Source organism: Candoia aspera, chromosome 2, assembly GCF_035149785.1.
Source record: "Candoia aspera isolate rCanAsp1 chromosome 2, rCanAsp1.hap2, whole genome shotgun sequence".
Lineage (NCBI taxonomy): Eukaryota > Metazoa > Chordata > Lepidosauria > Squamata > Boidae > Candoia > Candoia aspera.
The window spans coordinates 160,150,777-160,212,973 of record NC_086154.1 but is presented as its reverse complement, the minus strand read 5'-3'; the positions used below and the strand labels follow the sequence as shown (position 1 = coordinate 160,212,973).

General features: G+C 44.1%; 1 protein-coding gene across 1 annotated transcript; it reads left to right on the top strand.

The window, feature by feature from the left end:
- The first annotated feature begins 2,013 nt into the window (after positions 1–2,013).
- LOC134491093 (tumor necrosis factor receptor superfamily member 1A-like) lies at positions 2,014–40,789 on the top strand. The gene is made up of 10 exons (XM_063294616.1): positions 2,014–2,181; positions 7,160–7,361; positions 23,314–23,442; positions 24,099–24,256; positions 25,920–25,993; positions 27,341–27,411; positions 27,567–27,683; positions 28,130–28,161; positions 34,803–34,941; positions 40,416–40,789. Exons 1-10 carry the CDS (start codon positions 2,143–2,145, stop codon positions 40,679–40,681), a joined length of 1,227 nt encoding a protein of 408 aa, XP_063150686.1. The 5' UTR covers positions 2,014–2,142; the 3' UTR covers positions 40,682–40,789.
- Positions 40,790–62,197: the final 21,408 nt, after the last annotated feature.

Here is a 62,197-nt window from a genome sequence, read left to right as displayed (position 1 = left end):
CTGACGGCGAGTTGCGTATTAGACTCCTACAACGGGATCTCGCCGTCTTTGCATTTTAGAAAGAGGCTGTCTACCTTGCATGCTGAGACGAGACGGCATGCCATGAAAAACAACCTGCATAAGTTGACTTCTTAGACTATTGTTGCTAAAGTCAGTTCAGCGTCTAAAGGTAGTATTGATAAGCTAAAAATCACTTATCTTACCCAGCTCAGTCGATTCTAAATTGAATAAAATATGTCTTAAGAAAATAGGGTCTTTTTCTAGTTGCACCTTTCACTTCCACTCTTAACAGAAGGGTGGAGAGTTGCATTCAATTCTAAATTGAACGATTGCCTTCTCTTTACTTTTCATTATTCTATGGGCAAGTTGACGTCAAAGGAGACGGAACCAGCACTTGGTTTTCGCTTTTCCAGCACACCGCGACGGAATTTGTACTATACTGAGATATCTATGCTTGTCTGTGTTTTCACTAATACAGAATCATCTAAATAAGGGCCGTAAGGATTCCTCTGATAGATTAATAAGTCAGACTTCCTAGTTACTTTTTCCCGTACTTATATATATCTCGGGTTGGAGCTGATTGCTGCCCTTAAAACTGATTGCAATGCTTAGAATTTTGCAGCATCTGTAATTTCGGAGTAGCATAAATTCACAGACAGTGGGGAGGTTGAATGAAGGGTGGGAATTCAGGGTGTATTTAAATTATTTCTGTAGAGAATAAATTACTTTCTATAGAGAATTTTTTTTAAAAAAACCTACCAATTAAATAGAAAATAGAGTCCATCATTGTTAGTCCTATACTGACAGAATCACAAAAACAAAAAAAGGGATTAAGAAACATTTAAAATCCTAATTTAAATGTAGGCATTGTTTTTGAGAATTTTGCAATATAGTCCACTGTAAATACTGCAAATGTGAAATACAACTAAAGCTACATACATGTTGCAACAATTCAGTGTAATCAGGAGATTTTTATGTTGTGCTTTCTTTTAAGGTTTCTAGACAAGGTAATGACAAGCCTCTTCCTGTCACTGCTGAAATCTCTGCATGGTTGTAGCCACATAATTGGCCAAGAGTCAAGCTCAACTCAAAGGCAACTTGGCTGTTTGCTTTTCTGGGGAGCAGAGAAATTAAGATTTTCTCTTCTAGTCATTATGCTATCAAAATTGCTTCATAAGAACATGTTCCCCTTTCCCCTTGATTACTGATAAAGTTGAAGGTTGAGGGTTTGATTACAAAAAACAGCAAATTATTATCTCCAAGGATGTGTGCTTGTGATACTTTCAGACTCCCCTGTTAGTGTAGACAGCTTTTTTTTTTAGGCAAATAATAGTGATTGTTTAAAAGTGTTTAAAATGCTAGTGGAAACTATATCTTCTGCCAGCTCCACCCCACATGTTGTCCCTGATAGTTGACTTGAATTTCCTGCAAATGTTTTTACAGAAAACCAGCCAAACCCAACATTCAGTTACATGTGGAAATGAATTGTACTGAGCCATTTGGTTTGTTACTTGTTGATTAGGCAATTGTGCCACAGCTGACATGCTGCATGTTCGTTCTTCTGTATAATTGGCTTTCCACAAACCAAACTTAACCATGGTTTGTGGAATAAACCAAAATTGGCTGGATTCACAAAACGAACATAAAATCGGGTAGTACAAACCAGGTGAGTTCAGTTAACATGATAAATTACAGTCTAACATGACTGTCTACTGAAATATACATTGTTGTGGACATTCTGGAATGAATTGGGGAAAGAGGAATGCTGGAATGAAATTATGCTTTGCCAAAGTGAACTTTTTCTCTGAGGCAGCTGGCCTTATTAGGCAGTCCTTTGAAAAGAAAAATCTGGCCTTTTTTCCGTGGACTCTGCAGGGTTCAGTTTACTGAGAATGAATGGGTTAACTGCCTTGTTCACATGACATGAGTGGATCCCTGGCATTATAGGGTGGATGGACTAATAGTTCATGTGGGTGGGAATTTATGTCTCCACCCTTTTCCTCTACTTTTGGCTTCCTGTTTTATAAGGAACTTGGATTGCCAGGCACGGAAGTTTAACTCTCTTCCCTTTTTGGAAGAGGTGCCAGAGGTCACGCAGCCAGGGGCCCACTCTGCAAATGTAAGGGGCAAGCTGACCAAACTATGATCCCACTGGGGTTCTTTCAAGTTTTAGTTGTTACGGTAAGTGGAAAGTTAAGGCAAACAGCTTTGGAGGCTGAAGGAGAAAGTGAAAATGTGGGGGATATGGTCATAAAGGCAGAAGGAGAAAATTAGTTACTACTGGATTTGATTTGTAATTATTTTGGATGTGCTCATCTGAATTGGATGGTTTTTGTGGGCCAAGCATAAATAATGGAATTGTAGCAGATACAGGAGAGGATACTGATGTTAGATCACTTGGATAATAGTTGTCTCAATTTTGTGCTTGTTTACCTTTCTCTGACTGTTGATTGATTCTCCTTCCCTTGAAGATTTGGCAGCAGTATTCATAAAACTTTGCCTCTGGAAAAATAATTTTAGGGTTTGGGTCTTTTATTAGTTGGTGAGGACTTTCTGATGTGTATACAGGGTTGTTGTTGTTGTTTTTTGGCTTGGATAATGTGTTTTCATTCTCTAGTTCTATATTGTTAATACTATTTCAAGGAGCTGATTGTGTTAGAGATAAATGAGAATGTTTTTAGCCTGTTCATTACTATTAACAACTCCCTTAACACCCAGGAGGTATTCAAAATAGAGCAGAGTGGCTGCCACCGCCCACTTTCAAACAAATAAAAAAGGGGAGAATGATGAAGAAACAATTTCCACAGGAATCATATTTTGTTGTTTTCCCAGGGGGAAAAAATCCACTTCTTTTGAAAGTGCCCAAGATACAGATTTCCAGTCACAAACCAACCAAACTTATTAATCAGTTGCATAGGAATAAAGGGTATTGTTAGATTAAGACCCCAAAGCATTAACACATTAATAGCAGCAGCCCATATTCTGGAAAACTGCCCAGAACATTGATTTCCCACAGTACAGATTTCTTAAACTCTCTGCAGTTGTGGGCCACTAAATAAAGCATTTGAAAAAGGAGGGACCACCAATTAAATGCTCCTTGTCTGCATTTTTGTCTTTAAGAACATTGGAGTTCATACATTTGGCCAATAAAAATAACTAGCATTGTATCTATGTATGCCCTACTATCCCCTCCATTTCTAATGGCCTTTTAAAATTAAATTTTAAAATAAATTTTAAAATTTTTTTAGAAATAAATTTTAAATTTAATATTAAGTCTTTATTTGACACTTAATTATTTTAGGTGTCCCATTACTCTTAGCACATGTGTCAGCCTTGTGTGGTAGTCTAGTAAAATAAATTTTTACTACTAGTAAAATAAATGTTTCAACTATTTAGTAGGAGAATGTTTATACATGAGGTATTCCTTATAGATTTTGCTCTATTTGTCAACTGTTCTGCTGTTATTGCCTCACAACCTTGTATCATCTTTTAATTTTTATATATAGTTTCATCTTTTCAGAAACAAGTATAAACCATTCAGGCTGCAATAAAAATAGTTTTCTGTCTGATTTTCATTTGACCTTTCAAATATTGACTGAAGATTGATAAGCTTCACAAAAGACCATTCCACCATATCATATGCTTTAGTAGAATTTAATGAGCTGTAGGAATTTTAAGATTTTGACTAGAAATGTATGCGCATACATAATACTTAAAGCTTTCCTTATTGAATCAGTAGTTTGAAATCATGTTTGACTACATTTGTTTGACTACTTTTGTCCAATTTGATGTAATTTGGTGGCATGCTTCCATATTGTTTAGCAAAATCTGTAAATATGTTTGTGTCTTGTTAAATCCTATAGACCTATTTCTATTAAACAACATAGGTATCAGGGGACAAGTGAATTTATGTCTCAATACAAGTATGAAAGGGTAGAACTTTTGTTATGAAATCATGATGCACATTTCATTATTTTGGCATCATCATGGTTAGAAATGGACAGCTATGTTTAACAAAGCCCTTGTTCTTTACCTGGTTTTAGTATACTGTAACTGATATTTTAGATCTTCTCCATGATGCTGAATTTCTTCACCATCCAAAATACCACTGGACAAAATATCTGGGGAATAAGAACATCTTTATTTTTTAAATAGCATTCTGCTCTGGATCCATGCTCTTCTAATGTTTTGCTATACTGCATGTACCTCCTATTTGGGGGTGTGGGTAGCAATACATTGGTTTTCAAGAGAGACACTAGATTAGAGATTCTAGCTTGAATATAATCATATGAACATGCTTGGGATAAAACTATGCCTTTCTTTTGCTTGTGCCATGCTCACCAAAATGTGCAATATACTGAATGAATGTTATCCAAGAGACAAACATGACTGGGCTATTTGGAGATGGAATTAATGAAAATGATGAAAATGATGACTGCTTGAAACAATCAAGACTTTTTCTAAGCAAAAACTCAAATATGGGGTTAAAACAGTATATTTATGCGTACTGTAAATAAAAAGCATGATTGATTTGATTATTATATACTTACTCACAATATTTCTAGCCTGTCCCCAATAACAAGGGTTCTAGATGTAATACAACGAAATCATACCAGAAAGTATAACATATACATTCTTTTAAAAAAAATCATAGATGTTTCATAACTTAAACTATCCCAAGGATTGAATGCATGTAGAAACAGCAGTGCTTGGCTCATTTACAAAATGCCAATAGTGTAGAGGCCATCTATATTGCAAAGAATAGAGGCTGCTAATGAGAAGGCCTGTCATCTCATCCATGTCCCATGTACCTCTTGAGGAGGGAGACACCCCCAGTAGCCCTTCTCTTGATGACCATTTGGACAGATGAAGAAAAAGTGAGACAATTAATGAAGGCTGCAAGAATGATAAGTGGGACAAACTGTGCTTTTGTCAAAACCAAGAAATAGACATGAAAGAAAAGGAAGCATGAAAAAATGTTAGGTGGAATGATACTATGTATAAGAAAAAATCCATTTAAGATAATGATTGTTAGAAAAATGAGGATGAGAGGAATCTAGTAAATCCTGTTGCAAATAATTTTCTCTGCTGATTTCAAATTATAGTTCCTACTAATTAGAAATGGCAGACTTAGGTGAACCTGGGACCTTGTTTAAAGGCTGGGTGTGGTGGTGTGCATGATTAATGTACTTCAGTGGTTTAGAGTATAATCTTAACACTCCTTTACCATTATGTATGAACTGAACCCATCATGTTTTACTCAACAAACTATGGTTTGAATAATTCAATAGGTAAGAAATTATCTATTTCTTAGCATGAATTATAAACCCAGCTATAATTTCTAAGTAAAGGGAAGGGAATAGTTTGCTAGCTAAATGCTGAGAAATATTTGGAGTCAATTTGGGCAAGTGTTATTGTTGCCAAGTTATCCCTCTCTATGCCTAGTTATTGAGATTTGTTCAGAAAGACAGTTACAAAATAGAGGTGGGAAAACAATTGAAAGTACCTCCTACATTGTTTTGTCTGTTTCAGTAGCTCTATAAGCCACCTGAACTTTTTAAAGAACTCCATGGGAAGAGACCACTGTTCCTTACCTCCCTGAATGGTAATCAAAGGCATATCCATTATCCTCTTGTTCAAAAGGCTGCAGGGTTTTACTCTCTCTCTCTCTCTCTCTTTTTTTGCAGACATGTTCAGAACATGATTGTTGGTTAATGGTCAGTAAGCACTTGGATAAGAAGAATTCTGGAAGTTTTCAGGAAGGTCTTCATTTTTAGGCCCATTGATGGTACAACTGAGTTTTTGACAAACAGCTGTACTCTACTTAGTCCATTTTTAGTAGAAACCAATATGACATGACCCAGATCCACAGCATGAGGCCGGTGGTGAAGTAGTTGGCTTAAAGAAAAGAGAACACGACTTCTAGAGGCCCATCTGCCACATTAATAGTGTTAATAAGAATAGACAGAACAAGTTGTTTATGTTGGTGTAGGAGAACAGAGGGGTTTTTTTAATGTAGCCTTGAACAAGAGTTACTGTTTTCAAGCTGCTGGTAAGTTAGTAAAATATAAGAAGCTTGCTGAGAGTGATGTGTTTTCTGTTTCTCTGGAAAGGATCCTGTCAGATGTTTTCCTCAGATCGTTAATTTTTATATTAATAATTGTTAATTGTTCAAATAAGACTATTTACAATCTAAGAAGTTAAAAAGCAGTTAAAATGTTGTTTGGCCAGAAAAATCTGAAAAGAGTTTGGCAGTTATCTTAATATTCTAACTTATCACCTAGACAGTTGCATAGTTACATATGCTATTTTCAGACTGAACAATATGCTTACCAGAAGCAATGTTTTCCTTGCTTAGAAGGAAATAAGTTGAGTGGTTAATGTATAATGCTAAATTATGATGTGGTTCGTTTTCTTTGTGTTTAGTATGTTGTGTGGACTTGCTCAACAAAACATGGTTTAAATCATGGCTTAGTATGAGCTATGTAACAACTCATGGTACTGTAATCCAGTCTTATCCGATATGAACTAAAAGCCCATATAAATAAAAAAAGATAAGGAAGAGAAAACTTTTTACAGAACTTATGATCACAGTGTACTTGCCCTGGTTCACACCAGATTTAACTGATCTGCCTATTCTACTTTTGCATCCTGGGGCTCCATACAAGCTGTAATACAGTTTCCCATTTTCTTGTGTATTGCTGATGGATTAACTTTTTGTTAGATGGGTTAGTTGTAGAATATTAGGACAAATGTTGTATTTATTACATTGGAGGAGTGTTCTAGGTTTAAGCAGTCCATCTTTTTTTTCCTACAAATTGAATTTAATTTGTACTGGTCACTCAGAATAGTTTATGTGCTAATTGTTACAGTGTAATAGCCAGATTTGCCTATTGGAATTTGCAGAATCTTGTGCAATTCAACAAAAGCAAGTACAACGTACATGATAACTGCTTATTTTTATTGTCCTTTTTGTAATGTTCCACCCCTTATCTGAAAGACACCGTTATCAACAATCAATACTGTTCCTCTCACTTCAAGAGGATGTATTCTAGAATCCACTGCCTAAAAGGAATATGTCTTTGTGCAGGATCTAAATGGTTAAGAGATCATCAGTCTTTGAGGAAAATTATCTTACTTGTACTGCTGTTCTTCACAGGTAAATTTAATCCTGATTCAGTTGAAGACTGGGGAGTCCTTGGCAGTACCGCTCATCTCTGAGCCCCTGCAAATCCATGGGGCTTTAGCAGAGAAACATGCCTTAATTCACTCGGATAGAAGAGAAAGGAGAGAAGTAACATGCCAAGAAGGGTACCATCCTCACCCAAATGGAACTCACTGCTGTATTAAATGCCACATAGGTATTTCTCTAATTTATATTTTATTCATTCTGTTTGTATTTCATTATTTTCAGGATTCTTATTCCTGAAATATATTATCTTGTACTACTTCTTCTAAACTTCAACCCACATGCATAATACTCTGGAAAATACATCAGTAGAGAAAGAGTTTGTGGAAGTCTGGTAGCCCCTGTTAATATGTGAACATTTGTAGCTACTGACAGCTTTCTAGAGACGAAAGAATAGTGGTACCCTTCCTGTGTATATGTTACATAAGGGACAGGATTCTGTAAAGTAGCTCACTGTACATCTGTGACTGAGTTCACATATTGCATGAAAGCATAGTGTACTTTATTTGGTTACAACTGAATGTGAAAAGGGAGAACTCAGCCTGTGTGGTTTGTGAACAGTGTTTTATGGGTTAATATAAGGTGTGAACCTTGAATTTTGTGTTTTATTTTAAAACTGAATGGTAACAATTTGTATTAATATAAAACCAAGTCTTTGAAACTATGGAATGGCAGTGGAATTTAGAAATTTGAATAGTTTAGCATTTTCATTACATATTTATTTATGCAATTTATTAGCTGCCCATCTCACTTTTCCAAGCAACTCTAGGCAGTGTACAACAGGGTTAAAAAATTAATAAATATATTAAAAATATAAGAAATATATAAGTATATTTTTATTTTATTCCTTGGCTTTCTGCTCATGTTTGTGTTTTGCCTTTTTGCTTTTTTCTTTCTTTTGCTTGCTTTTAGTTCTTTTTTCAATTACTTTAGGGGTTTTTTTCTTTTTAAGCTTTTGGTTATTTATAACAGTTACACAGTGGATATATACAGTATATGTGTGTGTGCATGTGTGTTACTAGTTATTAGTGTTTAATGTTAAGAAAACTACAGTGCTTTAGAATTCAATAAATATTTTCTAAAGTGAAACAAAAAGGAGGAAATGTAATAGGCCTGAATAAAGATGGTCTGAACTTGGGGTCTGGATGGTTATGTACAGGGAAGTGAAAGTGTAGGCTTAATTATGAAAGTAAGGGCTAAAATGTATGTCAGGAAACATGAATTGCTTTTATATAGATTGTATGTATAAAAGCAGGAATCCTTAGATATGTTACACTTCAATGAATGGCAGTAATAAAAGAACCAAGATGAATTTAAAGGAAAATTGTGCAACATTTTGAATGAATGCTAGAAAAAAGTTTTTTGTTAGCTGGACATGAATAGGTAGGTGAGACAAAAGAGAAGAGTGAAAAGGATTAGGCTATTGAAAACTCAAGAATGAATGAGTATTGTGACTGTTGTTGACTATTTGCTTAGAAAAAGGTCTGTCATTTTGGAATATACAGTTTAAGCAGGAGGGTATTGATACATATGTAAGAGAAATGAATATAAATCTAAAAGGAATTAAGTCTAAAAGTGCAAAGGATCTAAGGGTGATGAGAGGTTCTGATCAGGGACTGATCATTATTTAGTTGTGTTAGGAGTGGATTTTGTGCAGGGAAATGAAAGTAGAGCAACTGCAGGAAGAAAATTCTGTAGGAAAAAGTATTAGAAGACAGATTAATCTCCTAACAGAATGAATGGAAACTGGATGTAAAAGAGGACATGGAAACTGCTTAGAAAAGAGTGAAATGGAGTGCCACAGAAGTGTGTGGAGTTACTAATGGAAAGAATGAAAAAGGATAATTGATGGTGTGAAGTTAAAGTCGCTGTGCATGAGAAAAAAGTGCACAGAAGAGGAGGATTACTACAAAAAATAAGTATGAAAGATACTGTATAATGTTTGTACAGAGGAAAAATAATTGCAAAGAATGCAATCAAAGAGATCAAGAAATCATTGAGATTAAACGAGGTTGAGAAAATACAGAACAGTTTTGATGAAAATAAAAAATGGTTTTGAAAGTGGGCGAAAATGTGGAGAACCACAGAGACGACTTTGGAGAAACTATGTGGTGACAGTTACAAAAACATGTTTTAATCCTGGGAAATGTAGAAAACATTAGGAAGTAACTCAAACTGATTCTTCCTTAACTCCCTGGGGCATAAGATGGAGAGGGAAAACACAGTGAGGGTTTCAAGTTTCTGTGACTTTGTCAATACATAGAATTCTACCACTCTTGTGCAGTCTGTTTCTTAACTTGGTCTACCTCAGATGGTTTACAGTAAAGAGCCTTAAGAGGAGTCTCCCAAAGAAAATAAAAATAAGAGTGATTACTAGGGCAAGGATTTCTATGACATGTCATGTTTTTTCTGGAACCTTTATTTGAATTTATAAGTAAATTAAAACGTGTTTTAGAGTAATCTGGTGAGAATTAGATGCTTTTTATTTTGCCTGAAAAGTCATATTTTGACTTTTTAAAGGTGTTATGTCATATTTCTGCTTAATTTTGTAACAAACATCATATTTTGGTCATTGGCAACCTCCTGATAAGCCAGCAAGTTCAAGCCAGCAAAGAATGTGAGAATTTGCCTGTTTTTTTTCTTTTTCTTATTTGCTCCCCAACTCAGGGAGGTGTGTGTGTGTGTGAGAGAGAGAGAGAGAGAGAGGAGTGGAACAAAGGCTTCTCCCCTACAAGGCCTGAAAAAAAAGGTGAGAATTTGCCTGTTTTGTTTTCTTTTTCTTATTTGGTCCCCAACTCAGGGCTGTGTGTGTGTGTGTAAGAGAGGGAGAGCAACCTTTTTTAAAATGACTTCAGCAGGCAGAGGCTTCTCCCCTGATCAGGCCTGAAAAGAAGAGTGAGAATTTGCCTTTTTTTTTCTCATTTGCTCCCCAACTCAGGTGTGTGTGTGTTCGAGGTGGTGGAGTCACGTGAGAGCTGCAGTCTGCTTTCAACATGCCTAAAAGTAGATGTTCAGCAAGTGTGAAATTACAGCGTCTTGTTCAAGAATTTGGGGAGCGGATTTTCAGTAGTGACGGTGATATTTCGTTTTGTAAATTGTGTGAAGTGGTAAGGTATTGGCCCAAAAGTGTTTTAATATTCAACATTGTGACACCGCAAAACACAAGAGTTGTTTAGCAAGATTTACTTTCCCTGAGAACAGGCAACGTCTCCTTTTCGAGAGAGCTGCTTCTTCAACTGCAGGTTCATCAAATACCCAGTCAGAATTTTGTAAGGATCTCTGTACAATGATGGTTACTTCAAATATTCCCTTAAGGAAATTAGGTAGTGGTAGCCTCAGGCATTTTTTGGAGAAGTACACCAGTCACCCAATTCCAAATGAATCAACTGTAAGGAAAAATTACATCTCTGCCTGCTATGAAGATGTGTTAGAAAAGATAAGATCTGCTGTTGACAACAATAAGATACGGGTTTCAATAGATGAAACAAGTGATGTAAACAAGATACGTAGCCAATGTTATTATTGGCACTCTGAAATGTGACAAGCCTGGTGAAGTATTTCTTCTAACATGTGAAACTCTACAAAAAGTAAACAATTCCATTATTGCTATGCTCTTTGAGGATTCTATGAAACTACTCTGGCCAGATGGTGTAAAGGGGGAAATATCCTTCTCTTTGTAACAGATGCCGCTCCATACATGACTAAAGCAGCCAAAGGACTTAAACTTCATTATCCAAAAATGACCCATATCACATGCCTTGCACACGGTTTACACAGAGTGGCCGAAGAGATTCGAAGCAACTATCCTGATGTCGTATAAGATAATTTTGAATGGGAAAAAAATGTTCATTAAAGCTCTACTTCGAGTACAAAAGTTCAAAGAAATTGCTCCTACTTTGGCTTTCCCTCCCCAACCTGTCGTGACACGTTGGGGGACTTGGCTGGATGCGGCTATGTATTATTTCACAAATCATGCTTCCTTGCAGTGGATAGTTAAAGAATTTGACTGTTGTGAATCTTCCTCCATCAAGATTGTGCAAGATTCCTTTTCTGAAACCTTGGCTGGAAACTTAGCATGTATAGGATCTAACTTCAGTGGATTATCAAGAGCAATCACCTGCCTTGAAACTGTAGGAATGGAACTTAGTGATGCACTGAACATTGTAAAACAAAGTGAAAGTGATTTAAAGGAAGCAAAGGGGAAAGTGGCTGAAAAAATTAGTGATAAACTGCAAAGAGTGCTGCAATCTAATCTGGGTTATACAACACTTTGCAAAATAAATAACGTTCTAAATGGACTCAAAGCAAAATTTGAAGACTTCGAGCCAGAATTTTCTCCAGATGAGTTTGCTTTTTTCAAATTTGTTCCTATAATCTCTTATGATGTCAAACAGAGTTTCTCCAGATACAAGAACATACTGGTGGACAACAGAAGGAGTTTTGAATTTGATAATCTCAGGATACATGTGGTCATCCAATGCAATTCTGCTGTTAATGAAAACTAATCCAGGGATGACCATTTTACTCTCAAAATGTTCATTTGATTCCTTCAATACTAGTACTTCTGCACTGGAAGTGAAGAATAAACCTTTTATGCTTATGTGTGTGTGTGTGTGTAAGCACAGATTTTTAAAAATTGCTAATTTCAGAAAAATTGCAAAGTCTTATTTTTGCTTTAAAAGTTGTATGTTTGGTTTAATTGGTCATATTTAAATGGTTCTAAGGTCATAAATGCTTGCATATTTCTAACTTTTTTAGGTCTGTTTTTAAGAAAAACGGAAATCACAAATATAATGATATTTGAGCTGTTGGAGGTGAGAAAGGAATTTCTCTGTTAGACAGAAATCAGCATTTGAAGGAAGACTGGGACTGAGCTGTTTGATGTTAGAAAGGAATGTTTATGTTAGAGAGAAATCAGCATTGTAAGAAGGGGCGGGTACTGAGGGTTTTTTTGTGGTAGTGTTTACGAGGGCTTTCTTCAGACTGATCTTTGTACCTGAACTGATCACTGTATTAATAAAGAGCTATTTCATATTCCTTCATGGCTTATGACTGAGAGACTCTGGATTGATTACTGAAGACCAGGCTCATCACAGTGCTAGAGTTAATGCCCTTTCGAATTTGGAGACAGTTATATAATGTAAATATCTTGCTGGCTTATGAAAATGGGCTTGACTGCTCAAGAAAACGTTCTTAGGTAGAGCAGACAGGTCCTGTTGGACTTCCAGATCTTTGATACGTGGTTTAAATGCACTAAGTGCATGCTCATAGCCCATTATGAGGAACACCTCCCTGGAGAAGCCAAGTTGTTGCAGTTTTTGTGAAATAGTCCTAGACTGCTATAATACAAGTCCATGCTCCTCTTTCGACTTTAGACAGCCCTGCCTCCCTCCTTAATACTACATTTGGAATGCAGGGGGCTACCTTAGGAATTTGGATTGAACCCTTTCCAGAGGAGTAAAGGAAGGGTAAGGTCCTAGCTGGGCACCAAAGAGTAGTTGTACCTGAGCCTTCAGTGCTGCTGGGATATGCTGTGCTCCACTGGTAAAATGAAAGGATTGAATTGCGGCCACTGTTTTTTGAGCATTTTGCATGGCATAGTTTTGATGTGCACTGCATTTAGTAGAACTATGGAAAACCATGCCCAAGTATTTAAAGGATTTTACTTTAATCCAAAATTGACAAGTGCTTGTCTATACTAAAAAATGTAAGTGCATAAGACTCCCTTGGAACAGTGAACGAGTATGCTGCTTCAGAGTCAGATTTACTCCTAGAGAGTGAAAAAAGCAACTAAGTACTATGATGAGATGATGTTAAATCCAACTGGATTCCAACCAGAAATCTTCACTGGCTGCAAATTTGGATATTAATTCGGATGATCCAAATTTAGATTTCATTATATAATCTTTAAAAGTTGACTCCTTGTATGGATACAGTTGCTCAAACAGTCATAATCATATTAATAACAATTTCTGAAGAACTGGACAGTCAAAAAGTTGTTAGAAGGTATTAATAAGATAAATCAGAAAGGCAGCAGCAGCACTTTGAAGTTTGCTCAGGCACAGAAAACCAGATAGGCTGTCTCAGTGGATTCTGCTGACTTGTGTCAAAGCAGGAACCATAAGTGACCAATCACCTACTCTATTAAGATAGTTTTACTGTGTAACTGTGTAGTAACAACCTACACAGATTTTGCTAACAATTTATATTTGAAGTGCTGGAGGAAAACAAACCATACTTCACTCCTTATCTCAGATTTTACATAGTTCTCTGCATAATATTGACTTGTCCTATTACGAATCCCTTCCCAGCAAATCACCCACAAGAAGACTTTTGTCTGTCTTTTGCCAATTTACTATTCCACTGTACCTATTCCATTGTATTAAACATCTGGCCAAATTTCCAGCTAATTGGATAACACTTAAAGGCTTGGATAATCCAGAAGTTGTCACCAGTGTCAACACTGATGTCTCATAGCCTCAGAAACCCTAGACTTAGCAAATAAGGAAGAACTTACCCTGACTCAGATACAGACAACAACAAATGATAATTCTAACTAATTGTACCAGGCAAGACTTCAGGCAGTGGAACAAAGACTAGTGGACCTGCAGACGCTCCTCTTTATTAGAAAATGAGTCATTGCACCTCCCTTCCTCTCTAGGCTCCTGTACAAGAAGGATGTCACATTGATTCAACTTACTGATAAGCCAATTACTTTGGGGTATAACATACTGTAGAGAGAACTTCTGTGATCATTGATGACACCTGCCTGAAGAACTCCAACCAGGCAATCTTTTTAATCTCAGAAAGCAGACTGATTCCCATCTCAGCACTGCTCTCTAGCATGCATTTTACGGTCTTGAAGATGCTCCATTTGTTAGGTGTATCATTCATCATTATTTATTTATTTCATTTATAAAATAAATAAATAAATATGATTTGCTGTTTTTACAAGGGTCTTGGCTGCCTGAAGATCCTTTTCTCAATAGTTTTGCAGCGTTCTCATTAAGAGTGCTCCTGATCCTGGGAAAGGCATGCTCTGTGGAGGTCTGCTCTGCTTATCTCTACAGTATGGCAATCTAGGCTACAATTGCCGTCTTTCCATCATGCAAGCACAACACAATCCTGTAACAGCCAAGATTGGTGCAATTTATTTGTTGTCGATAAATGTTTATATACCACCACTTTGTCAGTCTCCATGGATTAAATCCACGTGGACCAATTTGAAATGTATATAAAATTCCTTCAGTGCTCTTATGAAGCACTGATCACTACAAATGGCGATCACATGATTGCAGTGCACTTGGCAACTGGTCGTAAATGTGAGCCGGTTGCCAAGCACCCGAAATGCCGTCATGTGATCATGGGGGGGTGCGATGTTTCACGACGGCCGGAAGTGCTTTACAGGCTGTAAAGCACCCATTCCAAGGCTGTTGTAACTTTGAATGGTCGTTAAGCGACCGATCATTAAGCAAGGACTACCTGTATCTACCGTGAGGACTACCTGTATCTACTGTTCACAGGTTTTCTTCATAAGAAAAATCTTATGAAGCACTGAAGACTTTTTTGATGAACTTTTTTGAAGACTTTTAATGCAAGACGGGAGAGGGATTATAGTTCTACAATAATCCTGTGATAATGAAGTAATCTTTCCTGACAATTTAAGGACTAAACAACTAATTGTGCTGGCTTGTTTTGGCCCAAACATTTGACATGCTCAATTTGTATTATCATTATCATTTTATCCTTTTCAGGGGGGGTCAGCTCAAAGCACAGACCTATTAATGGTGCTACAGCAGATTTTCCCACTGGGCATACCTATTTGTCTGGATTTAGGATCTCCATGATTGACTATATAGCTATATGGTCTTTTCACTGCAGTGTTAATAGTCTCAGTATTCAAAGTGGTTTACCTGAATTAAGGAAGTTTAATTGGGCAAGCTACGTTCATGAAAAACAAAGAAGAAATGATGTTGCTTTTATAGCTAGGAAGGGTATAGCAAGAACAGTACTTGGCTACAATGCAATCAATGCCTGAATGTCATGATCGCCGGTGCGATGTTGGCGACATCACAACGGCTTGCATGACAAAGCACGGAGGCTTGCTAATGACTGGAGAGGGATGGGCGATAAAACAGGACAAAGACAGTAATGGGTCTAGGAGATCTACAAGCCCTCATCGCCCGGTAATCAGCAATTAACACCATTAGCAAGGAGAAGATCAGGGCAAAGATCGGAAGGGCGCGTCCGGACGCTTTCAAGGAATTCTGAAGCCTAATCGCCCGGTAACGAGCCATTACGCCGCAGAAAGAAAGACGGAGCAATGCCCGAGGCGATTGGGGCTGGACGACCTCTCACCTAGCAAGCATGGATGGCCGGTCACCCTGTGGAACTCGTGGGGCACATCCGGGGAATGTGGGGGTGGAGCGCTATTTGGCGCGAGGCTATTTAGTTCAGCTTTTGGCGCGCTTCTCTCACTCTCAGCTTTCTACTGGCGTGCACTCTATTCTGAATAAAAGCCAGAACTTAACTTTGTTTATAGTCTGAGTCTTCTATTTAGCTTAGGCACTCCTCACACTGAATAATATTGATTAGTTTTTGTGGACAAGCCTTTAATATGACACCCAGGTCTATGCTCCAACCACCCATACAAAAGAAGAAGAGGTGGATGACTTCTAGGATCAAGCTCAATTTGAAATCGACAGAACATGCAGGCAAGATGTGCTGCTTGTGACTGGTGACTGGAATGCCAAAGTTGGAAACATGAAAGAGGAAAATGTAGTTGGATTGTATGGCTTAGGAAACTGAAATGGAGCAGGAGACCAACTTATCTATTTCTGTCACTCCAATTGTCCTGTCTCAGGCCAAGCACATACAAATACACAAAGAGGTATTTGCAAACTTTTACTAGGTGAGTGTTTAAGCAGTAGCAAGCAGCAAGGGAAGGTTATATGCAAACGCACACAGACACACAAAAGCAACCAAATCCCCACAAGTCCAAATCCAAGGAGCAGGCACAAGAGTAGTCAGGCATATCCAGGGTCCAAAGCATCAGTGAGGACATCAGCCGGTCCGGTTCAGAGTCACAATCACATGGGTTCAAGTCCAAAGGCAAGGCGTGCAGAGTCTGGGTTTGTGAACGGTTGTTTCCAGCAAGAGGTTCGAGCTCATAGCTCTTCTTAAATAAGAGCAGTCCTGGTGTGGCTCATTTAGGAGGGCAAGGCTCCTTCCTAGCAAGTAGCCTCACTGGATTCCTTTGCTCTGCTTTTTTTTCTGCTTGCCAGGCTCTTGCATTGGAAGGGAGTAGTAATTCCGTGCCTTCATTTTGAGAGAGCGGTGGCAGCTGTTTCTGCTGATTGCTGGCCAGCCCTGGCTCCTCTGCCTGCTCAGGCAGCTGTTCATCTGGTGAATCTGGAGCTGATTGCTCATTATCTAAGGTGACTTCTGGAGTTGGTTGTTATTCTTCATCTGAAGATTCTGACTCCGAATCTGAGCCCACCATGACACCAATGATTTCTTTATAGTTAACACTGTCTTTAAACAACCAAAACAATACATGGACATCATCAGATGGAGTATATAGAATCCAATTGACTAAGTCCAGGTGCTGACTGTGGAACGGATCATGAACTGCTCATGTGCAGGCTCCAAGTTAAGCTAAAGAAGAAAAAGAAAGCCAGTTTCCATGATATGATATTGAACATTTTCAAGGAGAATATCAGGAATCATTTAGAAGTCCTGGACCTCATTGATAGAGAACCAGAGGAATTATGGAATGAATTGAAAGAAGTCATTAAGGATGAATGTGAAAAGAGACTGCCAAAAAACAATGAAAGAAAAGAGAGCAAAGTGGATGTCAGAACAAACTGTGGAAATTACCAAGAAGAGAAGACAAAGCCAAAAAAGACAAAAATCTCAGAAAGGAACTTAACAAAGAGTTTCAGAGAGCTGTTAGAAGGGACAAGAAGCAGCATCTGTAAAGACGCTGACAATAGAAACTGACACGGAAAAACAAGGAAAGTCTTTCAAAGATCTCTGAACTCAGAAGGAGGTTCCATCCTTGAATTGGTACGCTAAAGGACGTCAGTGGACAGATAGTAACTGATTCAAAGCAGATCAAAGGAAGATGGAGAGTACACTGAAACGCTATATGGTACAGATGTCAACATCTAAGATACCTTAGAAGATATTCCTTACTTACTGTCATGGGGGCTCGGAGTCCATGGGGGGTTTGGGCTCGGTGTCTGTCCTAACAACCAGGAAACACACTGAGACAAGGAACTGGTCTCTAATATTTATTATTAGTACTTAACAGGAATCCTAACAAACTGAAGAAGCGTGGGAAAAACCCAGACATATAACCCCCAAGGGTTAAGGCGGTCCCGATCTGTGTCTCTTTGAATGGCTGAACAATTCCTCAGTGCTACGCATGCGCTTGACAGTCTGGATGGGAGCCCCCTGCTCGCCATCCTTACTCATGACAGTGTCAGACAACGAGGGTGGGTGGCCAGCCTCTGACGTAGAGTTGGAGGGCAAGCAGACAGGTCTAGATAAACAGCCACTTGAGCAGTCAGAGGAGGCGGGTCTGGTCAGCGAGCAGCAGGCACAGGTGCTGCTGATGAGTGAGGACGAAGACTCTGAGCTGCCGCCCCCTCCCAGTGCTTGAGAAAGGAGAGCAGAAAAGAGGGAGGAACAGCGGAGATCGGTGAGGCTACCACGCCAGAAATCAGCCCCACCCTCCTAAATAAGCTCCACCCAGGTCTGCCTCTATAAAAAGGGAGCTGCAAGCCCAGATCAGTCGTTGGAGGCAACCATCTGCTTATCGGACTCTGTGTGCCTTGACTCCTGATCGGAAACCTCGTGACCTGACTCTTGACTCTGGGACTCGCTTGACTAATCTTGTTTTGAATGTGAAACTCCCTTAAGACAAGTTTGTGGGACTTTTGGGGCTTGTTTCTGTAGAGTGTGCGTGTTTGTGCTCTCACTTCTTTGCCACCTGTTTGTTACCTCACAAGTTTACCTCACCAGTTTCTCAGTAAAGTTTTACAACTACCTCCCTGGTGTATTGCGTGTGATTGGGCTGGGACAGGACACTTACAAGAACCTCTAGTACTAGAAGATGAAGTTAGATCAACACTCCAGTCATTACCAAGTTGGAAAGCTATAGGAACTGATGGAATACCCACTGAAATATGGCAAGTTACAGAACAAAAATCAGTCAAGGTTCTAACCAAGCTATGCCAGCAAATCTGGAGACACAGTAGTGGCCAACTGATTAGAAGAGGTCAATTCACATTCCAATACCAAAAAAAATGTGATTTAACAGTGTGCAAACTATCATACAATATCCTTAACTTCACATGCTAGCAAAGTAATGCTTAAGATCATCCAACACAGCTTAGAGCCCTACATGGAAAAAGAAATGCCAGATGTTCAAGCTGGCTTTAGAAAAGGCCGAGGAACACAAGACATTATTTCCGATGCATGCTGGATAATTGAAAAAGCCAAACAATACCAAAAAGAAGTCAATATGTGCTTCATTGATTATAGAACAGCCTCTGATTGTGTCGATCGTGTCAAGCTGTGGAATGTGCTCAGAAAAATGGGAATCCCAGGACATCTCATTGTCCTTGTGTGTAACTTATATACAGGTGAGGAAGCCACCGTATGGACAGAACATGATGAAACAGACTGACTCCCAGTTGGCAAAGGAGTGAGACAAGGCTGTACACTCTCCCCTTATTTATTCAGTCTATATGCAGAATATATATTAAGGGAAGCTGGATTGGAAGATAAGCGTGGTTTTGAAATTGGAGGAAGAAACGTCAATAACCTGCACTATGCTGGAAAGGTTCTGCAAGTCCTAGTACTAAAAGCCAAAGAGCACATTGAAAAATGGGACCAAAATTAAATATAGACCAAGCTAATGACAACAGGTAGAACGAGTCTTAGAACTGACAATGAAGATATTGAAGTGGTGGATAGCTTCTCCCTTTTAGGTTCAATCATCAACAGTAAAGGAACAAGCAGTCAAGAAATACGCTGCAGACTAGCACTCAATAGAGCAGCCATGAAGGCCTTGGAAAAGATATTCAGATGCTGTGATGTGTCTATACCTACAAAGATCAGAATTGTGCAAGCCACCGTATTCCCTGTGACACTCTATGGAAGCGAAAGTTGGACTTTAAAGAAGCAGGATGGGAAGAGTATTGATGCTTTTGAACTTTGGTGTTGGAGAAGACTCCAGAGAATATCATGGATAGACAAGAAAACAAACTGATGGATCATTGAACAAATCAACCCAGAGTTCTTATTCAAGGCACAAATGACCAGGCTCAAATTATCGTACTTTGGATACATTATGTGAAGACCCAGCTCTCTAGAAAAGGCTCTAATGATGGGAAAGGTAGAAGGAATGAGAAAAAGAGGATGACTAGGAGCAAGGTAGATGGACTCAGTTACAGAGACGATCTGCACCATTGGGAGACATGAAAGAACAGGATAGGGATAGATTGTCTTGAAGAAAATCTATGTGGTCGCTAGGAGTCAAACGACTTGATGGCACATAATCAATGTTCAATTTATCTTGTATTGCATTTTTTAATTTACCTTATTTTATCTTTTATCTTTATCCCATGGTTTTATGTTAGATAAAGCTGGTCAATGAGCACAGTAAGTGCTCTGACATTGAATATGACTACCGAGAGAAAGTAGCAAGACTGACTGCAGAAGCTACAGAGTATTCGTTTGCTAAGCATGCCTGGGAAGTTGTTTGGCAGAATTCTGAAAGAAAGATTATGAGAGGTCAGAGTGAACAAAATTTAAGAAGAGCTCTATGGTTTTATGCAGGGGTGTGAAGACCAGATTTTTTTTTTTGGTCTGCTTCTACTTCGTTATAGGGAACTGAGAGTTGCATGTGTCTGAAAAAATGTAAAAGAAAGTTGAATGCAATAGGAATGGGGTACTTAAGAAGCACGTGCGGTAAATCAAAAACAGTAAGATCAAGGATGTGGGGGTAAATGAATGTGGATTGAATACAAGAGTGGGTGACTGTTATGAAAGAAGTGTGGTGGGATGGTTTGGTCATGTACGAAGGATGAATGGGGATTGAACTGCAGAATAACTACATAAAGAAGGAGGGACTGGTTTGGAAGGGAAGACTGAGAAAGTTATGGTTGGGTGGACTTTGCGATCCTCAAGAAAGGAGAGATGAGAAGTTTAAAGAACAAAAGGCAATATAGGAAAAAGTATGAATATGGTGAAAGCAGGAATGATTTGCAAGGATAAAAATATATGGAGGGTTATAGTTAATGACGTAGGTATCAGCTAGTTTTAGCTATATATTTTTTTCCTTATCTCGTGTTTATAAATTTATTTTGGTTACAACGTCTTATGCTTTATGCCTTTTTGGCACTTTGCAAAATGTTGTTTATGGAGAAAGGAAATAGATGAGAGTGTATGTGTGAGTGTATAGATACACATACACAATTGCTCCTACTCAGCAACTGTAATTATATTGAGGAAGTAATAGCCGACTTTTATGTCAGATTTTCTAATTAAGAGGGCCACAAACTGAGGCTAGACCAAATGAAATTTGGTGTGTAGGCTAGTAGTGGCATTTTTTTTGTTTTCTTATCCTCTTAGAGATTGTGTAACTTAATAGATGAACTCAGTACTATTTTGCAACCTAATTGTCCTGTTAGCATATTTGCTAGGGTTAAATGTGTGCACACATTTGCAAACTAATTACCTGAGTTCAGGAAATAAGCTTGGAAATAACGAATTGTGATTTACCTTATCTCTGTTGGGATAGGGATCAGCAGCACAGTATCTTCCATGGCAAATATGCCTGCCATCCTCCTCTTTTATGCTCCCCAGAGAATTGGAGGGCAAGTGAAGCCTTAGGGCTTACTCCTCATAATGAGGAAGATAAATCACACAATTTTTGCTGCTGCTGCCACCTACAAAACCAGTTTATTCCCAGCTGTTTTTCCTGGAGGAGATGAAGAGCCTCCTGGGAGGAAACCTTGTGATGGAAGAAGGAATGTGTGTGTATTTGCACATGTGTTTGTGCTTGGACAAAGATCATGAACATAGGGCACAACATGATGTGTTTGGTTTTGGTTTGCAGGTAATGTGATGCAAACCCTGCCTCATGACTTGTAAATTATGGTTTGTTGCTTAGTATGTTGCACAAATCCAGCCAAGTGTGGTTTGTTGAATAAGCAATAGTTAAACGTATTGCAATGTGTTAACCTGGTCTGGGTATGGGTTTATCTGGGACTGTTTGTAAGAATGGATGCATGGATGAGAGCTTGTGTGGAGCTTGTGTGTGACGTTTTGAGAACACAAGCTTATAGGGGTGCTCTAGCAGGCCCCTCATAACCACTGAAGCATTTGCACCCCCCCCCCCCATCTGGCTACTTCTGGGTTAGGGGAAATGTTAATCCCTGGCTCTGTTCTGCTGGAGGATAGCTCTATTGTGTAGAAGCCTTATATAGACAGGGATTTTCTACTGGTTTGTTCTGGTCTCTTGTCAGGAAATTGGGAAGTGCACTGACCTCAGAGCTCAATAACTATTTTGTTCAGTTCTCTTCTGATCCTAACCTCGTTCAGCAGATATTGAAACATAATGGCAAACAATTCCAAGGAGGAAGAAATGACAGTCAACAAAGGAAACCAGTGTGACTGCATAAGAAATGTAGTAAAGATCTAAAAAGAAAACAGGACATGTAGGAATCCGTTAAATATGAATAAATATTTAAATGCAGCTTAACCCTGAGATGTATCTTGGGTTGAGAATATGTAGAGATACACTTTTGCCTCTGTGCAGCACTGAAAATATCCAGAGAAAATTTATTTTTGCAGTTGTTTATTATTTATTTATGTACTTACTACTACTACTACTATTACTATCATTATATTTATTAAGTTTACAGTATGTCCCACCCTTCTATTTTTGAACAACCCAAGGTGGTTTACATAATGTTCCTTTATCCTGTTTTTCCCACAACAGTAACCCTGTGAGGCGGGATGGGCGGAGAGATAGTGCTCAGTTCAGATTTAGTCCAATTAATTTTAAAGCCAGACAGGGCTCCCAAACATTCAATTTATTTTGTTTAATCTTTGTATGAAAGACTCAGGTTTATCAGTAAGTATCAACATATCATCTACAATTAAGGCTACCTCCATGCTTCTTTCCGGCATGTATCAAACAATTACTTTTTCTCACCTCAAAATAGTTGTACGCTATTATTGATTTTTAGCTTTTATGCTTAGAAGGGGTTCCAAGAGCCACAAAAGATGTGTTTGGGGCCACCCAGGAGCTTTGGATTGGTAGCACTAGCTGCTAGCTTCTAAATTCTACCTCGCAACAGTAGCACATGCACTCACCACCACCTGTTTGATCTACTGGGACTGCCTTGAAAACCACTTGGAAACTGTTCTTGGTATAGGATGCGGTACCCCACTTACTGGTGGGTGTGAGGCGCGAGAAGCACCTAACGCCTGTGCTGTGCGCTGGAATAGATTGCCAGTATGTGCCAGACTGCTGGTTTTGAACTATCAAGTCCTACACAGGACCACCCTGTCCAACCAGAACCAACATACCCGGTACTTTCATCCAGGGAAAAACTCTTGATTGTCTCTAATTTCTTTGAAGTGAGGGGGGCTGAGGCCAGGAAGTGCTGTTTTTCTGTTACGGCCTTGGTTCTGTGGCATGGCCTGCCCTCAGAAATTAGATTGGCTCTTCCGTAATAGCGTTCCAGAAGATAGTCAAAAAGGAGTTCTTCTTTGCAATTTTGTTATTGTTATTGGTTTAGATGTATTTTTGGTCTATTATAAAGCCTTGGTCAATTTTTAATTGTTCATTTATCAAGATTATTGACAGTATTTAGTACATATGTTTATTTTAAATTCAGCCACAGATATTTTGTTCTTGATGCTATTATTGCGAAAATTTTAATTGTTTTGGGTTGTTGTAAACTATCAGAAGTCCTTGATAGATTCGGTGCTGTGTAAATATAATACATATTATATAATTATATCCTCCGTTTTTAGATTATTTGAAAGTTTCAGTTTCAGTGATTTTCTGATTCACTTGGTTATTTCCTTTCACTTTCCAGGAACTTATGTTGCAGAACATTGTGCAGGGCCTGATAAGGCAACTAAATGCGCCAAATGTCCCTTTGGTACCTATATGCCTCAACATAATTATTTACAAAGGTGTTTCGGGTGCCAAAAATGTCGTTCAAGTAAGTCTAATTTTGTGTGTGGTTAGATTAAAAGTGAAAATTAGTGAACAAAGTAAGCATTAGAACTTTGTATATTTATTTGTGTGTATATAGTTGTTGGTCCCAGATGTGTCTATATGTTTATCGTTATTAATATAAAGTTATTCATTAGGTTTATTGTGCTTTATTATAATATCTGCATTGGTTATGTTCTTGTTCTTGATACATTGCATAGAGTCTCTGCAATTAAAGCAAATTATAAATTGCATCCAAAGAAAGAAAGACAGAGAGACAGACAGACAGACTGAATGAAGAAGTTGTGGATAGGGCTAAAACTGGAGTCAGAGAATGACACAGAGGGATAAAGTGGTGTGGAAGCATGTTTAACAATACCAGTCTGCTAAGAATGCTGTGAGTGTGGGCTCATTGGTACAAATTTTTGGAGCAGGGACCATCATATGCAGTTTTATATCCTGCTTTTGGTAAATTCAAATCAATGTTTATATAACTTATATTTTAAATGATGTAAAATAAAAGTACTAGAACTGTTGTCCAAATTAAGCACTGCATATTGAAATAGAAGCCCACCAGTTTGGTTTGACGTTCAGGTTGTTCTGCTGTCACATGCAGCATTATGATCTCAGTAGAAATACTCAGCTTTTCCTCATTCTTCCCAGGCTTTCAGCAGATAACACAGTCCAGTTGTACCCATCAGCAAAACACTGTTTGTGGTTGTGGCAGTAATCAGTATAAGACTACCAGCACTTCTGAATTCTTATGCATGAATTGCAGTGACTGTTACAATGGAAAAATCAGACAACACTGTAAGTGTAATCTGGAAAAATCAATATGATAACAATTTAAACCTGACTCCATTTTCATTCATTTATCCTCTATGGTAATACAGTATGTTTGTGTTGTGCAATCTATTTGCTTGATGACAAAGCTGGTCTTCTCCCATCCACTTCCTCTTCTTATTTTTATCTGGTATTTAGATCTGTGATCCACTTTTATCACTTAAAAAGCACAATGTGGCACTAGATAATGGATTAAAAACAACATTCCCTAGAGAATGTGATATAGAAAAAGAGATAACTTCAAACTAGTGTATAATTAAAAGGGAATGAGCAGTAGGGCTATGCAGGGCTCCAGAAGCAAAAACATGCTTCAGAGCCTGTGTTCTCATGCAGCATCTGTCTTTAACTCCTTAAACCAAAGGGATCTTTTGGGGGGATTATGCTGCATTGTAAAGTTCTGGGAGAAGATGCAGCTGTTGGAGAGCTCAAATCTTGAGGACCCCTTAATTTTCTTGGTAACAGTACTACCAGGGTCACCTTTGGGGATGTTTTTTGACTTCGCAGTGCTGGAATTCTTCGGTAGTCTCCCATCCAAGTACTAACCAGCCCTGATATTAATTAATTTTTGAGCCCAAACTATGAAAGCCAAATGCTATTGCTTGCTGCTCTCCCATTTTTTTCTTTGGAAACTTTATTTTTCATGATATTCATTGAATATAATCCATCCATTTCATTTTCCCAACTGCTAGAATATTGAACTTTCCTATTTCTTAATTTAATGTGAAAATTTTCTTTCATATACTAGCTGCCAAAGGCATAACATGATTTTATGTAGGAGATCTGTGATCAAGATCTTCCTTTGTTTATTAAGAATATAATAGCCTCATGGACCCAGAATCAAATCAGTACCTGGAACAGGAGGGTGTAATTTCTTTCACAATGCTGTTATTTTGATTAAAATCATGGTGATATTTACCTTATACAGTAAAGGAAATCATGCTGCTCCTGGCCCTGACATTTTTACCAAGAAAACAGTATGAATTGAAGGGGTGAAATTCCCTTCTCCTACCAATGTATTTTCATTTTATATTCCACATCACTTTCTCCTTTGAGACTGTTCCCTGGGGAATTCATGGACATACCCATGTAGGTATTTTTGTCAACAAGACATAAGTCGTTTCCTTCTGAGGTATTTTTGCAACTACCCAATATACCTACATCAGGGTTTCTTGGCCAGGGTTCTGTGGAAGCCTAGGATTCCATGGGAGGTCTGTAGGGGTTCCCTGGGAGATCACAATTTATTTAAAAAATTATTTCAAATTCAGGCAACTTCACATTAAAAAGGTAAGTTTCATTCTTTATTTTTAGTTAAGAACACTGTTAATGCATATGTACAGGCCTACACATGAAGGGCATATAATCATTTTGTGACCTCTGGCCTGTATTTGAGCCTGAATGTGCAGGGGTTCCCCAGGGTGTGAAAACTATTCGAAGGGTTCCTGCAGGGTCAAAAAGTTGAGAAATGCTGAACTACACCCTTGTATTTCTTGGTGCATCTCATACAAGTACTAATCAGAACTGACTGCTTAACTTTTTGGGATCATCCCAGGTTGACTATTTATCTGGGCTTAAAAAAACCCAGCTTATTATCACCTAATAATCATTATCTGCTTCTCCTGCTATTTTCTAGGCACCACATACAATGATACAATATGCGAATGTCACGTTGGATTTTTTCTTCAGGCACATCAGAACAAGTGCTTTCCCTGCAGCAGGTGGGAAAATGTTATTATCTGTCTTGTAATACACATGTGAGTAATTCCTGGGCTACATGTAATTGTAGGCCTTGTCTCTGTGCTCCCAGCTGATTCCATGATGTTTTGCAGTGGAAATTGCTCAGGTATCCATGTGCTCCCTGGCTGTTCTCTGCCCTAATCCTTTGTAGAGTGGAATTGGTGTTTCATCATGTACTTCACAGTTGTCCCAGAGTAGTGGTGCTGAAAACAGTTGAGGAGCTTCATGAGTTACATGCTTCTCCGTTCTTCATGCTAAGCTGCTATGAAGTTGGGAAGATGCACATTATGGAATCGTTGAGCTCCAGTCTTGCATTTCCCTCCTCTGTGCTGCCTTGCTGATTAGCACTGAGATTTCAAGTTTACTTAGGACAGCTGTAATTTAAACTTGCCAGCCCCAAGATGTATATTTTTGTGTGAGGAAGAAGATAGGGGAGCCTGAAGCCTGGGCTCTATGGTCGCCCATACACAGGTCCATCCTTCCTGCAAAAAGGGGGGTTACATTCCTGTAGCACTACCACTTGCAGCTAAGGAGTCTTTATTGTGGGTCAAGCTACACATACTGAACGAAATGTGGGCTCCTAATGCTATGTTTTACTGGGACGCGGTGGCGCTGCGGGTTAAACCGCTGAGCTGTCGATCGGAAGGTCGGCGGTTCGAAACCGCGCGGCGGGGTGAGCTCCCGTTGCTCGTCCCAGCTCCTGCTCACCTAGCAGTTCGAAAACATGCAAATGTGAGTAGATCAATAGGTACCGCTTCGGCGGGAAGGTAACGGCGTTCCGAGTCGTCATGCTGGCCACATGACCCGGAAGTGTCTATGACAACGCCGGCTCCAAGGCTTAGAAACGGAGATGAGCACCGCCCCCTAGAGTCGGACTCGACTGGACTTTACGTCAAGGGAAACCTTTACCTTTACCTAATGCTATGTTTTAGGAAATGCAAATGCAGAACTGGGGAGTAACACTTGGAATTGGAACTAGCAACCCTGAATGGAATTCTTAGCTCCCACTTACAATTCTGCCCACCAATGACTTATTCCTAATTATTTTTTCCTCTGACATTTTTGCAATGAGACTCCAGCTCAAATCTGGGGGGACTGAAGGAGGATTAATTTCCTTTTGCTCCTGCTTTTAGGAATATGTGTTTGCCAAGAGTATGTACATTTCCACTCTCTTCTGACATATTTTAAGGGCCAGTTGAAAGCTTAATTTGAGTCATTTAATTCCCCATGTTTTCTAATTCTGAGTATAGATTCAAAGGTAAACGTAAAATAAGAAAAGCTGATGAATATTATCAGTATGTACAGAAGTTTCTGTTTTCATCTTCTAGCTGCAATAAGGAAGATTGCAAGGAACTGTGTGATGCACTCAGGCAAGCTATAAGCCCATCAAATTCCACAGGTGAGATCTAAAATAAACCACCCAATATTTTATCTTGATCTTTACCATTTCCTTTGTATCACCATTTCATATTTGCTCTAATATTTTTTTTTATTACATCTATTCTCAAATCTTTTCAAGTCAACCATATCCAACATGTTTTTTTTTTCATTCAGAACTCGTATTTGCCCTGAGTTGCCTGAGTGTCATCTTTGGAGTTGGTTTTGTATCACTGTTAATGTGCAAAGCCATCAAGAAATATTTTCCAGAAAGACAGTACTTCTCTTCCTCTAGTAAGTATCATTCATTGCCTGTTAATAGAATGAAAGAAGGTGACTAATTTCATCAAATGAATCACATACCTAAAGCAGTGGATCAGAATTGGACACAATGACAGGCTGATACATAACTTACTTACTTCTTGTTGTCATATTTGCTTTGACAGTTTTCTCAAAAGCAAAGTATACATGCTTGGAATCCCTCAGCAACGCTGAGATTTCAGTCATAATTGGATACATTTCAACTTCTTTATCTAAGAGAAGAACCGATCTGTTAGGTGTACTATGTTTACAGTAGCTACTAACATCCAATCATCTGCATGCATTGAGAAAATGCTTTCTTTTAGTACAATTTCAGCTGTTCATCTATTAGCTCAGCAACAGCAAACTGGGAAAATAATAATCAGTTTGATGGAAATAGGATCCATTTATTGTGTCTTTGATTTTATTTTCTGTTTCAGATCAACAGCCAAAAAAGCAAGTTGCATCTAAGGTAAGCATTTGCCTATTTCTTACATTCCCCACAGGTACAGTATGTCTCCAGCACAGATCAGGATTAATTCAATGTTCCTATTGCCATTATTGCAGAGTAGGATGGATTAGGAGTCCTTCTATTCTGAGAAATTTATGAATAGCTTCTAGGTTTCAGTTTCTTAAATCACTAGCTCATTAATCCTATTCTTCCCACCATTGATTCATTTTTTAATGAACATTCACGTGACATGTATTCTTCTTTAATGCTACCATTGGCTCAAACAACACTTAACTATAAATGTGCTATCCTTTTTTCCCCCAAATGGTTTACATACTGAGGCATTCCAAAGTGGGAAAAGGAAGAGAAGGACTGAGGGAGAATAGGGAAGAGAAGAGGCAGCCTCCAAGCTTCCTTCATGATGGCCAGGAGGACTCAAAAAACAGCCACTGAATTATGTGATGTAACATAGCATAGCATTTTTATTTTGGTTGTAAACCATACTAAATTGACTTAAAACTATACTGTACATATATAAGGTTACAGCTATTTCAAGCAGTAAATGAAATGTAATATAACTAAATTCATTGTGAAATGTAATGAAAAACACTAGTTTTAAGTTCTGTGAAGAAAATTGTAATGCTAATACTAAGCTCTGTAAGCAATAAAATATAGTCTGCAAGATACAATGTCAAATTCAAATTAATAAGCTATATGTCTAAAACAGAGAAATGTAGCATCAATTTAGCGCTAGTATATAGAATATGATAATCTATGTAATATTACCTCACAGATTACCAAATCTGCTTTTTTAAATAAATAATTCCTGCTAAGATTTATACGTTGCAATACAGAACAAAGGTATTTTGCATGTTATTGAGGGATCGTAAGCGTTTGCCAGTATGCCTGATTAGCATGCTTTGAGAGTATTAGCAAAATAAAAATATTATGCATGTCTCTGTATAGCAGGCATTGAAGAAGGATGTGCTCAGCAATCTTAATTAGTCCAGGTTTACAATGGCAGAGATGTTCCATATATGGCATTTTATTTTCTTTTATAAGAATTTTATTAGATTTAAAACAAAGATAAAAACTACAAAAAAGAAAAAAAACTACAAAAAGAAAAAAAAGAAAACTGAAAAAGTATAAAAACACAAGAGAATTTTTTTTTTTTCAATTACAAGAAGAGGTGACTTCCGACTTTTAACAGCAAGGATATACAACAAATTTTCCATAATCCCTTCCTCTATATTAAACCAAAATCACATTATTTCTATAAATCATTCCATTGGCACATTATAAAAATCACTAAATACAGTTGCTTCATCCCCTTATATTAAAAGAAAAAGAAGAAATATATATATATATATATATATATATATATATATATATATATATATATATATATAAACACACACACTCACCCCTCCTAATCAACTTCCCCCCAAAGATAACACTTATTTAATTGTTTCCTTCCTACTACTATTTTATACATTCCTGTCTGCTATAATAAAGATCAAACTAAAAAACATATAAATTGTCTGCCATTGTACTTGATAATACAACAATTTAATACTCTTAATCATATTAAACCACAAACCAGATATTTATTATTTTTTATTATACCTTAATAATCTTACTCCAAATTGTTAAAGATAAATGAAATTAGCCAAACCCTAAAAGCAATCCAGATAAACATTCTTCAACCCTTATCCCAGTTCAAAATAAACCAGAGCATTTACATATCCCCACAGTGCACATAGAGCTTTTTTCTTAAAACAATCGAACAGCCCAACTGCCCTCCTCAAAAACTCCAGCTTCCCTTCAGGAGACCTCCCATACATAATAACCCCTTCTTTTCCATGGCGTTCCATCACAAGATCAATTTCACTTATGGCTTGCAACTTGATCTCTCCCTTTAATTTCTTCAACTCAACTATCCAATCTTCATCCAGCATTTCAACAGAAGTCCCGATCTCACTCTTAGAAGAGACATTTCTGTCACTGTTAAATTTGTCAGTTTCATCCACGACATCTCCAACCAGATGACACATTTTAGACCTCCTATTTTCCACAATGTCCTAAATGCCTTGCATAAAAACTTGGTAGGAATCAGAAAGAATCTGTTTAAAATCTTGTTGGAAGTCAGAGAAAGTCTGTTTAAAATCCTCCATGTCTCAAGCAGTAGATTATGGCGCCCCCAAGTGCTTAACCAGCAAAAGTGGGAGATAATAGAAATATTCCAAAATGTGTTTACACAAGTGAAAGTATGATAACAGGCAGTTCCCAAGGGAAAATAGCAACAGAAAGCTGAAAGTTCAAAACAGCACATTCAACATGTAGGAAAATGCTAAAATCTTCAAATTTAGTACAAAAATAATAACAGGGAGACAATTAGGTACTCTCAACCTTCCTTAATGGCAGGCAAAATCTAAAACTTAAAAAGAATTTTTTTTAAAAGAAATTAATCACAAAAATAATAAGCACCAAGAGAATGCGTTTCTCCTTGTTGTAGTAAGCTTCTCTTAGGGTACGTGTACTTAAATATAAATTGAGTGATTTAGAAATGGGGTGGCTGGTCTGATGTCCCTTTAAGGCTACAGCGCAGCTTGGAAATGGTGACATCCCAGGCCCCTGGCTAGTTCTTACCAGTCGAGCGCGAACGCTGTTTTCAATCTTCTGGCTGCAAGCAGCCATCCGGAGGACAGATGGAGTGATTCCAGGTGTTTTCCTTTTTCTGGAAAAACACTCCTGGAATTCAGGAAAAACCTGCCTTAGCCCGAAAAAACTGCCATATCGTCAGTTCTGCCCACTGATCCTGTGGGCACAGCTGTTTAGTTCGCCATGTCCCCACCAGAAGTCTCAACTGTCAGCATGTATTTAAATGTAGAGTGTCTAACAGGACTTATATTCAGAGTCCTGTCAGTCCTCATTAGTGTACTAGATTTCCTGGATCATTTTGCTATCATATTTAGATGTAACGTTGAGAAAATAACCATTTGTGCTGCTGTAGCGTCATCCTGCAACATTCCAGGTCAGGAGGGAGCTCTTACACTGGATATCTATTCCTTAATCTGTGACTGCATTCATGATCACTAAGGTGGAGGTTCTTTGAGATGTCTCCTGCAATGGAGGAAGTTGGGATACAGGGACAACTGAAGAGAAGAAAAGCAGTGGAAAAAAATACACACGCACACACACATTTGAATGACAGTATTTCAGTCACTGATCAGCCTTAAATAACATAGACATAAAAATAAAATAAGATAAAATAATAAACACAGCCAGCATGGGTATGGTTCCTAGTGAGGTAATATATGTTCTGATATTGCTAACACAATAATCCCCCTGTGGAAGTATTAAGGAGTCCTTGTTGCAATGTCAATTAATTATGGATTCAGTCACCAATATTGTATGTTGCCAGTGCATGGAGGTAGTATTTCATTTCATTATTTATAAATAAAAGGGAGTGTACATAACAATCCCTTCTAACATGTCCTACAACAACAACCTGGCTGGGGAAGGGGGTGTGAAGGTTAGGTTGGTCTGTGAGAGAGAGTGGTTGACCCAAAGTCATACAGTGAGCTTTCATGGTTGTAGGCGGTATTGATCCATGTTCTAATCTGACATCTTAACATGACATCATGCTGGCTCTCCAAGAGGAAGGGGTGACTCAAACTCAGCTAGCCCCTCCCTTTCAGGCCAAAAATAAATTAATAAATACAACAGACTTGCATTTAAACTCTTTTTGAAGTAAGTCCGTTGAATTTAGAGGAACTTGAATGTAAAGAAATTTCTTTATGGTAAGCAAACATACATCTTGGCAAAGATTAGTTGCAGAAGTGCTCTCTGCAGACTGCTCAAGGTCTGCTCCTGCATGTCCTGTACCTCAAAACTTTGGATACTTGGCCTTCTTGGTTTCCAGCTGCCTCATGATTAATGGATTGCATAAAACTGTGGATTGGGGCCATTCCTTTCTAGTGCCATGAAAGAAGTCATGCAAAATAAATGCTCTTTTGTTCTATCTTGCTCTTTTTGCATACCACTCCATCACAGTACATAGTTATGAAATTCCAGGCATGTTCACCATTCCTCCAGCCTTCCACAAGCAGCAACAGGGAAAGGTCTACATCAATCAATCAATCAATCAATCAAAGTTTATTGATTAGCCTTTAGGCCATATCAGAATACAAGATTAAACACTGAATGTTAATAAAACTCTATATAAAATTAATATAAAAAGACAAGTAAGGAGTAAATAAAAATACGGTAGATAAGTATAGATATAAGTGAAAATACAAATCATATTTCTGTGTCACCCCTACAGTTTACCCCGATCAACCCCACATATGTAGATCTTAAGCGTATTGATTTCCTTAAGTACAGAGCTGTGTTGTTGTTGTTGTTTATTCGTTTAGTTGCTTCTGACTCTTCGTGACTTCATGGACCAGCCCACGCCAGAGCTTCCTGTCAGTCATCAATACCCCAGCTCCCCCAGGGACGAGTCCGTCACCTCTAGAATATCATCCATCCACCTTGCCCTTGGTCGGCCCCTCTTCCTTTTGCCTTCCACTGTCCCTAGCATTAGCATCTTCTCCAGGGTGTCCTGTCTTCTCATTATGTGGCCAAAGTATTTCAGTTTTGCCTTTAATATCATTCCCTCAAGTGAGCAGTCTGGCTTTATTTCCTGGAGGATGGACTGGTTTGATCTTCTTGCAGTCCAAGGCACTCTCAGAATTTTCCTCCAACACCGCAGTTCCAAAGCATCTATCTTCCTTCTCTCAGCCTTCCCTATGGTCCAACTCTCGCAGCCATATGTTACTATGGGGAACACCATTGCTTTAACTATGCGGACCTTTGTTGTCAGTGTGATGTCTCTGCTCTTAACTATTTTATCGAGATTTGTCATTGCTCTTCTCCCAAGGATTAAGCGTCTTCTGATTTCCTGACTGCAGTCAGCATCTGCAGTAATCTTCGCACCTAGAAATACAAAGTCTTTCACTGCCTCTACATTTTCTCCCTCTATTTGCCAGTTATCAATCAAGCTGGTTGCCATAATCTTGGTTTTTTTGAGGTTTAGCTGCAAGCCAGCTTTTGCACTTTCTTCTTTCACCTTCATCATAAGGCTCCTCAGTTCCTCTTCGCTTTCAGCCATCAAAGTGGTATCATCTGCATATCTGAGATTGTTAATGTTTCTTCCAGCGATTTTAACTCCAGCCTTGGATTCCTCAAGCCCAGCATGTCGCATGATGTGTTCTGCATACAAGTTGAATAGGTAGGGTGAGAGTATACAGCCCTGCCGTACTCCTTTCCCAATCTTAAACCAGTCCGTTGTTCTGTGGTCTGTTCTTACTGTTGCTACTTGGTCGTTATACAGATTCTTCAGGAGGCATACAAGATGACTTGGTATCCCCATACCACTAAGAACTTGCCACAATTTGTTATGGACCACACAGTCAAAGGCTTTAGAATAGTCAATAAAACAGAAATAGATGTTTTTCTGAAACTCCCTGGCTTTTTCCATTATCCAGCGGATATTGGCAATTTGGTCCCTAGTTCCTCTGCCTTTTCTAAACCCAGCTTGTACATCTGGCAATTCTCACTCCATGAATTGCTGAAGTCTACCTTGCAGGATCTTGAGCATTACCTTGCTGGCATGTGAAATGAGTGCCACTGTTCGATAGTTTGAACATTCTTTAGTGTTTCCCTTTTTTGGTCTGGGGATATAAGTTGATTTTTTCCAGTCTGATGGCCATTCTTGTGTTTTCCAAATTTGCTGGCATATAGGATGCATTACCTTGACAGCATCATCTTGCAAGATTTTGAACAGTTCAGCTGGGATGCCATCATCTCCTGCTGCCTTGTTATTAGCAACGCTTCTTAAGGCCCATTCAACCTCACTCTTCAGGATGTCTGGCTCTAGCTCACTGACCACACCGTCAAAGCTATCCCCGATATTGTTACCCTTCCTATACAGGTCTTCCATATATTCTTGATCTCTTCTTCTTCTGATAGGCCCTTGCCATCTTTGTTTTTGATCATGCCCATTTTTGCCTGGAATTTACCTTCAATGTTTCTAATTTTCTGGAAGAGGTCTCTTGTCCTTCCTATTCTTCCACTTCCGCGCATTGCTTGTTTAAAAATATTTCCTTAAGTACAGAGCTGTATTATATGTTATTTTGGGGTCTTGGCCACACATAAAATATGTTGTTCTAATATGTGATTCCCAGTGGGTCATTCGTTTGATGTATGGGCCAAGTGGCCTCTCCTCCCTGGCCACCAGTCTTAGAAAATGAGATACAGTTCATTATAAAAGGTCTAAAGAGTAACAAAGCCCTGGGGGAGGATTTTTTATGGGCTGAAGTATTTAAAAAATATCCCAACTGGTGGGGCCTTCTATTGGCAGGTCTGTTTACACATATAAACAACACCTGCCAGATCCCAGTCAGGTGGAAGATGGCAATAGTGGTTCCCATATATAAAAAAGGGAATAAAAAGGACCCTAGCAATTATAGGCCTATCAGTTTAATAGATATTGTTGCCAAAATATGTGCTAGGTTATTCTTGAGCAGAGTTGAAAGCTGGATAAATGAAAAAGGAAAGGTCTACATGATGTCAGTTATTGCTCCTAACAGGGTATGTGTGTCCCTCTTGTTACTTAGATGGCAGATAAAGCAAAGGATTCGCTTTTGGACATAAAAGAAGACAAGATCTGGAGTACTGTACTACCACTAGGTCAAGGCCAAGGCCAAGAACTGCCAGACTGCATAAAATCTGCAAGAGAGACCCTGATTTCTGATTGTAAGTGCAGCTTCCTTTAAGAAATACTGGGGTGGGGAAGGGGAGTGAGTGACAGGAACTATAAATTATTTGTGCAGTATAGTATATCTACCAAGATGACATATGGAAACTGCTGTCACATCAAAAGACCAAGAAGCAGGGGGAAGGAAATCCTATTTCAAATGTTATAAAGAAATACAGAGAATCTTAAATAAAAAGAACTAACCATTTGCACCTTCTGTTTTCCTCATCCAACCCATTTGATGATCCAAAGTTGATGTAAGATCCTATACATCAGCTTCTGAGTCACCTTCCAAAATATCCCCATGTAGAACACACTGCAGTACTCAAGACTCATGGTGAAAAGGGATGATTATCAATGCTAAGACATTTTGGTGTGGATAAGGCTGTAACTGGTGCATCACCCTAAAATGGGCAAAGGCTCCCCTGGCCATGATTTCCTGCTACAGGACCTGAAACCTAGGAAGGCAGATCTTTGACAGGGCAACATCCCCATTACTACCCAACCAGGTCTCAGTAGTATCCTGGTATTACCCTAGCTTTAACCCAAAATAGCACATGTAATTATAATTTATGTTATTGTTCAAAATCAGCTGGCCTTGTAGGCCAGCTTACTGGCAACACACTGTCTGCTATTCTACACTTCTAATTAATCTACTGTATGTTGAGAGATGTCTGCCTGTGTCTGTGTGTGTGTGTATATGTGTGTCAACTCAAGGTGGTGAACATACCCAATACTGTACTCCTACCTCCTATTTTCCCCACAACCACCACCTGGGCTGAGGGAGAGTGACCGGTCCAAAATCACCCAGCCAACTTTTATGTTGAAGGGAGGCTTAGGACTCTCAGTCTCCTGGTTTCTAGGCCAGCACCTTCACCACTACACCAGACTGGCTGTCTTGGATCTATACTAGAGTAGTACAGTATAGCAAACAAACTTGTGTCAGAGTCCCTCAGGTTTGCAGAGGAATCTCATGTTTGGTCCAAAGGGAAAGAAAAGGCAATCCATATAATAGGCATTTTACATATTTTATGCTACTCGATCATTGTGGGAATATTTGCAGCTACAAAACTTGATAAATGACTGAGCTGCTGAGCTTGCCAATCGGAAGGTTGGCGGTTTGAATCTGCGTGATAGGGTGAGCTCCCGTTGCTAGTCCCAGCTCCTGCCAACCTAGCAGTTCGAAAACATGCAAATGTGAGTAGATCAATAGGTACCGCTTCGGCAGGCAGGTAACGGCGTTCCGTGTAGTCATGCCGGCCACATGACCACGGAAGTGTCTACGGACAAACGCCGGCTCTTCGGCTTTGAAACAGAGATGATGTCATGAGTGCCGTTGAGCTGAAGACATCAGCACAACGGCACACATGACAATACCGAGGAAGCAGAGGAAGGGACTTAAGATAAGCATAGCACGCACAACAACAGACACAGACCCCGGCCGGATGATTCAGCCATCAGGACACAAAAGAGGAAGAAGGAAAGACAAAGACAGGGCGGATCACGAGGCACACCTAAGCTGTCAGCAAAGCGCAACGGAGATCGCCCAGCTGACAGCAATCACCGGCTGAAGGAAGAAACAGATTATGGGCAATCCCGGGGCACCAGCTGGGGCCCCGCAACCCTTCACCTACCGGCACGAAAGCATGCAGGACAAAGGGGGGATGACGCAACCCAAAGTGAGGGGGCGCTGACCAGCGCGGGGTATTTAAACCCCGCACCGGCGCGCTCCCTTCACTCTCAGCTTTTTTCGCGTCTGACACTACGTTTGAATAAACCTGAACCTGCTCTTCTCTGAATCAGCGTCTGTGTTTTACTCAGCGGTAGGCAGCGCATGACAGATGAGCACCACCCCCTAGAGTCAGACACGACTGGACTTAATGTCAAGGGAAACCTTTACCTTTACCTTACATAGAGGATGTTCACACAAGTATCTGTCAGTGTTGGAATTTAGGCAGATGAGAAGCCTTGTTTATCATACTGTCTTTGTGCTATCTAGATGAAATCCTAGCAGGGATGTAAACAGGGTGTACTGTATAGTGAAGAGTTGCCACGTTAGTCAGAGTTCGAAAATTCTAAGTTGACTTGGTCTAGGCAGTGTGACATACACTTCTGCAGATACAGAGAGGCAATAGAGAAAGTTTAAAGTCATTTAAGACATTCAGGACAATAGATAAGCCATCATTCATTTACTACAATGATCAAAATAATAGTTTGCTGTCAAATTGGGGCCAATAGTACTCTTCTTAAATTTATATTAAACATTTTTGTTTCAAACACTCCCACGTCCCATTTCTTTTTACTTGGTTCTGATACAGTAAAAAATTATTTCACTGTAAAAAAAAACCCTAAGATTAGATAAGTGATATAATACAAGCAAAAGCATACTTAGGCCTACCAAATTAAAAATATTTTGTCACTTTTCAGTTAAGACAATTTATTTTATTTATTTTATACCATGCCTTTATTATTTTTATAAATAACTCAAGGTGGGAAACATACCTAATACTCCTTCCTCCTCCTATTTTCCCCACAACAACAATCCTGCGAGGCGAGTTGGGCTAAAAGAGAGCGACTGGCCCAAAGTCACCCAGCCAGCTTTCATGCCTAAGGCAGGACTAGAACTCATAGCTTCCTGGTTTCTAGCCTAACCCTAACCACTAGACCAAACAATTCATATGATTAAGAATTCAAACGTTCAGAGAACTTACTTTAATTAGCAATAGATTCTCTGTCAGGACAATACCATTCCTTATGTATACTAAGCAGTTAAAATCCGCTGTCCCAAATTTATATTTCAAGCTCCTCTTAGAAATTACTTTTTAACCAATTTTTTAAGCACATGGATAAATGTGTCCAATACAAGAGTGGGATGATGAAGAACTTTATAGGATTAGAGACTTGATTGAGAAATTCCTTCTGTTTCTTTTCATAGCTGCAAAATTACCATCAAAAAAATTGGAAAACTAAAGTATTTATTTCTTGAATGAATGGTATTTAAAATTGCATTGCTAAAAAACTGACAGAAAAACACAGACCTTGAAGAACCCTGTTGTTGTTTATTCGTTTAGTCGCTTCCGACTCTTCGTGACTTCATGGACCAGCCCACGCCAGAACTTCCTTTCGGTTGTCACCACCCCCAGCTCCCTCAAGGTCGAGTCCGTCACCTCTAGAATATCATCCATCCACCTTGCCCTTGGTCGGCCCCTCTTCCTTTTGCCCTCCACTCTCCCTAGCATCAGCATCTTCTCCAGGGTGTCCTGTCTTCCCATTATGTGGCCAAAGTATTTCAGTTTTGCCTTTAATACCATTCCCTCAAGTGAGCAGTCTGGCTTTATTTCCTGGAGGATGGACTGGTTTGATCTTCCTGCAGTCCAAGGCACTCTCAGAATTTTCCTCCAACACCACAGTTCAAAAGCATCTATCCTCCTTCTCTCAGCCTTCCTTATGGTCCAGCTCTCGCAGCCATATGTTACTACGGGGAACACCATTGCTTTAACTGTGCAGACCTTTGTTATCAGTGTGATGTCTCTGCTCTTAACTATTTTATCGAGATTTGTCATTGCTCTTCTCCCAAGGATTAAGCGTCTTCTGATTTCCTGACTGCAGTCAGCATCTGCAGTAATCTTCGCACCTAGAAGTACAAAGTCTTTCACTGCTTCTACATTTTCTCCCTCTATTTGCCAGTTGTTGTTGTTTATTCGTATAGTCGCTTCCGACTCTTCGTGACTTCATGGACCAGCCCACGCCAGAGCTTCCTGTCGGTCGTCAACACCCCCAGCTCCCCCAGGGACGAGTCCGTCACCTCTAGAATATCATCCATCCATCTTGCCCTTGGTCGGCCCCTCTTCCTTTTGCCTTCCACTCTCCCTAGCATCAGCATCTTCTCCAGGGTGTCCTGTCTTCTCATTATGTGGCCAAAGTATTTCAGTTTTGCCTTTAATATCATTCCCTCAAGTGAGCAGTCTGGCTTTATTTCCTGGAGGATGGACTGGTTGGATCTTCTTGCAGTCCAAGGCACTCTCAGAATTTTCCTCCAACACCACAGTTCAAAAGCATCGATCTTCCTTCGCTCAGCCTTCCTTATGGTCCAGCTCTCGCAGCCATATGTTACTACAGGGAACACCATTGCTTTAACTATGCGGGCCTTTGTTGTCAGTGTGATGTCTCTGCTCTTAACTATTTTATCGAGATTTGTCATTGCTCTTCTCCCAAGGATTAAGCGTCTTCTGATTTCCTGACTGCAGTCAGCATCTGCAGTAATCTTTGCACCTAGGAATACAAAGTCTTTCACTGCTTCTACATTTTCTCCCTCTATTTGCCAGTTATCAATCAAGCTGGTTGCCATAATCTTGATTTTTTTGAGGTTTAGCTGCAAGCCAGCTTTTGCACTTTCTTCTTTCACCTTCATCATAAGGCTCCTCAGTTCCTCTTCGCTTTCAGCCATCAAAGTGGTATCATCTGCATATCTGAGATTGTTAATGTTTCTTCCAGAGATTTTAACTCCAGCCTTGGATTCCTCAAGCCCAGCTTGTCGCATGATGTGTTCTGCATACAAGTTGAATAGGTAGGGTGAGAGTATACAGCCCTGCCGTACTCCTTTCCCAATCTTAAACCAGTCCGTTGTTCCGTGGTCTGTTCTTACTGTTGCTACTTGGTCGTTATACAGATTCTTCAGGAGGCAGACAAGATGACTTGGTATCCCCATACCGCTAAGAACTTGCCACAATTTGTTATGGTCCACACAGTCAAAGGCTTTAGAATAGTCAATAAAACAGAAATAGATGTTTTTCTGAAACTCCCTGGCTTTTTCCATTATCCAGCGGATATTGGCAATTTGGTCTCTAGTTCCTCTGCCTTTTCTAAACCCAGCTTGTACATCTGGCAATTCTCGCTCCATGAATTGCTGAAGTCTACCTTGCAGGATCTTGAGCATTACCTTACTGGCATGTGAAATGAGTGCCACTGTTCGATAGTTTGAACATTCTTTAGTGTTTCCCTTTTTTGGTATGGGGATATAAGTTGATTTTTTCCAATCTGATGGCCATTCTTGTGTTTTCCAAATTTGCTGGCATATAGCATGCATTACCTTGACAGCATCATCTTGCAAGAATTTGCCAGTTAGAACCCTACAATAATTAAATATACTTTTAGTCAAATATAGTGGCCATTTCTTAGTTTAATAATTTTCCTAATAGATAATTTTCCTAATGTCTATATAATTACTTATCTGGGTAGAAATACTGAATATAGATCCTTAATGGGGGCGGGGGGATATCTTAAGATTACAATGGAATGGGTTTAGTGCTTCTACATTAGGTTTTTATTGGGCAGTTGTCTGTCTCATTCAGATAACTATACAGGAACTCAAGTTGTTGCTGTCTATTGCTAATGTTCTCATAAGCGGTGGACTGAGGGAGGAAGAATAGCCTCCATATCACTATTTGATTTCTCTTGTATGCTTTTCCCCCAGGTCCTGCAGTTTTATATACTGTGGTAGATCGTGTACCAATATCCCGATGGAAGGAGTTTGTGAGGTACCTGGGACTAAGTGAAAATACAATTGAGAGAATTTTTATGGAACAACGGCACCTGCGGGATGCACAATATGAGATGCTAAGAGAATGGAGACTGTTGGTAAACCATGATGCTACTGTGGAGCGCATCAGTCAGGTTCTCAGTCAGATGGAGCTGAGTGGTTGTTTTGAGGTTATTCAGGAAGCACTGGCCAAACAGTGATAGACATTATGCTGTTTACTTCCTTTCCAAAGAGAACTCATAGACGCATGTATATTTTTGTTTCTGTGATATTTGTTTTTCCATTGTACCGTAAATGAAATTTTGATATATACTGTGTATCTCTAACATGCTTTAAATGGAATCAGTTCATCCATCCAATTGCTTAAGAATTAGGGTGTGTGTGTGTGTGTGTGTGTATGTGTGAGTGTGTGAGTGTGTGAGAGGGAGGGAGGGAGGGAGGGAGGGAGAAACAGACCTCAAAAACTTCTTCTGGTCTTCCTCCCAGAGATGGATTTTGACTGTCTCCTTTATTAACCTTCTGTTCTTTTATGTCCTTTTGTATTCACCACAGGGAAAGAGGAGGCAATTTCATCAGATGCTTTGCTTCATAGGACTATGAGAGATATCTATTAAATAAGTAGTTTCATACATTTATTCCACAGGACCCACTTTATATCCAAACTCATTATGTAGGATATGATTATGTTTTGTTTTTTAATAAACATCATTATTTTTGCCTACTACTTACTGTATACATTTCATGTAACCCTGTACATATACACTTGTGAAGGAATATAGATCTGACTAAGGAATGAGCAAATATTAAGGGGGGACTTTCAGAAAAGATTACTTAATCTTGAGAAAGAGGAAAGTATGAGAAAGAAACTTGAAATAACCCCACCTTGATTTTGGTTCCTGTAAGAAGGGGCAGAGAGAAACTCTGACAGGTTTCAAGATTCTGCTCATCTACCCTACAACAATAAAGAGCATTCCTGGAATCTCTGCTGTGCCTGTTTCTTGACCCTGCCTGTCTCGAATGGCTGCATGCACACAGTTTTTAATAGTAAATCTTTTCCTACGGAATCAAGCATTATAGCTGTGTACAATAATGCTTGGCATCTAGGATTTTCACACTGGAGAGACTTTACAGATCAGCATATGCAACTAGCATAAATCCATTAACAAAAATTCAGTCTGATGTATGTTGCAAGACACATGTGGATCCTGAACCACTAGCTGAAAACAACATTTGCCAGTAAAATGCCTCTAGATGTTACTGGCACTTCTATAAAAGAGCTCTGTCTGAGATTCTAATGAGTTGCTGCTGGGTAATAAGAAAAATTAATACAGTCAATGCTCTAATTTTGGTTAAACATTTTCTATATAAGAATATTTCTGTCTCCATATGTGATTTTATAACTGAGAAAACAAATCTCTTCATGAAGAAAGCTAGTAGGATGAATATTCTTTTCTTTTGAATAAATATATGTTCAGTGTACAATATTAATTGAATATTAAATGCCCTTGGAACATGAGATTTGTTCCCTGCCCCCACCCTGACTGTTTAAAAGAACTGTGAAAACTTGGCTCCTCCCCTGGGCCTTGGGTTGAGTATGTGATGGGTCCTCTGTATTTTGGGAGGCTAGGATGATTTTTGTATTACCTGTATTTTGTATTACCTGTATTTTGCTCATGTTTTTATTGTGGGCTGGCCAAACAATCTGTAGAGTTAGGTCGCCTTATAAATTTAAATCAATAAACCAATCAATCTTGAGAAATATCGAAACTAGCTACGCTTCTCTTTCTCAAAAAGCTCTGGGGCATACCTCTCTCCAGCCACACCATTAGTAAAATTACACTTGTATTGCCAAACAATCTGATTTTATTTATTTATTTGATTTCTATAGCCGCCCATCTCAACAAGTGACTCTGGGCGGCTTACAACAATAAAACCATAAAACAAAACATAAAACAGTTAAAATATAAAATAAATACAAAATAAATATATATGGCTGCCAAGTGAGCAATGCATAGATATTAATACAGCCAAGAGACGGGACCATCCACACGCTCGAGGCCCCAGGCCCGGGCACAAAGCCAGGTCTTTACGGTCTTACGAAAGGCCAACAGGGTCGGGGACATCCTAATTTCTGGAGGGAGGATGTTCCAGAGGGCAGGTGCTACGGAGGAGAAGGCACACCTCCTAGTTCCCGCCAGCCGACACTCCCTGGCTGATGGGATCAGCAGCATACCCAACCTACTAGATTGAATTGGATGGGCAGAAACAACTGGGAGAAGGTGGTCCCTTAGGTAACCCGGCCCCAAGCCATGAAGGACTTTAAAAGTGACAACCAGCACCTTGAATTGCACCCGGAAGCACACTGGCAACCAATGCAGCTCAGGTAGCAGCGGTGTTACATGTGCCGAGGAGCCAACACTATTATCCGTGCAGCTGCATTCTGCACCAGTTGAAGCTTCTGAATGTTCTTCAAGGGCAGCCCCATGTAGAGCACATTACAGTAGTCCAGACGGGAGGTCACAAGGGCATGAGTGACTGTGAGCAAAGCCTCTTGGTCTAGGAATGGGCACAGCTGGTGCACAACCCGAAGGTGTGCAAAGGCCCTCCTAGCCACGGCTGCCACCTGCTCTTTGAGCAGGAGCTGTGAGTCAATGAGGATCCCCAGATTGCGCACTGGGTCCGTCTGGGGCAGTGCAACCCCACCCAAGACCAGTGGTGGGAAAACCTTAGCACCGGGAGGCTCACAAACCCAAAGCCACTCAGTCTTGCTTGGGTTGAATCGGAGCCCATTGCACCCCATCCAGGCCCTCACAGCCTCCAGGCACTGGGTCAGGACATCCACGGCATCACTCAGGCGGTCTGGGGTAGAGATATAAAGCTGAGTATCATCAGCATATTGATGGTATCTTACCCCAAACCGTCGGATCACCTCCCCCGACGGTCTCATGTAGATGTTAAATAGGAGAGGGGAGAGAACCAAGCCCTGAGGCACCCCACAAAGTAGGGGGCATGGGCTGGACCTTCCCCCCCCTATCAACGCTGACTAGAACCGACCCTGGAGGAAGGAGGAGAACCAGCACAATACTGTGCCGCCCACCCCCAACTCCCGAAGCTGGTCCAGAAGGATACCATGATCGATGGTATCGAAGGCTGCTGAGAGGTCAAGAAGAGCAAGGATGGTCACACTGCCCCCATCCCGCTCCTGCCAGAGATCATCTAAGAGTGCAATCAATGCCATCTCAGTCCCGTAACCCGGCCTGAACCCTGACTGAAAAGGGTCCAGATAATCTGCTTCATCCAGGGTCCTCTGCAGCTGCCATGCGACCACTCTCTCTACAACCTTCCCCAAAAAGGGGAGGTTGGAGACTGGGCGAAAACTGTCCAGGCTGGTTGGGTCAAGCAATGGCCCCTTGAGGAGAGGATGCACCACTGCCTCCTTAAGAGCCGGTGGGAGCACCCCCTCTCTCAAAGAGGAATTAACCACCGCCCAGACCCAATCACGTGCCTCCTCCCGGGCAGCCTTGACCAACCAGGAAGGGCATGGATCTAATACAGAGGTGGCCGAACTAGTAGCTGCGAGGGCCCTGTCCACTTCCTCAGGTGCAACCGGATCAAACTCCCCCCAGATAACCATGCCAGACTTTGCCTCCGTATCCTCCACTGGTCCTGCCTTAAAGCTGGAGTCCAACGTAGAGCGAATGTGAGCGACTTTATCTGATAGATGCGCAGCATGTTCCTCACAGCGACCCTGCAGGTGAGGCTCGGTATTATTCCCTCCAAGGAGGGACCGAGTCACCGAAATAGGGCCACCGGATGGCTATCTGCAGATGCAATAAGGGCAGAGAAATAACCACATTTTGCTGCCCTTACCGCCACAAGGTAGGCTCTAATAGCGTCTCTAGCTTGTGTTCGGTTGTCTTCGCTCCCTGTCATGAGTGCCGTTGAGCTGAAGACATCAGCACAACAGCACACATGACAATAACGAGGAAGCAGAGGAAGGGACTTAAGATAAGCATAGCACGCAGAACAACAGACACAGACCCGGGCCGGATGATTCAGCCATCAGGACACAAAAGAGGAAGAAGGAAAGACAAAGACAAGGCGGATCACGAGGCACACCCAAGCTGTTAGCAAAAGCGCAACGGAGATCGCCCAGCTGACAGCAATCACCGGCTGAAGGAGGAAACCGATTATGGGCAATCCCGGGGCACCAGCTGGGGCCCCGCAACCCTTCACCTACCGGCACGAAAGCATGCAGGACAAAGGGGGGATGACACAACCCAAGGTGAGGGGGCGCTGACCGGCGTGGGGTATTTAAACCCCGCACCGGCGCGCTCCCTTCACTCTCAGCTTTTTTCGCGACTAGCTCTACGTTTGAATAAACCTGAACCTGCTCTTCTCTGAATCAGCGTCTGTGTTTTACTCAGCGGTAGGCAGCGCATGACATAAAGCTGAGAGTCACAAACTCAGCCTCGCCGAGCCCCACCGGACAACAAGCCGCGGGAGGAATAGACGGCGAGAAGAACAAGAGCGATGGGGCCGACACGTCGCGGCCAAGGCAGGCGAACCGCACGGCAAGAAGCGGAGGAGGACCGATCGAGGCCAGAGGCACCGCGGACCCCAGGAGCCACGGACACCCTCCCGGCCCACCCCGAGCCTCAGCTCCAACCCCAGAGGGAGACGGAGGCAGAGGCGACCCGGCCACGGGAGGGAGCAACATACCTCCCGAGACCCGCGGAGACCCCCCCGCCCCACATCGCACCCCAGCCACAGGCGTGGAGCATCAGCCCAACTGCGGCAAGCACGGTGGAGGATGGAGAGGCAACCCAGCCGATGCACTCCCAGATGGAGGAAGCTGACCAGCGGACGGGAACGCCTGAACCCCACCGGCGGCTCAACCCTGCGGAAACACCGACAGACCCGACCCCAGCTGCGGCGCGGATCTCGGACGGGGAAACACAAGCCAGACTCGCGGCCATGGAGGCCCAGCTAAAGGACCTCAGGACCATGCTGCAATCGCTGATGTCCCCCACGCCGCACAACGACGTTCCCGTGCAGGTACACACCCCGATCCACACCCCGAGCGGGTCGTCGCACTCCCATGGGCCAAATGCTAACCAACAAGCGGCCCAGGCGGACGAAGCCATGGGTCGGGAAGCGAGAAGAGGGGACTCACCGAACGCCCGGGCCCCAAAGGACTTCCCCATTTTCTTTGACGGGAACCCCGCGAAACTGTCGTTCTTCATCACGAACGCCAGGGAGTTCATGGGGCGGCACAGACACTCCTTTAACTCAAAAGCGGACAAGATCGCAGCTGTGGCGATCAAACTACAAGACCGGGCGGCGGACTGGTACGTCCAAATGTACGAGTCCAACTCCCCCGCCCTCTCTGACTTCCATGCCTTCATCACCGAGATGAAGCGCTACTTTGAGGACCCGCTAGCCAAAGAGAGGGCTAAAAGCGCACTCCAAAGCCTCAAACAGGGCGCATGAACTGTCCCGGACTACGCCCTCGAATTTAAAGCCCTCGCAGGGAAGATCAACGACTGGTCCGAGACCACCCTGCTAGAAATGTTCAAAAGGGGCCTCAACCGCGAGGTACTCCAATGGGCTCTCTACCGGGACGACCCGGAGACTCTGCAAGGCTGGATCCACCTTGCAGGGAGAGCGGAACACGCGCACCACACCTTCCTAATGGCAACGACGAAAGTCAAAACCAACACCAGCCCAAAGGTACCCGCGCCACACTTGGGGCCGGCCGGTCCCACATATCAAAGGAAGAAATTTACTCGCGGGCCCTGCGGGAGGTGCGGAAAAATGGGGCACAAAATGGCAGATTGCTTCTCCAACCGAACCCTAGCTAGCGCTCCCAAACCCGCACTGAAACCTAGCCTCAAACCAACGAACCCGCCGCCGCCCCCCCACCGCCGAATGACCGGAGCCACAGCGACACCAGACGAAGGCTGGGACGCTTACTTGGGGGGAGAGGACACCGAAGACCCAGACCAGCCGGCGGGAAACGCTCCCCGCCTGCCCTAAAACACACCGCGAGGCAGGTGGTGGGACAGAGGTGCGGATCACTTTGACAGAGCGGCGAAAGCTCCGTAGTAATGGCGGCAATCAAGCTCTCCGTGGGCAACAGAGCCACCACGGCCGCGGCACTAGTGGACTCGGGGTGCTCGAAAAACCTGATCCACCCCGACATAGTTGCCAAACTCGACCTACGCTGCCTCCCTCTCCCCACGCCGCTGGCATTTCACCAGCTGGACGGCTCAACAGCGGGAGGAAAACCGGCCACAATGCAGACCGAGCCGGTCACCCTACAAATGGGCACCCACACCGAACGAACATCGTTCGTGGTAACCCACATAGGGCGGCCCATCGTAGTCTTGGGAATACCATGGCTCGCGACAAACAAGCCGCGCATCAACTGGAAGACCCGCACCTTCCAATTCGACGACGGCGCGTACCGGGCGCCAGTTCCGGCGGGCAGGACCAACCCCACTGTGGGACGGGCAGAGGCGGCAACCCAGGACAACATAGTTACCCCAGAAGACCTACCTGAGCAATACGCTGACTTCTCAGAGGTCTTCGGAGAGGCGGAAGCTGATCAACTACCCCCGCACCGCAAGATGGACTGTCGGATTGACCTGCTGCCCGATGTCCCCTTACCTAGGCTGAAGATTTACTCGACCCTGAAGGAGATGACAACCCTCCGGGAGTTCATCGACAAAAACCTAGAGAGGGGCTTCATAGAGGCGGCATGCTCACCGGTCGGAGCGCCCGTCTTATTCCGGGAGAAAAAAGACGGCACCTTACGGCTCTGCACTGACTACCGGGGCCTCAACGCAGCTTCCCTATCCAATAAATACCCGTTACCCCTCGTGAAAGACATGCTCGCCCACCTGTCCACGGGCAGAGTATTCTCCAAGCTGGACCTTCGCGAGGCGTACTACCGAATCTGAATCAGGGAGGGGGACGAATGGAAAACTGCGTTCAACTGCCCCCTAGGTGCCTTTCAGTACAAAGTGCTGCCATTCGGACTAGCAGGGGCCCCGGGGGTGTTCATGCAGCTCATCAATGAGGTTCTGCATGAACACCTGTTCAAAGGGGTCCTGGTCTACATAGACGACGTCCTTATCTACTCCAAAACGCACGAGGAACATGTGACCCTAGTCAGACAAGTCCTCGAGAAGCTAAAAAGGGCAAAACTCTATGCCAAACCCTCAAAGTGCGAATTCCATAAAGCACGCCTAGACTACCTGGGGTACCGAATCTCCGGGGAAGGCATTGAGATGGACCCCGCAAAAGTCGAGGCGGTGGTGAATTGGGAACGCCCCCGTAACAGGCGCCAACTCCAGAGCTTCCTCGGCTTCGCGAATTTCTACAGGTCATTCGCACGGGGGTTCGCGGAGATAGCCCTCCCCCTAACAGACCTCCTCAAAACTAAAGGGGTGGGGGACACACGATGCGCCAAGAACCCGGGGACAGTACTAAATTGGACTCCCGCGTGCCAAACCGCATTCAACAGGCTGAAAGCGCTGTTCACCACGGAGCCAATCCTTGCGCACCTGGACCCAGAACGGCCGTTCGTGGTCCAAGCCGACGCCTCAGACTTCTCCCTGGGGGCCATCCTACTCCAAAAGGACCCCATAGGAGTCCTGAAACCATGCGCCTACCTGTTGAGGAAATTCTCAGAGACAGAAAGGCGTTGGCACGTGTGGGAGAAGGAAGCCTTTGCAGTAAAATCGGCGCTGGAAACATGGAGGCACCTACTGGAAGGAGCCACCCAACCATTCGAGGTCTGGACAGACCACCGGAACCTCGAGGCCCTCCGGACGCCCAGACGCCTCAGCCCAAAACAGGTCAGATGGGCCCAATTCTTCAGCCGCTTTAACTTTCAGCTGAAGTTCATGCCGGGTAAAAAGAACTTCCTGGCTGACACCCTCTCCCGACTGCCCCAAGACGAAGAGCCCGCCCCAGATATGATTGGGACGGTCCTATCCGCTTCCCAGCTGGGGATGGCTGTGACCACCCGGAGCGGCGCTCGGAGGCAGCCCAACCCCACGGCGCAACCGACGGTGGGGCAACCAGTGACCAGACGGCGCCAACCGCAACTGCCAGGGGGGATACGCGCGGACCTCACCACCGCCCTCAAAACCGACCCTTGGCTACTAGCAAACCCCGACAAGGTGACGATGGCACAGGACCTGGCATGGGGGGAAGGCAGAATATATGTCCCGGACTCGCAACGCCAGGCGATCTTGCGCAGATCCCACGACACCAAGCAAGCGGGACACTTCGGATTCCTAAAGACCCTGCACCTAACACGACGTCAATTCTGGTGGCCCGCGCTGAGACGGGACGTGAAAGCCTATGTAGCGTCCTGCCCGACATGCGCCAGGGCCAAACGGGCACCAGGTAAGCCCCCGGGACTTTTACAAACGGTGGCAGAGCCCTCCCGCCCATGGGAGGAAATCTCCATGGATTTCATAGTAGATCTCCCACCCAGCCAGAAGAAAACGGCCATTTGGGTAGTGAAAGACTACTTTTCGAAACAGGCCCACTTCATCCCCTGCTCATCGGTCCCGTCCACCCAACAACTAGCCAAACTCTTCCTTATACACGTGTACAGGCTACACAGATGTCCCGCACGCGTGGTGACCGACAGGGGCACACAATTCACCTCGAAATTCTGGCGGGCCTTCCTAAAGCTGACGGGGACCCAACAAGCCCTATCCACGGCCTGGCACCCCCAGACGGACGGAGCCACAGAGGTCCTCAATGCCACTCTGGAACAATTCATACGCTCATACACCAACTACCACCAAGACGACTGGGTCGAACTGCTCCCGTTCGCAGAAGTCGCATACAATAATGCCGTCCACACGAGCACGGGGAAAACCCCGTTCGAAGTAGTCTCTGGGTGCGACTTCGTACCCATACCGGAGCTACCGCAACCCCCGGGACCCCAAGTGGACGCTAGTGACTGGGGATGGAAGATAGCGGAATCGTGGCCAATAATCACGGCAGCACTGAAGGAAGCACAGGCGGCCTACAAAGAGCAGGCCGACAAGCACCGGCACCAGCAACCGACGTTCCAGGCAGGGGATATGGTCTACCTATCCACCAAATTCCTGAAGTCACCGCAACCCTCGAAAAAACTGGGGCCTAAGTATATCGGGCCGCTTCGAGTGACACAGGTAGTGAACCCGGTGGCAATATGCCTGGACCTGCCGCACAATCTCCGGAGACTCCACCCGGTATTTCACACCAGCCTCCTGAAACCTGCAACCACCTCTCGATGGCACCCAAGCACGGCACTGCCCTCCCCAGTGATGATCGACGGCCAACAACATTTTGAAGTAAGAGACATACTCGACTCTCGCCGTCAACGGGGAACACTACACTACCTAGTAAGGTGGAAACACTTCCCCCACCCAGAATGGGTGGCGGCGCAACACGTTAAGGCGCCAGACCTGACCCGGGCATTCCACAGGACGTACCCCGACAAGCCGAAGGGTCGCCAAGCCGACCCGGCCCCTGAACACCCTTTCCCCCATGGGCCTCCCCCCCCACCCGCCGTGCCCCCAGGGGAAAGGGCCCCCCAAGCCCGCGACTTGAGTAGACCTCCTCCCCCCTGGGACTCACCCTCCCCCCACCCCGAGCCCACGAGAGAGCGACGATTGGTCACCAGTGCATGCCTGGGGGCAACGCCCAGGATGCACACATACAATGGCAATCGCACAACGCATAAAGATAAGGTTCCTACCTGGAGCTGAAAAGCACCCGACCAGCCACGCCTCTTCCCTCGACGAACTGAGCCAAACAAGCAGGGTGTGGCCGGGGCATGCGCACGCCCAGGGTGTGGTCGGGGCAGGCGCACTCGGAACACACCCTAAAGATGGACACGAGGTAGAAGGCGGAACAGAGGGAGGGGCGAAAACACTCCGGCAGGAAATTTAAAAAAAAAACAAAAAAAACCTCTTTTTGACAGCTCTCCTGGAGAAAACCAGAAGGCCGGGGGGGGGCACTATTCGGACGGGGGGCAGTATGTCATGAGTGCCGTTGAGCTGAAGACATCAGCACAATGGCACACATGACAATAACGAGGAAGCAGAGGAAGGGACTTAAGATAAGCATAGCACGCACAACAACAGACACAGACCCCGGCCGGATGATTCAGCCATCAGGACACAAAAGAGGAAGAAGGAAAGACAAAGACAAGGCAGATCACGAGGCACACCCAAGCTGTTAGCAAAAGTGCAATGGAGATCGCCCAGCTGACAGCAATCACCGGCTGAAGGAGGAAACCGATTATGGGCAATCCCGGGGCACCAGCTGGGGCCCCGCAACCCTTCACCTACCGGCACGAAAGCATGCAGGACAAAGGGGGGATGACGCAACCCAAGGTGAGGGGGCGCTGACCGGCGCGGGGTATTTAAACCCCACACCGGCGCGCTCCCTTCACTCTCAGCTTTTTTCGTGACTAGCTCTACGTTTGAATAAACCTGAACCTGCTCTTCTCTGAATCAGCGTCTGTGTTTTACTCAGCGGTAGGCAGCGCATGACACTCCCTGTCTTCCACCAGCGGTGCTCCAGGCGTCCCTTAGCCCTCTTAAGCCTCTCAGCTCCTCCGTAAACCATGGGGAGCTGTAGGAGCCATGGGCATGGAGAGGCTGCTCAGACGTGATCTGATCCAAGGCCCCGGCCGCTCCCTCATTCCATGCGGCCAACAAGCCCTCAATCGGACCATGCAGCAGACTTCCCAGAACAACCCCGAGCTCCCTCTGAAACCCAATTGGGTCCATTAGTTGCCTGGGGCGGGCCGATCTAATAGGCCCAGCCTCCCTGCGGAGGGGGGTGGTGCCAGAGAACTGGAGGCTCACCAGGCAGTGATCTGACCATGACAGGAGAGAAACCGAGATCTCCCCCAATTTCAGAGCACTCTGCCACTGCTCTGACAGAAAAACCAGGTCAGGCGAATGACCACCATTATGCATTGGGCCCTGGATTACTTGGGACAGGCCCATGGCTGTCATGGTAACCATGAACCCCCGAGCTACCTCTGCCCCCGCCCTCAAGGAAGGCAGGTTGAAATCCCCCAAGACCATGAGCCTGGGGAACTCCACCACCAACCTGGCTACGGAGTCAAGGAGCTCAGGCAGGGGAGTTGCTACGCAGCAGGGAGGCTGGTACAATAGCAACAGTCCCAGCTGATCCCTAGAGCCCAACTTAACAAACAGGGTCTTGCACCCGACAATCTGAGGAGCAGCACCCCTGGATGCCTCCCAAGAGTCTCAGATGACCACCGCCACCCCACCGCCCCTACCCTGGAGTCTCGGCTGGTGCCACACCCGGTAACCAGCTGGGCACATTTCAGAAAGGGGGACTCCCCCTTCCTCTCCCAGCCAGGTTTCTGTGATACAAGCCAGGTCAGCTTTCTTATCCACGATCAATCATGGATGCGGGTGGCCTTATTACAAACTGACCTGGCATTCAGTAGCAGCAGCTGACAGCCCAGGGCCTTGAAAGTCTGCCAACCCAGACCCGGGAGTGAGTTCGAGGGGCTGGAACGTGCCACAGGAACAATATACCTGTGACTCCTTCCACATACAAATCTTGCCCCTCGTCTCCCACCATTTCTCCTTCTGCCCATCACTACTGGGATACTATAGCCTGCCCTCATCCCTTCAGAACCCTTCCCCCTCCCCTGTCTATCAAATTCCATGCCCAGGCCTGTACCCCCCACCTCACAACAACCTACAATCCAACAAAACTCCTTAATACCTAAGGTGCTTCTGCAGTATTAGCACTCAGCACCTCAAGTTAATTAAGGGTTACCTCCTTAAACCCCATCCACCAGCCACACCAACCATTCCTTGCCATAAGCCAGTCTCCTCTCACTGGACTGCTCAGGCCCCAATTATACAATCCCTGTGATTCAAATCCCTCCCCGGCTCTCACCCAGAGACAGGGGACAAAATCCAGGGCATAAGCCTAACCCTTCTAATCGCAGTCCTTTGATCTGTTCTGCAATCGGTCGTCTTGGGTTATAATGACTGTCACTTAGAAACAGTTCATGCAGATAACTCTCAGCAACTCTCCAGCCAGTTGTTGTTTATTCGTTCAGTAGCTTCTGACTCTTTGTGACTTCATGGACCAGCCCACGCCAGAGCTTTCTGTCGGTCGTCACCACCCCTGGCTCCCCCAGGGACGAGTCCGTCACCTCTAGAATATCATCCATCCACCTTGCCCTTGGTCGGCCCCTCTTCCTTTTGCCTTCCACTCTCCCTAGCATCAGCATCTTCTCCAGGGTGTCCTGTCTTCTCATTATGTGGCCAAAGTATTTCAGTTTTGCCTTTAATATCATTCCCTCAAGTGAGCAGTCTGGCTTTATTTCCTGGAGGATGGACTGGTTGGATCTTCTTGCAGTCCAAGGCACTCTCAGAATTTTCCTCCAACACCACAGTTCCAAAGCATCGATCTTCCTTTGCTCAGCCTTCCTTATGGTCCAGCTCTCGCAGCCATATGTTACTACAGGGAACACCATTGCTTTAACTATGCGGGCCTTTGTTGTCAGTGTGATGTCTCTGCTCTTAACTATTTTATCGAGATTTGTCATTGCTCTTCTCCCAAGGATTAAGCGTCTTCTGATTTCCTGACTGCAGTCAGCATCTGCAGTAATCTTTGCACCTAGGAATACAAAGTCTTTCACTGCTTCTACATTTTCTCCCTCTATTTGCCAGTTATCAATCAAGCTGGTTGCCATAATCTTGATTTTTTTGAGGTTTAGCTGCAAGCCAGCTTTTGCACTTTCTTCTTTCACCTTCATCATAAGGCTCCTCAGTTCCTCTTCGCTTTCAGCCATCAAAGTGGTATCATCTGCATATCTGAGATTGTTAATGTTTCTTCCAGAGATTTTAACTCCAGCCTTGGATTCCTCAAGCCCAGCTTGTCGCATGATGTGTTCTGCATACAAGTTGAATAGGTAGGGTGAGAGTATACAGCCCTGCCGTACTCCTTTCCCAATCTTAAACCAGTCCGTTGTTCCGTGGTCTGTTCTTACTGTTGCTACTTGGTCGTTATGCAGATTCTTCAGGAGGCATACAAGATGACTTGGTATCCCCATACCACTAAGAACTTGCCACAATTTGTTATGGTCCACACAGTCAAAGGCTTTAGAATAGTCAATAAAACAGAAACAGATGTTTTTCTGAAACTCCCTGGCTTTTTCCATTATCCATCGGATATTGGCAATTTGGTCCCTAGTTCCTCTGCCTTTTCTAAACCCAGCTTGTACATCTGGCAATTCTCGCTCCATGAGTTGCTGAAGTCTACCTTGCAGGATCTTGAGCATTACCTTACTGGCATGTGAAATGAGTGCCACTGTTCGATAGTTTGAACATTCTTTAGTGTTTCCCTTTTTTCGTATGGGAATATAAGTTGATTTTTTCCAATCTGATGGCCATTCTTGTGTTTTCCAAATTTGCTGGCATGTAGCATGCATTACCTTGACAGCATCATCTTGCAAGATTTTGAACAGTTCAGCTGGGATGCCGTCATCTCCTGCTGCCTTGTTATTAGCAATGCTTCTTAAGGCCCACTCAACCTCACTCTTCAGGATGTCTGGCTCTAGCTCACTGACCACACTGTCAAAGCTATCCCTGATATTGTTATCCTTCCTATACAGGTCTTCTGTATATTCTTGCCACCTTTTCTTGATCTCTTCTTCTTCTGTTAGGTCCTTGCCATCTTTGTTTTCATGCCCATTTTTGCCTGGAATTTACCTTCAATGTTTCTAATTTTCTGGAAGAGGTCTCTTGTCCTTCCTATTCTATTGTCTTCTTCCACTTCCACGCATTGCTTGTTTAAAAATAATTCCTTATCTCTTCTGGCTAAGCTCTGGAATTTTGCATTTAATTGGGCATATCTCCCCCTATCACTGTTGCCTTTTGCTTTCCTTCTTTCTTGGGCTACTTCTAGTGTCTCAGCAGACAGCCATTTTGCCTTCTTGGTTTTCTCTTTCTTTGGGATGTATTTTGTTGCCGCCTCCTGAACAATGTTGCGAACTTCTGTCGGCTGCCTGCCTGCGGGGGGCGGGGTGAGTTGTTGCTGTAGAGCTGTTGTAACCAGCCTGGCCCGGCTCTGCTTCTGCCACAGCAATCCCTCGCCTTCATGCAGCTACACACTCCAGCAACTTCAACCTCAACTCCTCGTAACTTGGCACAGTCCCTCCTGTGGGGCAATAGGGGCGTCTTCTGTCTTCGGTGCCGGCTTCCTTCCCTCTGCCACACTGCCAATTGATATAAAAGGCCTGAAGCGCTTCCTGTGCGAGGCTGCCGATCCACATTCCTGGCAGCTCTGCAATCCAGCCACCTCTGCCGGCTCCAAGCCCCCAAGGCTAGCTTTCCAAGCCGCGCTCCTGCCGCAATTCCAGGCAAGGGGATGGGCCCTGGAGGCCACACACAATCCTGTTTCAAGCCGCCAAACAGCCCAGCAAGAATTAAAAGCTGCATGTCATGTTCACTGTTTCAGTGTGCACTGTACATCGTAACGTTTCACATGCCATGGTGCTGACGCGCGCTTCTGTTGGGAGGGAGCTGCTGTGAAACCTTGTGCCAGGCTCTGTATCTATGTTCATTTCAATGGAATGTGTTTGGGTTATGTGCTCTGCTCAAGGACTTTTCCCGCGGACCATCAGAAGCCATTAGGAGTACCTGGGATTGTGAGCCTGGGAAGATTCTATGGGGGGAGGAATCTCGTTTGTACTGAGGGTTTTTTAATTTGCATTTGGCGCGCTTTTTCCATTCTCAGCTTTCTTTGTGAACCTGCATACTATTCTTTAATAAATCAGATATCTTTGTGATCCTGCTTATGAGTCTGATGGTGTTTAGAATAGGCAATCATTACATAAAGCTGAGAATCACCAAAGTTGTACCGTTAGCTCCTACCAAGATTAGTTTCTTGTGAGGGAAAACAGTTAACAATGGCCAAATCCAAATCCATGACTGGAAGACTTGAGGAGCCGACTGCCTTGATGCCCGAGTCAACGGTCAGGAGCGGAGAACTGAGCCTCACCCCAGAACCTTCAGGTTTATGGCCAGATTCGAGTTCCATCCCTGAGGGAGAGGAATCCGAAGATGGGAGAGCACCAGAGCAACCGGCACCCAGCGAATCGCCCGCAGAGTTGATCACCTGGGATGAAATGGGAGAACCCCAGCCAGGGACGTCCCGGGCGTCCTGGAAGTATCGGGTCTCACTGACCCCAAACATCATGGTATTAGAAGGGAGACAACCTAACGCGCAAGGGAGGGAGGACTCTCAACCCCCTGAAAGGCTAAGAGTGGTAGAGGCCAAATTAGAATCGATGGAGTACGTGCTAAAAGCCCTGTCTCTGTCAGGGGGTGGGGGGGCAGCTGAGGCACAAAGGAGAGTCCAGCTCCATGCAATCATCTTCCATCCCCTCACCCAAACCACCGGCAGAGCGGGGCTGGAGACAGCACCGGGATGAATCTCCACCCCGCAGAGCTCGTCCATCAGTGTCCCCACCCCGAGGAGGAAGAACTACTGTAACCTGGGGCCCAACCACTCAAGCAGCCACTAATTCAGCTCCAACAGGGGCGGGGGTGAAAGACTTTTCTGTCAAGTTTGATGGGGATCCAACTAAGTTGTCTTTCTTTCTCACTAATGCTAAAAGTTATATGAAACAGTTTGGACCATGCTTCCCTTCCGAAGAGGCTAAAATAACTGCCATTGCCACCAAGCTGAAGGGACGAGCGGCTGACTGGTATGTTCAATTAAGTGAGGCTAGCTCCCCTGAGCTTGAGGATTTCGAGGAATTCATGTAGGCGTTAAAGCTGCATTTTGAAGATCCGCTAGCCAAGGCAAGGGCTAAAAAGGCACTGAAGGATCTTACCCAGGGCCAACTGTCTGTAGCTGATTATGCCCTGGAGTTTAAGGCTTTAGCTGGGAAAATCCCTGACTGGTCTCAGTCAACCTTAATAGAACGATTTAAAGAGGGACTCAACAGGGATGTCCTGTGGTGGGTGTTGTGTAGAGACGACCCAGAGACATTATATGAATGGATCTGTCTGGCCGGCAAGGCTGAGCATGCCCAGCATACCTACATGCAAACCAAACGACCTGAAAAGCAACCAGCCACCATGAGGGGACCCCGAAGTGCTGTAACTGCTACCTGGCCAGGCTATAGAGCCTGGGAAGAGGAGAAAGATCAGCGCTATGCGAAGGGTCAGTGTCTCCGATGCGGAAAGGAAGGGCACCGAGCAGTTGATTGCCCAAAAGCCAAGGCTGGAGACCAAGCGGGCAAACTGCTGGCCAAATCGCCACCCTCATCGCGGCGGATGACGGCAGCCAAGGGGGCGGCCGATGCTGAAGAAGTACCCTACTTCTCAGGAGAGGCTGAAGATGACTCTAAGGAGCCGGCAGAAAACACCAGCCACCTGCCATGAAAAGCGCCTGCGGGCAGGTGGAGGAGGATGGGTGCGAAGATGCTATGGTGAGTGCTGACTGTCCCACTCTAGCAGTGAAAGGCATGAGGCCTTTCCCGCTCATTTATTTTAAACAGTGTTTGGTGGAAGCCTTGCAAGATGGTGGCTACTGCAGATAGAAATGCTTCTCTTTTCTCCCAATGGAGTGAAGGACCTACTGGGAAGCTGGTGGTCTGAGGGCGTGAGACAAAATGTCACCCGGCCACTTGATGGCGGAGGGACCTGTCCAGGGAACAGAGGGGCCCTTGGTCGGATCCTGCACCGTTCCGTCTCAGCTGTACTTCTCTGTCCTCCTCCAGAAGCTTAGTTTCAGATGACTCCCTTCCAGATGACAAACTGACCCCTAATCTAGGTCTAATCATCCCATATCCCTCCTCTCAACAGCGGGTCAGGGGAAGAAATGTACAGCTCGGACCCAGACTCGGACCCGGACCCGGTCAACCACCTCGCGGGCATGTCAAGTAAGGCTTGTCACTCAGGGTTAAACTGAGGGCTTCCCCAGAGAAAGACCTCTTCCTGCAACCTCCAGTTCAGCCCTCCCCTGGACGAATCGGCCTTTCACCATCACTTCCGTTTCCTCTTCCTTTCTCTCTTGCCTATGCAGAAAGCGCCGGATAAGATCTGCCGCCTGGCCTCCACTTGCTCCGTTGGACTGAGCCAGGTCGTGCCCTCCCTACATGTCGTGGCCCGGAAGAACATGCAACTGGTCACGCAGCGCCCCTTAGAGCTGCCGTGGAGGTAGGCAGGGGTGCAGGTTCTTCCTCCCTTGAGTTGCAGGGAAGTCCAACATCAGGCTGACTCTTCTGTGTTCCTCCCTGTGGACCTGGGATGGGCAGAAGGGTCTGACATGGTTGCCGCCTGATTTTCTTCCCAGCACCTGCGGCGAGCTGCTCTGGGCCGTCATCGCCTCATCATACGGCAGCGGGGATAAGGTCCTGTCCCTTCTCCTGGCGAAGGTGAAGGAGGTCCCTTGGCTGCCTCAGGGAGAGGAACAGTCCACCCATCCTCTTCCTGCCACTCCGGTAAGGGGTAGAGCTCGGAAGGAGGTGGTCCTTTTGTATGCCCAGACTTCAACCTCTCCCTCTTGGAGATGCCATCGTGTCCCTGTGTCTGTGGGCTCCCAACAGGCAAACGAGAAGACACTTCTCGAATCCTGCTTGGGAAGGAGGGAAGGCCCTTTGGGTGGTGAGGGTTGGCAGAGAGAGCGATTCTACCAAGAGGCAGCGTGGGCTCCATTAGCCAACTTTCCTTAGGAGCTCTGTGGGTAAAGCAGACTCTCCTTCTCTCCTCAGGCCTTCTCTCCTCTGCCTGGTGGATATCATCATCAAAGGCGCCAGGCAGCAGAATATATCAGCTGAAGGAGAGGACCATCTGCCTCTGGAGTAAGCAGCGGCACTGGGAAGGAGAAACCTCCTTCTCCTTCTTGGGCTCCCACATCCAAGCGGCACTTCTGGTTTAGCAATACCCCCCTGGCCCTGCAAGTCCTCTCCTCAGATAGGCCGGGTGTTGCATAGGCCCCAGGAAAAAAAGCTCTCCAGCACGTAGTGCTCCCAGCTTGGCTGCCTTGCTTTTCTCATGAGGTCTGTCCTGAAGCTTTGAGGAAAAGAAAGAAAATGCAATCTGTGGCCTCCGTGATGTTTCTGGAGCACCCTTGCGCTTGGGTGGAGGGACCAACTCACGCAGATGCAGCAAATCCCATTTGGTGGTGAACGGCTGCAAGGGAGAAGGAAAGCCCCTCTGGAGCTCCCTCCCTCTTTGCTCTTCTCGTGGCGTTCCAGGGAAAGGAGGGAGAGAAGCTGCGGAGGGAAGCTTCCCTGTGGGCATCACGCAAAGGGTTTCTTTTGCCCCTCAGACTACGGGATCATGCCTTGGTGACTCTGGCCTTCTTTCCTCTGCAGGGAGACGGTTGGCACCATCCAGGTGCTGCTGGCCAGGGAGGCACACCTGACCCTGAGGGAGACCTGCGGGGAGCTGTTGTGCCGCCCCAGCTGCTGCCTCCAGGGCGTGGCCGTGTTGGTGACGTAAGACAGAGGGCAAAGGGCAGCTTTTCTCCCCAAAGAGAACCTTTCTTCTCCCCTTCCAGCCCAGCCTGGCCTGTCCGTCTGATGGCTTTTTCTCAAAAGAGCTTTGGTGTGTTGCAGGGCCCTCGTGGAGACCTCTTGTCCTGCCATGTGCAGCCTCCAGAGACATCTCAGTTCTGTCCTGGAGAAGGAAGAGGCAAAGGAGCATTCAGCTGCAGCGCTGGCCTTCTTTATTGAGGTGGGAAAATCCCCCCCGCCCCAGTCTCTTGGATCGATCCAGGGAGGCAATGGGAGTTGGCTGAGCAGGGTGATGCAGAGGAGGAAACGGGGGTTGCCCCAGGCCACCTTTAGGCAGGGATCAAGCTCCAAAACCCATCTCTCTTGCTTTCCCTGCCGCTCAAGGAGAGCCTAGAGGCATGTTCCTGCTTCCCCAAAGAGCAAGGGTGAAGCATCTTCCCTGGGGGCCCTTTGGGCACCTTCTCCCCAGTGAAGCTGCTCACTCCTTCCTTTTCCTCCTCTGGCCACTGACGGGCCTTCGACCGCTCTGCTCTCTTTCAGCTGCTGACTAACTACAAGGGCCAAGCCCCCATGGAGAAGACCTGGAAGCTGCTCATGGCTCGGCTGGAACACCCCAGCCGGACCGTTCGCCAACTGAGCAGGAAGGGTCTTCTCCATCTCTGCGAGAACTACAAGGTGGTAAGTGGCCCTCACCCACAGGGGACAGACAAATGCGGAGCTTCTCCTCTTCGGACACAACTGTAGAGGATGCTTCCTTCCAGGAAGCACCTTCACTTTAGAATTGCAGCAATAATGTTGCTGGCCTGGACAGATTTAGCCAGTGGGCCTTCTTACCCCAGGATGAGATCTCACCCCCTAGTCTAGGCAAGATGGAGCGCGTGGGGAGGTGGCAGATCTTCCTTTTACTCAGTCCTGGGGATGAGGATGGCTTGCTGCTCTCACGTTCCATCTTCACTTCGATCTCTCTCAGAGCTGAGAGTAGGTTGCTAGCTAAGATACCCAACTGTGATCAGAAAAGGTTAGGTTTCTCTTCTCTCTTTCCTTGGAGGAGAGTTTTTCCAATCTCCCATTTCCTCTGCAGATCATGAGGCCCGAGGAGCTGTGCCATGCTGTCCTCGGTGGGCTCTGCAGTTCCAGCCCTGCCATCACCTTGCAGTTCTTGGACTTGGCAGAGCACCTCGGCCTCCAGACACAGGAGGATGTTTGGACGCCTCCTTGGCTGCCCAGTACTGCTCGCTCTTCCACCACGTGAGTCCTCAGCTCCTCCTTGCTTGGAAGAGGAGGAAAAAGTTAACGGAAACCTTAACTGGGAGTCTACACGGGACCCATTCCTTGCAGGACAAGAAAAAAAAAGTCTTTTCCTTGGTCCTTCACAGGAAGCAGCAACCATTTGATGGGCAGCCTTGAAGTATATCTGGCCTCTTCTGCAGCACCGGAAAGATCTTGAGGGGACAGCAGCTATCCACACCCTCATTGCGGTGCTGATGCACGTGGAGGATGTTGAGGAGAAGGTGGCGAAGGTGAGGGCCCAGCTTGCCTGGGAAAAGAGGGTTGCAGCTTGGCTAGCTGACTCACTCGAGGAAAGCAGTAGAAGAATAGCCCCAGCTTTTTTCTCTCCTCTGTTCTTGAAGGCAGCAAAAGATACCCTGCAGCACCTGGCAGAGGCTCTCCATTGGCACCTTGGGGGCACCCTCCTGGCGGGGAGGACTTACAGCCTGCAGGAGCTTCTGCATCAAATCGCCAAGCGCCTGGTAAGAGCCCTTCTCTGGCTCCCGTTCCCCTCTAGAGTGAGAGGCATGGGTGGGGCACGCAGCACTTGGCGATCTCCCACCTCTGTCTCTTCTGCCTCTTCTCCTCGATTCGGTTCCCCATCTCGGAGGGGCAGTTGGGGATGGAGGTGTTCGCCTGCCTTTCGTACTTTAAGAGCAAGCCGGCTTCAGTGAGGAGAACGGCTGCCATGTTCATTGGTAATGGAAAGAGAAGCCTCTTTGTGGGCAATCAGGCAGGAGGTCTCATCCCCCAGGTTCAGGGTTTCTCCTGCCCAGGAATAGCCACGTTTCAGCCAAAAAAGCACGGCCCCCTGCAGGCTTCCATAGACATAAACTTCCTGTTTGGGCCATGGACCTTCCTTTAGCCCAGGCAAGGCATGAGCCTGTAGTCCTCTTGCTGAGCTTCTCATTTCCCCTGGGATCAAAGGCCTGGGGAGTTCTGGAGTTACGGCTGCAATCAGTTGAGAATTGGGCTTTGAAAGAGACAGTGGTGTGTTTTTCTCCCTCTTTTCCTCTACAGGTCACCTGCTTCATCTGAATGGCAGCCTCCTCACGGAAGGGACAGTTCCCACCTACCTTGCTTGTAAGTAATGGCTGTGCAAAGTGATAAGAGGAACAGCTTTGGGTTTGCAGTGTGGGGAAGGGAAGGAGGGAGCGAAGGATTGTGCAGGATGCATTTTGACGCTCTGGTCTAAATTTTTTCTTTGCAGATCTGGAAAAGCTTCTGGGTGACCAGGACCCTGCAGTCAGGCGAGTCGCCCAGAGAACGAAAGCTTTGGTGGAAAAGGCCTTCTCCCTCCACTCTGCAGATGGGCTGGTGGCTGCCGTCCGGCGCTTGGCAGCAGGCTGTAGGCGGCAACGATACACCCCCGAATGTGACGGCCTTTCCATCTGATGGACCGGTGAGGGAAGCTGGGCAGCAGCTGCCCAGGTGTCAGATAGAGGCTAACGGAGGGAAAGCAGGGGACGAGGGGCAGGGTTTTCCTCTGATGGGATGGGACTTGCCGTGGCCTGAGTCGGCTCTCTTAGGGTGGGGCCAAAAGCAGAGGACCTTCCCATGGAGGGAGGAATGTCCCCTGACGGGCTTCCTCCCAGTTAAGCTTGAGGCAAGGCTTGCGAGCAGAGAAACCGACTGCCTGATACGTCTGTGTCTTTTCAGGAATTTGAGCACTTCCTCCCGCACCAGGGAACATCTTGCGGCACCGCAGAGAAAGGCAGCTAGGGTGCCATACCATCCCCTTGCTATGCACAAAAGTCAGTTGCCGGGTGATGGGGCTGGGAAGGAATTTTGCCCATAAAATGCCGCTGGAATTGGCCAGTGGGCTTCTTGCCTTCCCTGTAGTAACAGTCATCCTAAGTTGGCTGTTGATGTATTACAGTTGTTCAGGAAATAGAGA

Bases quoted from the DNA above. Each gene is read 5' to 3' on its own strand.
- LOC134491093 (XM_063294616.1), top strand. From the start codon at position 2,143: ATGATCCCACTGGGGTTCTTTCAAGTTTTAGTTGTTACG. The intron at 7,362-23,313 runs GTATTTCTCTAA...TTCACTTTCCAG, and splicing joins CTGTATTAAATGCCACATAG to GAACTTATGTTGCAGAACAT. The intron at 27,684-28,129 runs GTAAGTATCATT...TTTCTGTTTCAG, and splicing joins ACAGTACTTCTCTTCCTCTA to ATCAACAGCCAAAAAAGCAA.